At 38.8% G+C, this 72,089-nt stretch overlaps 1 protein-coding gene and 1 pseudogene across 2 annotated transcripts; both read right to left on the bottom strand.

The window, feature by feature from the left end:
- Nucleotides 1-30,164: 30,164 nt before the first annotated feature.
- On the bottom strand, nt 30,165-31,061 carry LOC105033778 (uncharacterized; annotated as a pseudogene).
- Nucleotides 31,062-32,787: 1,726 nt separating this feature from the next.
- Nucleotides 32,788-54,238, bottom strand: LOC105033777 (zinc finger protein BRUTUS). 2 transcript variants are annotated; one of them, XM_010908696.4, is made up of 14 exons: nt 53,755-54,238; nt 49,260-49,469; nt 45,364-45,558; nt 44,902-45,269; nt 43,956-44,181; nt 43,703-43,871; nt 42,337-43,590; nt 42,030-42,201; nt 41,730-41,951; nt 37,308-37,445; nt 35,785-36,019; nt 35,593-35,652; nt 33,171-33,242; nt 32,788-33,093 (listed from the first exon to the last, which is right to left on the bottom strand). In XM_010908696.4, exons 1-14 carry the CDS (start codon nt 54,064-54,066, stop codon nt 32,959-32,961), a joined length of 3,768 nt encoding a protein of 1,255 aa, XP_010906998.2. In that variant the 5' UTR covers nt 54,067-54,238; the 3' UTR covers nt 32,788-32,958. The 2 variants fall into 2 exon arrangements, with proteins under 2 accessions (XP_010906998.2, XP_010906999.2); XM_010908697.4 differs by having other exon boundaries at nt 53,758-54,237.
- Between the last annotated feature and the right edge of the window lie 17,851 nt (nt 54,239-72,089).

The raw sequence follows: 72,089 nt of genomic DNA, 5'->3' as shown, positions 1-72,089 counted from the left end.
TTCAACGGAGCCGCCTCCGATCGTCTCTCTGACACCCACTCCTAATTTTCCCCCATGAGATCTACGCTCGATGCCTCCGCGCAAGGCGTCCACACGATGGTCCACGGCCTCCGCGGCCAGATCTCAGGCTCCGGCCTCCCCTCCTGTTTCTCAGCCTCCTCCTCCTCCTCCAGCGGCGGCGATCGGCGCGGAGCAATTTGACTTGCTGGCACAGCAGGTCAGAGGCCTCATTGAAGCTGTGCAAGCAATGCAGCAGCAGCAACCGCAGGCATCGACGCATCCGGAAAGGGCATCTCCGGAATGCCAGAACCCGGCGGCGGGGCGGGCCACCTGGGCCAGCCGCCCCGTCCTTCCCGGGAAAACAAATCCGAGGGTAGAGAGCCCTCAATCGGACCACGACTCCACCCCTGGAAGATCCCTGCCCCCGCTCTGCCAAAGGACCCTCGAGACTCGAAGTCGAGAGGATTTTCTGGATCGGAGGCTCCAGGAGATGAACTGGCGGATTGAAGAACTCCGCCACGCGCCCCCCGCTTATGGTGAGGATATTTACACTGACCCTCCCTTCTCTCAAATGATTATGCAGGAACCGATCCCGCCAAACTTTAAGCTTCCCCAGTTCGAAAGCTACGACGGGACTTCGGACCCGGTTGATCATCTGGAGGTATTCCGGACGATGATGCTGCTTCACGGCGCTCCTGACGCCATCTTATGCCGGGCTTTCCCGTCTACTTTGAAGGGAGCAGCGAGGAACTGGTACTCGACTTTGAAGCCGGGTACCATCTTTTCCTTCGATCAAATGAGCCACCAATTTGTGGCCCATTTTGTCAGCAGCCGGCGCCCCCGGAAGGGTTCGGAGTCCCTCGTCAACATCAAGCAGAGGGAAGGGGAGTCCATACGGGCCTACGTCAACCGCTTTAACATCGCGGCGTTGGAGGTCCGAAACTTGGACCAATCAGTTGCCATGGCCGCCCTGAAAGGTGGCCTTCAGAAGAATGATCTTTTGTTCTCCCTGGAGAAGAAGTACCCCAGAAATTTTGCCGATTTACTGGCTCGGGCCGAGGGATACGCCCGAGCGGAAGAAGCCTTCAAAATGAAGGACGAAGAGACAGCGAGGGAGCGGCAAGCGGGAGACTCGAGTAAGCCCGCAGTTGAGAAAAGGCCAAAGGAAACCCGATCGCGTTCTCGATCCCCTCTTGGACATAAGCGCGCCCATACTCCACCCCGGGCATGCAAGCAGAGAAGCCCGAACCGCGGGGTTCGGCGGGGTTCCCCACCAGGGAGATTCCGCAACTACGCCCCCCTCAACTCCTCGAAGGCCCAGGTATTAATGAAGGTCAGGGAGCAGCTCCCTAGGCCGGAGAGGATGCGCACACACCCCGGGAAGCGCAACCCCAACAAGTTCTGCCTCTACCACCGCGACCACGGCCACGACACAGAGGAATGCATCCAGCTCCAGGACGAGATCGAGGAGCTCATTCGGCGAGGTCGACTCGACAGATTCATCCGCCGCAGACCTGAGGGTAGAGGAGACCGGCCAAGAGCCCTTCCACAGCCTGAACCACAGAGAAGGGAGGAGCAACCCGGGGACCGACCTCCCATCGGGACCATCGACTCCATCACCGGAGGGCCTCAAGGAGGAGCGGGAAAACTATCACTTACGATTTCACCTTGAATCTAATTTCCTTTCTACTTAACGTGCTCTTCCCACCTGGCGTGGATTTATTATGACTGGATATGATCCCTCCAAAAACAAAGCCATGTCAGGAACAGGAGGAGAACCTCATCCTAACATTAGCAAAGTCAAAGGCCCGGTTCTTTTAGACCGGATGGGGGGAGAGGCCTTACAATGCCCTAATGTGCCCCCACAGCCATGTCAGGAACAGGAGGAGAACCTCGTCCTGACATGAGCAAAGTCAAAGGCCCGGTTCTTTTAGACCGGATGGGGGGAGAGGCCTTACAACGCCCTAATGTGCCCCCACAGCCATGTCAGGAACAGGAGGAGAACCTCGTCCTGACATGAGCAAAGTCAAAGGCCCGGTTCTTTTAGACCGGATGGGGGGAGAGGCCTTACAACGCCCTAATGCGCCCCCACAGCCATGTCAGGAACAGGAGGAGAACCTCGTCCTGACATGAGCAAAGTCGAAGGCCCGGTTCTTTTAGACCGGATGGGGGGAGAGGCCTTGCAGTGCCCTAACGCGCCCCCATAGCCAGGCTGGTAACGAGAGGAGAACCTCACACCGGCTCGAGCAAAATGGAAGGCCCGGACTCCTACGGGAGCCGGGTTCCGTTCGCGACGCAAAGGAAGATTTCACCCGGACTCCTACGGGAGCCGGGTTCCGCCCACAAGGAAGATTTCACCCAGACTCCCACGGGAGCCGGGTTCCGCCCACAAGGAAGACTTCACTCGACTCCTACGGAGCGGAACCCACAAGGAAGACTTCACCCGGACTCCTACGGGAGCCGGGTTCCGCCCGCAAGGATGACTTCACCCGGACTCCTACGGGAGCCGGGTTCCGCCCGCAAGGATGACTTCACCCGGACTCCTACGGGAGCCGGGTTCCGCGACGCAAAGGAAGATTTCACCCGGACTCCTACGGGAGCCGGGTTCCGCCCACAAGGAAGACTTCACCCGGACTCCTACGGGAGCCGGGTTCCGCCCACAAGGAAGACTTCACCCGGACTCCTACGGGAGCCGGGTTCCGCCCGCAAGGATGACTTCACCCGGACTCCTACGGGAGCCGGGTTCCACGACGCAAAGGAAGATTTCACCCGGACTCCTACGGGAGCCGGGTTCCGCCCACAAGGAAGACCTCACCCGGACTCCTACGGGAGCCGGGTTCCGCCCACAAAGAAGACTTCATCCGGACTCCTACGGGAGCCGGATTCCGCCCACAAGGATGACTTCACCCGGACTCCTACGGGAGCCGGGTTCCGCGACGCAAAGGAAGATTTCACTCGGACTCCTACGGGAGCCGGGTTCCGCCGACAAGGAAGATTTCACCCGGACTCCTACGGGAGCCGGGTTCCGCCCACAAGGAAGACTTCACCCGGACTCCTACGGGAGCCGGGTTTCGCCCACAAGGAAGACTTCACCCGGACTCCTACGGGAGCCGGGTTCCGCCCACAAGGAAGATTTCACCCGGACTCCTACGGGAGCCGGATTCCGCCCAAAGCCCCACAAGGAAGATTTCACCCGGACTCCTACGGGAGCCGGATTCCGCCCACAAGGAAGACTTCATCCGGACTCCTACGGGAGCCGGGTTCCGCCCACAAGGAAGACTTCACCCGGACTCCTACGGGAGCCGGGTTTCGCCCGCAAGGAAGACTTCACCCAGACTCCTACAGGAGCCGGGTTCCGCCCACAAGGAAGACTTCACCCGGACTCCTACGGGAGCCGGGTTCCGCCCACAAGGATGACTTCACCCGGACTCCTACGGGAGCCGGGTTCCGCGACGCAAAGGAAGATTTCACTCGGACTCCTACGGGAGCCGGGTTCCGCCCACAAGGAAGATTTCACCCGGACTCCTACGGAAGCCGGGTTCCGCCCACAAGGAAGACTTCACCCGGACTCCTACGGGAGCCGGGTTCTGCCCACAAGGAAGACTTCACCCGGACTCCTACGGGAGCCGGGTTCCGCCCACAAGGAAGATTTCACCCGGACTCCTACGGGAGCCGGGTTCCGCCCACAAGGAAGACTTCACCCGGACTCCTACGGGAGCCGGGTTCCGCCCGCAAGGGAGACTTCACCCGGACTCCTACGGGAGCCGGGTTCCGCCCACAAGGAAGACTTCACCCGGACTCCTACGGGAGCTGGGTTCCGCCCGCAAGGATGACTTCACCCGGACTCCTACGGGAGCCGGGTTCCGCGACGCAAAGGAAGATTTTACCCGGACTCCTACGGGAGCCGGGTTCCGCCCACAAGGAAGACTTCACCCGGACTCCTACGGGAGCCGGGTTTCGCCCGCAAGGAAGACTTCACCCGGACTCCTACGGGAGCCGGGTTTCGCCCGCAAGGATGACTTCACCCAGACTCCTACGGGAGCCGGGTTCCGCGACGCAAAGGAAGATTTCACTCGGACTCCTACGGGAGCCGGGTTCCGCCCACAAGGAAGATTTCACCCGGACTCCTACGGGAGCCGGATTCCGCCCACAAGGAATACTTCACCCGGACTCCTACGGGAGCCGGGTTCCGCCCGCAAGGAAGACTTCATCCGGACTCCTACGGGAGCCGGGTTCCGCCCGCAAGGAAGACTTCACCCGGACTCCTACGGGAGCCGGGTTCCGCCCACAAGGAAGACTTCACCCGGACTCCTACGAGAGCCGGGTTCCGCCCATAAGGATGACTTCACCCGGACTCCTACGGGAGCCGGGTTCCGCGACGCAAAGGAAGATTTTACCCGGACTCCTACGGGAGCCGGGTTCCGCCCACAAGGAAGACTTCACCCGGACTCCTACGGGAGCCGAGTTTCGCCCGCAAGAAAGACTTCACCCGGACTCCTACAGGAGCCGGGTTTCGCTCGCAAGGAAGACTTCACCCGGACTCCTACGGAAGCCGGGTTCCGCCTACAAGGAAGACTTCAGCCGGACTCCTACGAGAGTCGGGCTCCATCCACGACTTCTGCGGCAAGGGTTAATGGTGGCGAAATCTGGCCAGCTAACAAGATCAGATGAAAGGAGAAAGCCCCCTCCCAACGACGTCTACATCAGGCAAGTCAAATGGCAAGAAAGGTCCGGCAGACATCGATATTAATGCAGCGCGCGGACGAGGTAACGCAAAACACTCTTTTTATTCTATTTCCGATATACACACTACAAAGCCAGGAAGGCCGAGGAAAGAAGAGCAAAATGACAAAAAAGAAGTAACTACATGATAAGACAGAAAGACAAAAAGAGCTCTAAGGAGGCCCTGCTCTCTCTGACCTAGAGTCATCTATTCCGTCCCTCAACCAGGACTGTCTCAGATTCTCTATTTCTCCTTCTAGCTCTTCCCTCTTCTGCAGCGCGTCCTGGAGCGCCCGACGAAGTTGCTGGCTCTCAGCCTCCGCCTCTCGACGCCTCTTCCTCAAAACTTCGGACTCCGCCTCCGTGTCCGCGACGGCCCGCCGCTCAAGTGCCAGTTGGATCTTCACTTGTTGCAGCTCGGCTGTCTTCTCCCCGAGGGAGACAGAAATCCCCTCAACAGTGCCTCTTAGGGCTTGAAGCTCTTCAGAATCTTGGGCGAAAGTAAGCTGCGCCCTGTTAGCCAGCTGCCTCTGGAGATGAACGACTTCATCGGCCGCCGTCCGGAATCTCCCTTTATACTCTTCCACCTGCCTGCGACAACTAGCCCGCTGTACGTCGTGGCTCATCTCGACGTCTTGAAGCTGCTTCTGAAGGTCGGAGACCTTCTGCGACCATTTCTGTTCATTATCGACCCGGGCCAAGAGCCGGGATGAATTTCCTTCCAGCTGGCCGATCTTCCTCTTCGCAGCAGACAGTTCCACCTTAAGGGCGCTGATCCTGACTTCTTGAGCCCAAATTCGGTCGCTGGTGCTTTTCTTGCATTCCTCGAGTTTCTTTGCGAAGTTTGCCTTCCTCCGGCTGTAATCCATGATCGCCTTCACGTGGAGACTCTGAAAGTGGACGGCCTCAGCGGCGGCTTCAGAATGGCCTTCTCTCGATTTGCGGAGCTCGCCTTCCATCTTCTTCAACTTCTTCGTCAGGTGAAGGACCTCCTTTTTCAACCGCTGAATCGTCGATTTCAGCGGGACCCCAGGGGCAAGGGGAGTGCTTCTGCAGGACACTGCCATCGGAAGGTAAAAGCGTCAAAGAGTGACTCATTGCAAGAAAAAAAGCAGAAAGAAGGAGAAGGGGGAAGGAGAAGCCGTCCACAACAAGAAATTTGACTTTATTGAATGATTTTTGAAGAAGACAAATGGAAAAGAAAAAATTACGATGAAGTAAAAGTACAAAGATCGGAGGTCTCAGACCTCAGGGGCGGGAGGTGGAGAACTTGGCGCGGGGGTTGCGACAGCAGTGGCGGCCGACGAGGGACCGGCCTCATCTTCAGACTCCTTAAGGAAGCCGAGGTCGAGCTCGGGGAATTTGCTGGCCACCTTCTCTTGGCAGAGATCGAACCCCTTGGTGAACGCTTTCTGGCCGAATTGGACGTTCAAGTCCCTCATCTCCGCGGAGGCCTTGAATTCCTCCACCGCAAGGGCTCTGGCCTCCGAGACCAGGACCGGAATTTGCTCGACCAAGTGGGCGACCTCGGCCTCTGCCTTCCTCACCGACTCCTCCAAGGTCTGCCTCTCCTCCTCTCGGGCTTGCTTCTCTCTTTCCAGGGCCTCCTGGAGGGCGGCTACTTCAGCCGTCTTCGCTTGGAGGCGAGCGACCTCGGCCTGGCAGCGTTCCTTCGCCTCGAGGATGTCCCTCCTCATGCGGCTCACCACCTCGATATAGGCGAAGAGCTGGTGCCCAATCTGCAAGGGCGGCTGGGGAATGAGAACAAAAGTCAAGTAGCCGTGTAAATAAAGATCCGCTTACCTCAAGGAAGGACCCCAAAGAGTCCCAAGCCCGCTGCTCAGGGTCGGCGCAGTCGATCCTCTCTACGACGTCAGATAGAATGCAGCCGTCGATCAGCCGCCTGATCAGGTCTCTGTCATTGAGAGGATTCTCCGACCCCTCCTCGGAGCAGAGGGACTCGTCTGCGGCAGTTCGGTGGCTACTCGCCCTGCGAGCCACCGATTTCCTCCTCCTCCCCGCGGCGGGCGCCTCCGTGGAGTGAACCCCCGGAGTGGGGGCCCCAGTCCGCGGGCTCCTCGAGGAGGCTCGGGGGGCCACCGGCTCGACATCTGAGGGAATGTCGATGGCCGAGGCCGCCTAGACGGGCGCAGCCAGGCTCGTCTCCTCCGCTCGGGCCCTCTTCGTCGATCCGGAGGTCCCAACGCCCTTTCTCTTCTGGGCCCTCATGCCCCTGGCGAGCATCCGCGCTGCTTCGGCGTCCATTCCTAAAAAAGAGAAGAAAAAGGAGAAAAAGAAGCAACACCAATCTATCAAGAGTCAGAAGTCAAAAAAAAAAAAGAAGAAGAAGAAAAAGAAGAGAAAGGGAAGGAAAAAGAGGTAAAGAGAAGAAGAGAAGAAAGCAAGAAAAGAAAAGATAAGATGAATACTCGCTGGATCCTGGGGGCTCAGACCGACGTTGAAAAGAAGCTGCTCCCTCAGAAGATTAGGAAGGGAAGGAGCGGGATAAGTTAGAAGCTTCTGGGCGGCCTGGAGGTCGTCCTCCCCCAGGCTGGGAGCCCGACGGACAGAATCCCTCAGAGAGCCCAAGGGGGCAGGCCTAGTTTCAGGGTCGGGCAGTGGACAAAGAGGTATTTCCCCTTCCAATTGTGGATTGAAGAAGGAGCGCCTTTCAGCAACCCCTTCTTACCGAACTGGAGGGAGAAGTACCATCAATCCTTCACCGAAGGATGACGCTTGAAGGTATAAGAATGCCTAAACAAGGAGAGAGACGGCTGGACCTCGACTACGTGGCAGAGGGAGAGAAATCCTATCAAAAACCTAAAAGAGTTCGGGGCCACGGAAGCCAAGGAGATGTCTAAGAAACGGAAGAGGGCGGTAACAAAAGAAGGAAGCGGAAGCCGGAGTCCGGCACGGAATGCTTCTTGGTACAAACAGAAGCGACCGGGTGGAGAATTACTGGCCCGATCAGAAGAGCCTGGCAGTTCCAAGTCGTACTCCGGAGGAACTCCATACTGAACCCTTATCAGAAGGAGTTCCTCCGAGGTCAAGGAACACGGAATGGTGCCCGGCGCGAAAACCGGGCGGAGCCCAGCCCCAGGTGCAGGTTCGTCTGCAGAAACGGGAACCTGAGGGTTTGAGGCGGAAGAGCTCTCAGAACTGCAGGGAGCAGAAGAGCCGGAGGATATTTTGAGTAGTTTCGAAGGGGGGATCTAAAAGACCCTAAGAAGACGGACCGAAAGGGGAACGAGAGACCACAGACTAACTCGGAGGGATGCGAGAAAAATAATGGCAGAAATGAAATCCCTAGGTGATGAGAAGAAGGTTGGCACTAACCTATATCACTCTGAGGGACCTGAGGGACGGGAGACGCCTACGGCTCGAGAAGACGCTCACTGAAGCAGGGCTTTCAAGGAGAAGACAGATGCTGGTGAGAACTCAGGAACGGAGTAGGACGCCTAAAGGTGGGAGGACGGGTTTAAATAGACCCTGGGATCTGGCGCCATAATGATCGCGAATCCCCCAGGCCAGTCCGCGTCCGACACGTGTCCCACTCCCCCTCGTAGGCGGCTAAAAGCGGCTGACGGTTGGCAGAATTATAATTGCGCCGTACCTAGACCAGTGTACCTACAGGAATTTTGAAGCGTCCCCTCATACCGCTCCAATTCGAAAAGACTCCGACACGCGCACATTTAATGCCAAAATATCTGGAGGCGGTAGTGCGCAGGATTCGAAGGGACGGTTTCGGCTGTGCCCTTCTCTCTCTCTGTACTTCCTTCGTTTGAAATTCAAACTCAGAAGTAGGGAGACTGGTGTTGGGTATAAAATACCCCCAACCGAAGTCCTCAGCAGAATCGACTACATGACAACTCCGCCCGGACTCCTACGGGAGCCGGGCTCCGCTGCCGACAACTCAAACCGCAAGTAGACTCCGCCCGGACTCCTACGGGAGCCGGGCTCCGTCCTCAACTCCAACAGCTACAAGCAGACTTCGTCCGGGCTCCTACGGGAGCCGGACTCCACCGATAACGTCAACCGCAAGCGAACTCCGCCCGGACTCCTACGGGAGCCGGACTCCACCCTCAACTCCAATCACTGGTAAGCCCCCGTCCGGACTCCTACAGGAGCCGGACCTCTCCTTTGACTTTAATTGTAGGGAAACTCCGCCCGGACTCCTACGGGAGCTGGGCTTAGTCCTCAATCCCGACAGCTGCAAGCAGCCTTCGTCCGGACTCCTACGGGAATCGGACTCCGCCGACAACATCAACCGCAAGCGGACTCAGTCCGGACTCCTACGGGAGCCGAACTCCGTCCTCAACTCCGACATCTACAGACAGACCATGTCCGGACTCCGTCCGGACTCCTACGGGGGCCGGACTCCGCCAACAACTACAACCTCAGGTGGACTCCGCCTGGGCCCCTACGGGGGCTGGACTCCGACCGCTGCCGAGCTTCAGCCAGCAGATCTGCATTCCCAGGCCACAATCACGGTCACGACCCTGCTCCACTTCCTGCGGCGGACTCCGCGCAGCCCCATCACTCCCTGACAGGCCGCAGTAACGGTCGCAACACTGCTCCACTCCCTACGACGGATCCCACGCCCACGCGGCTCCATTACTACCTGACAGGCCACGATAAACGGCCGCGATCCTGCTCCACCTCCTGCGACGGATATCGCACGATTCTCCCATCCGCTGGCAAGATGCGACAGCATCCGCGCCCCACTTCCCGCGGCAGATTCCACGTGGCACGCCCCAGTGATGGCCACGGGTCTACTCCACTACTCCTCGCAGTAGATTCCTCCTGACTATGGACGGCCCACTACCAGGCGGTTACAAACGTCGCCATCAATCCGTTACCTCCTCCGCCTATAAAAAGGGGGATCCAGATACGTTATTCTATAAGCTCATTTCTTATCTCAAAACTCTACTAAATTCTCCGTTCGAGCACTCCATTCTTTTTGAGGCAGAGAACTGACTTAAGCATCGGAGGGTCTTGCCGGAGCAACCCCACCTCCGGTTTAGACTTCCTTTGCAGGTTCCGGCTGCGACCGCGGCTTCCCCAACTCCAGCTTCCCCGGCGCAAGCAGATTTTTGCACCAACATTATTTATTAAATTTTTATATATACTATATGTATGGACTAATAAATTTTTAAACTATATAAGCAGATTATGTGGAGTATCTCGTATCGCGGTATGGTGAGGACCCATTCTCTCAATCCCTCCTTGACCTTGAGAGATGGCTCAGGGCCATTGGAGGGATGAGTAGGAGCCGGGTCATAGGATTCAACCATAGCATCAACCCTCCAACAGCTCAATACTCTTCGACGTCCTCCTCTCAGGTCTCGACGATTCAGACATGGGGTGATGCATATGTGGAGGAGGTCGTGCCGAGGCTTTAAAGCCAACAACCTCAGAGCTTCCGAGACATCATCCGTGATACGAACGTTGAGATTCTTTAAGATCTATATCTCTACGATCAGTTGAGTTCGTTGTTATAGCCATCACAGCAGGAAAGTCTATTAATAATTTTTTTATTTATTTTAAATTTTTATATTCAGGAGCTTTAGATATTTAAGTTTGAGTTTAAAAAGGAGATCTAGAATATAAAAATTCAATCAACCATCCAGTTGATGGGCCGAGAGTGTCTATAGCTCCATATCATCGAATGAAACGTATAGGAACAATTTATTCGAAAATCGAAGTAGTATATCGAAATATACATCTTTGCATCGATATATACACTTTCATATTGAAACTTATTAATAATACTTTATTTTTCTTTATTACAGGATGTTGGGATATCCAGCTTCCATCCACCAGCTGCTAGAGAAAACGTATAGAAGCGGGAGAAGGATGAGAAAGACAATGAGAAAGATCTCACATAATTTTTTTTTTGATATGTATGTAATTTTGATACTTATAAAATAGTATAAATTTATAAAATTATTTAATATAATATTATTAATTTTATATTTACGATTATGGTAAATAATTATTATTTTATTTATAATAGATTTTAAAAAATATAATTACTTATTATTGTGATTAAAATATATTTTAAAAAATTTAATTATAATTTTTTTATAAAAATAAAAAATTATTAGTGATGGCACTAGCGACACTAATTACGTTGGTAAAGACTATTACCGACGACATTAATATCAGTAATATCATCGTTAATAATTTTTTAAAATTTTAATTAAAAAAATAAAATAAAAAAATATTAACAATGATTTTTATTGTCACTAATTATACGTATTACTGATAGATTTATTATCATCGCTAATAATGATAATTAATGATAATTTATTTTTGATAAAATTTTAGTGATAGATAATGAATTATTAGATGATGGTAGCCAGCTATGGTTAATAATTTATTTTTTTTACAGTGAGAAAAAAAAGAAATATAACTCTACTGGACGGAGGAGGCCCCCGTCAGGAGTGCTTCCTTTCCAGAAATAGAAAGAGAGATGGGAGTGCACGAGCCGCATTACAATTACTTGATTAACTTGGATGGTTAAGTCTCCTTCCTCCATGATGGCGCACATGCTCCTCCCTTTGGCATGCAGCAAGCACCTAACAGCCCACCACAACTGGCTATCGCCAAGCCGAACACCACAAAAGAAATTATTCTTTCCACCGACTTTCCAAAATAAGGCACCTGATCATTCCACAACTGATAAAGCTATCTATCTTGAATTCATTTTTTTTTTTCCTGTCATAGAAGTTAAAGAAGTCCAATTAAAGATCGCTACTGCTGTCGAGCAATCCATCGAGCATCCCGCACCCATGTGCACCTGTCCCAAGTTTCTACGTATCAACCACTGTCAGTAAGCACAAGACCGTACTAATTTGGACTTTTCTTAATGCATTGCATCAAACATGGTGGAGGTGGGGACATAAGCTTGCGTACCCATTTTTGATCTTTTCGGCATCTGTCCTGAACTCCATTGCCATAGCTAGTGTCCCAGGTAGCATCAGAAATTTATCTTTTATTTGATACGGAAGATGGATAAAAAAATAATAAATAAATTTTTAATCCATCCATTCATATATTTGATAAAATATAAAAAAATTAATAAAAATAATTTTTTATTTAATATAAAAAATAAAAAAATGAATGATATTTGTATAACATTTTACGAAACTATCCTTCAATAAAAACATGATTATAATCAATTTATAATATTTATTTATATTAAAAAAATAAATAATATATAAATTTATGATCTTTAAAATTTATAATTATATAAAAATATATAAATATTTTATTAAATATATAATTTTATAAATTAATTATTAAAAAATTAAGTATATAAATAATTAATTAATTTATAATTTAATTTAAATAATTAATTAATATTATATAAATAGTTAATTAAAAATAGTAAGTATAAATAGAGAGATAGAAGATAATCTAATTATTTAATTATAATTATAGAAATTATATATTAAAATTAAAATAATGATTAATAAAATTTAATAGTACATGATTCGTATATATAAAAATATATATAAATAATATGAATGAAAAAATAAAAAAATATTATAGTTTTATCAAAAAAAATTTAATGAGGTGTAAGTTTGTTAATGCGAAAGTGCATCCTTTAAAGTTCTATCCATCCTTCCTTCATCCTTCTAATTTAGAAGGATACAAATTGATGGATCAGAATGGATGTACAACCTTTCTTTTTCATCCATCCTTTTTGTAATTTTTTGAACCAAACGATGGATGAAGACCATCCATCCTTCTAATTTCATCCATCCACCCTCTTATGATCCTAACCAAATATAAAATTAAACTCCAACTCTATCCCACCATGATTCAATCCTGGAACATCCACAAGGAATGTAGTACGTTGCCTAAAAAAGAAGCCCAAAAGGGGGGATGAATTGGATCTTTTTAAAATTTTAAAAGATTAGTACACTAAAACAATGTGTTAAAGAGATCGAGTGAAGTAGGTTGATATTTAATAAAGATAAATTCAAACACAAAAGAAGGAATGCAAGTAAATGGCATAAAGAACAAGTAAAGAGAAGTAAGCACAGCAAATACAAGAATTTATAGTGGTTCGGTGCCAATCTTGCACCTACATCCACTCCTCAAGCCCTACTTAAAATTCAATCCACTAAATGGATTCAAAGTTACAATACGTCGAACACTCCGACTCTTGCTATCCAAGCAAGAACACTTATTTTTCAGGTACAAGCCAACCCTCAACAATCCGATTCAGAGTTCAGATTAACCCAAATAAGTTTTGAAATTTCCCAAAACTCAAAAATCAAATACAATTTTAGAAAATAGAGTATAGAAAATTCAGCACATAATCTCCTTAAATAGATACAATGAATGCAAAATAATAACAATACTCAAGGGGAAGAAGCTTTTGCTGAACACCCTCAATGAATTCCACACTTGATTGCTGCTGGAGAGTAGTTGGTGAAGTGATTGAATGCTTCTTTTCTCTCTTTTAGGGCTGAATGAGCTTTTCACGGATATGAACTTGAATGCTAGCAAAATTTATGATTTTTCTCTTCAAGAGAGCTTTTATAATCACTATCTACCCTTGAGAATGTCTTAGAGTTGGTTTAGAGCCGTTGGAGAGTGTTTAATGCGCATTAAATGCACCAAAAATGAGTTAAAAACTAACCGTTACGCAGCTCGTCCAGAATGAGACGTCCCACTGGCATTGGGATGTTCCAATAGGCCAGATAGAAAGTTCAGCTTTCTGTTTTGGTCTCAGGATCTCAGAGGTTGTCCCAGGTGGGTCGTTCCAATCACATGGATCGTCCCAGGTGGATCGTCCCACTGCGTGCCATGAGCCAAAATGAAGTGTGCTGACTGTCCAATGAAAGGGGATGACCCAGATGGATCGTCTCATTTTATTCCAATCCAATTTTTCATGTATTTAAGGTCCGAAACTTACCAGAACACTTCCAAACGCTCTCAAGTGGATTCAAATCAATTTGGACACTCTCAAAAGCCTTCAAAAACTTCTTCAACTTGCTGAAACTTCAACTTTTGGCATACTTGATAAAGCTTTTCAAACTCAATCTCTTGGACTACCTGAAACATCACAAAAATAATTTGCAAAGATAGGAAACACATTAGTAGTCTCCTCAAATGGTTTGTGATCATCAAAATCAATACTTGGAGCAACAATCTCCCCTTTTTTGATGATGACAAAATATTTGAGTATACATAAAAAATATCTTTAAAGCTTAAAGAATTTGGATTTGTGAAGCACTAGAAGAGTTATGCCAAAGATTCAACATAGAAGATCCTGATATACATGTTTTTAGCAAACGTTAATGATTTAATTCATTTAGTTGAAACCATTTGTGAAGGAATTAAAGAATTTCTAAGAATTATTCTTATTCGATCAGAATCCTCTCATTTCTTGTATGAATTAGATTATTTTGATCATTTAAAACAAATCTCCTCATTTCTTACATAAAGAGTGTTCCATTTAAAAATTTTTCTTATTGAAGCAAAAATGATTCATAAAGAAATTTTATTATTTTCTTCCTTGATTCTAGTATCGGAGCAATAGATATGAAAGGAAATATTTCTTTCTTTTTTCTTGTTTTGATATTAAGGCAAGAATGAGACAAATTGAGCAAGAATCAAAAATGGATGTATCGAAGCAATTTGGTATCAGTGCAAAAATAAGATTAGTAGAGCATTTAAGAAAAAAATAGGTTAATCAGAGTAATTTTTCAAAGATTATCAAAATGAAGATAAAAAAATGATGTATTAGAGTTAAAAAAATGGACGAATCAGTATAGAGTACTGCATTAGAGCAAAAAACTTTTTTTTAAAAAAAAATTAAAAAGAGTAAAAGATTTTAACAACTACACCATTTTCACCATTTACCATTATTTTTTTCTTTTTATCATTATTATTTTTTATTTATCATTATTTCTCCCTTTTTTTATAATAAATATACCACTTTCACCATTTACCATTATTTTCTTCTTTTTTACATCATCAAAAAGGTAACTAGGAGAATAAGATTTTCATGGTGTTAGGTCAAGTATCAAAGAAATAGAGCATCCACTCATCCATCCAAAAAAGAAACGATAATAGATATTCATTGATCCAAAAAGACATGATAATAAACATTCATTTATCCAAAGAGAAATGAGTCAAATAGAAACAACCTCATTCATTTACACCAAAAAAGAGGTTACAAGAGTTATAATGAGCATAAAGCTCTCGTATATCCAATCTACAAAATATAACTAAGTAATCTAATACAAAATGATAAAGTCAGAGAGACTGAGCATCGAGCACGGAATCAAGATAGATAACACAGGATCAGCCTCGTCCTCGACCTAAGGGTCTGGTCCGAGATAAAGAAGTAGGAGGATGAAAAGCAATGGGCTGTATGAACACAGACTCAGTAGATGTAGAGGACCTAAACTGAAGCTGAGTCATAATACCATCTAATTGGGACAGGATACCCCTCACAGTAAGTCGGAGCCCATCTAGATCAGCAGATACGAAGTCTCTGATGTCTGTCCGAAGCAGCTCAAGAGAGAAACGAAGCTGACTGTGGAGTCTCTCTATCTCTTGAGCCAGGTTATCCATCTACGGTGTACAAGAAGTCGATGTGCCTACTCCAGCAGAGAGAGAGACTACAATCCGTCTGACCTATCTCTCTATATCGAAAATCTTGCCACTGAATTTAAGAAGGGAGCTCTCCACACTCTCCAGTCTAGTACTCAAGTCAGACAAGAGCTCCATCAAAGAAGAAATGTGTGGCACAATAGAAGAGTCTAAGAAAGGATCAGAGAAGGCACTCGGTGGAGCTGGGTGAAATTGTTGTGGCTGCTGCTGTGCCTGTTGCTAGAGAACCTATTGTAGAATCAGCTGCTAGAATTGGTGAGACTGCTGAAGAAGCTGATCCTGAAACTGCTGCAGCTGAACAGATAAAATCTCTATCACTCTCTCAGCTAGCTGTCCCATATCAACATCCTCCAAGCTAAAAGTAGACACGATATGGCTCAATGGGGGTACTCTGACCGAGGATCTTGCCTCAGGCTCTGAAACATAGTGAACAACTGGACTCGACTTGGGCACAGGAGAAGATGGACCCTTCCTCTCAGCATGCTCCTCTTCTTCATCATCCTCCTCCTCAACTACTGTAACTCGACCCTTGGCTCATCGGCCATCAACTCTTACAAAACCCATGCACCTATAAGAGAGTAGTAATTGTAGGTGTCAGTATATGACAGTTTACAAACAACCTCTCCCTCAAAACTGACTCCTGACTCTCTGAAAATAACAGTAAGGGTCATACCATAGGACAAGGGAGCCTTGGACCTGTTAAAGGCTTCCCTCATGGCATCTATCATCAGGAAGGGAAGGTTTAGGATAGTCTCTGAAACTACATGGTGATCAGACAAATGTCTTTCCCGTCATCAGATCATATCTTCTCTCTCTGGAAAAGAAAATTCCAGATTTCATGTGGTGGAGTAGTCTCATCTCCACACTAAGATCTTTGGCCTCAATCTTCAAGAGCCCTTCCACATCATCTCTCCCTAGTATGGTTCTAAATCTAATTTTCTTTTTGGGTAGCTCATCTAGGCAGCTACTCTCATAAGGCATTTGAAGGAATCTTCCTAGCCTGGTTGCATTTAAGATAATTTGGATTTTCTTCACTATAGATCTCAAAACACATCAGAGAAAACCAAATTTGAATAAAATTTCTTGACCAAATTAATATACACTGGCTTAGACAAACATAAGAAAGATTTCTACCCTTGTTTAATTAGTTTTTCTCCAATAAAAAAACCATCATGCCTCAAAAATTTAAAATCTATATTTCTATCCAAAGCAACCTTCCTTGCAGATAATGGAATCTTACTTGAAGTTACTGGAGGAGATGTTTAGGTCGGCTCATATGCTGTCTTCTTCCTCCTTTCTTCTGCTTCCATAGATCTCACCGACTTCCTTCTTTGTGGCATTCTCATTTTGGGAGCCATGTCCCAAGAAGAGATGGATAATGGTCAAGAGGGTGGAGAAAGATCGAATTGAAGTGAAACTAAGTGGAGAAGATGATTTTTGGAAAGTTTCTCACAGATTTGAGGGTTAGGATTTGGAATTTGGGAAAATCAGAAAAATGAGCCGTGAGAGCAGTAAATTTGGGGAGAGTAGATCTCGATTTTAAGAGATTTTGAATTTTTGGAAGATTTAGGAAGAGGTTCCTAAGTTGGGACAGAGGGAGAAGAAGAGTCTTTGGATTTGAGACGTCCCGAGACCCCTTTTTAATGGAACAAGATTCGGGTTGGCTCACTTAAAGAGAGCCTACCCGCACGAATGGGATGCCCCATGGACGCCCCATCCAGGGTTGCATCAGGTGATGAAAAAATTATTTAAAAAAGAGAAAAAGATTCAAACTAAAAAATTTAAAATTGATCATATCGAGTTGAGAGGTCATTGGGAGTCTAGATAAATTTTGATATAATTTTTGATTGAATATTTCAATGAAAAAAATTGGAGAAGATATCTGAATAGCATTGATGATTTTTAATTATCTTAAAAAAATTTTAAAAATTGATAGATGACTCTCAAAATTAAGATAATGAAGTCAAAAAATTTTAAATAAATTTTAGGAGTGAAATTATAATTGAAATTCAAGCAGAAGGGTTTAAGATATCCAATTTTCTTCTAATTTCATAAAATTTATTTTATTAAGTGCTTTGATAAAATATCAGCTAATTGATTTTCAGTGTTTATGTATTCAAGTATTGTATTATTATTTTGAACATGTTCTCTTATGAAATGATGTCTAATTTCAATATATTTTAACCTAGAATGTTGAATTGGATTTTTGGTCAAATTGATGGCACTAGTATTATCACATTTTATGAAGATATTTTTAAGTTCAATACCAAAATCTATAAGTTGTTGCTTAATCCATATGATTTGAACACAGCAACTTTCAACTGCAATATATTCGACCTCGACCGTAGATAAAGCCACTGAATTTTGCTTCTTGTTAAATCAGAGATTAAGTTTACTTCTAGAAATTGACAAGTTCCACTAGTACTTTTTCTATCAAGTTTGCATCCAGCAAAGTCTATATCTGAGTAACCTATTAAGTCCATAGAAGATTGTTTTGAAAATCAAAGACCTAGGTTTCGTGTTCCTTTTAAGTATCTAAAGATCCTTTTAACAGCATTTAAGTGAGATTCCTTAGGATTTGATTGATATCTAGCACACATGCATACACTGAACATTATATCAGGTCTACTAGTAGTTAGATATAATAAAAAGTCTATTATGCCTTTATAGAGATTTGAATCAATATTTTTACCATGCTCATCTTTTTTTAATTTACAGGAAGGGGTCATTAGTGTACTTACAATTTTTGAGCTTTTCATTCCAAATTTTTTTAATAATTCTCTTGTGTATTTACTTTGGATGATGGAGATCCCTTCCTTCATTTGTTTAATCTGAAGTCAGAAGAAAAAATTGAGTTCTTCCATCATGCTCATCTCGAACTCTCCTTGCATGAGCTTGGCAAATTTTGGCACAGATCTTCATTAATAGACTCAAATATAATGTCATCAACATATATTTGTATAACAAAAAATTTTTATTCTTTTTTTTTATAAAAAGAGTAGTATCAATTTTTTCTCTTAAAAATCTATTTTCTAATAAAAACTTAATCTTTCATACCAAGCTCTAGGAGCTTGTTTTAACCCATATAAAGCTTTGTTTAACCTAAATACATGATCTGAAAGTTTATGATTTTCAAAACCATGAGGTTGTTCTACATATACTTCTTCAGCAATATATCCATTTAGAAAAGTACTCTTGATATCCATTTGAAATAATTTAAAATTCATAAAGCAAGCAATGCAAGTAGCATTCTTATGGCTTCTAATCTAGCAACAGGAGCAAATATTTCATCAAAATCAATTTCTTCTTGTTGATTATATCTTTTAGCAACTAATCTTGCTTTATTTCTTATTATATTTGCATCTTCATTTAATCTATTTCTATATACCCATTTAGTTCCTATTATTAGATAATTTTTAGGTCTAGCAACTAGTTGTGTCCATACATTATTTCTTTCAAATTGATTTAACTTTTCTTGCATGACCATTATCCAGTTATGATCTTTTTCAGCTTCATCTATTATTTTAGGTTCTAAATATAAATAAATGCTACATAGTTGCAAACATCTCTAAGTGGGGATCTAGTTCTTACTCTTTGTGTCAGATCATCAATTATTAATTCTCTAGGATGATTATGGACATACCTCCATTTTCTTGAGAGATTATCTGTGTCTGGAGGTTGTTCTTGAATGTTTTGATCATTGATTCTTTCATCCTCTTATTTTTCATCCATCTGATCTTTGTTTTGTTCATTTGAATCATTGAGGTGAGCTCTTTCATTCCATCTTCTATGATACCTGTATCATCAGCACTCTCTCTCTTTCTTGATGAAAGATCATTAGTTTCATCAAAGACAACATGAATTGACTCTTTCACTACTAGTATTTTTTTATTAAATACTCTAAAGACTTTGCTAGAAATTGAGTAACCAAAAAAGATAGCTTCATCAGATTTAGCATCAAATTTACCTAGGCTATATTTGCCATTATTCAAAAAAAATATCGGTAACCAAAATATGAAAATAACCTATATTAGGTTTTCTACCCTTCCATAATTCATAAGGTATTTTTTTTAAAATTGATCTTATTAAAGCATGGTTTAGAATGTAACATGCTGTGTTAATTACTTCTACCTAAAGGTACTTTGGGAGCTTGCTTTCATATAGCATGGTACAGGCCATCTCTTCTAGGATTCTATTTTTTCTTTCAACAACTCTATTTTGTTGAGATGTTTAAGTGCTGAAAAGTTATGATCTATGCCTTTTTCGTCAAATTTTTTTTCAAAATCTTTGTTTTCAAATTCAGTGCCATGGTCACTTCAAATAGAAATAATTGACAAACCTTTTTCATTTGAAACTTTTCGACAAAATTTGAAAAATACTGAAAATGCTTCATTCTTAGAAGCTAAAAATAAAATCTAAGTAAAATGTGAAAAATCATCAATGATTACAAAATTATATCTTTTTTTCCCTAAACTAGTTACTCTTGTAGGACCAAATAAATCCATATGTAAGAGTTCTAGCAGTTTAGAAGTTAAAATAATATTTTTAGATTTAAAGAAAACTCTTGTTTGTTTACCTAATTGACATGCATCAAAAATTTTATCTTTATCAAAATTAATTTTGGCAAACCAATAACTAAATCTTTTTAATGATTTTAGAAAGTATGTGCATACTAATATGTGCAAGCCTCTGGTGCCAAAGCCAACTAGTCTCATTGATTTTAGCATTAATGGCCACAAGACATTGCATGTTTTGCATGGAAAGATTATCCAAATCAACCATGTAAACATTGCATGCCTATGCCCAATGAATCTAGTGCTATCATCAAAAAGACTAATTATAATGCACATAAATGATTCAAAAACTATTTTGTAACCTTTATCACATAATTAACTAATACTTAAAAAGTTATGCTTAAGACTATCTATAAGTAAAATATTTTCAATGCAAGTGGAGGGAGTGATACCAATGTTACTAATATTGATGATCTTCTCTTTGCCATTATCTCCAAAGGTGATCATCCCTCCATTTTTGGCTTCCAATGTGATGAATTGAGATTCATCATCAGTCATATGTCTTGAGCATCCACTATCAAGATACCACTTCATTTTGTTGCTTGGGATGCAAGACATACCTGCACACATGAAATCAAATTTTAACCTTAGGTACCCAAGCTAACTTGGGTCCTTTGGGGTTAGTCACAATGATTCTTTTTAAAATCCATATTTTCTTAACACTTCTATCATCAAATTTATTTGATAAACATATATAAGCTTTATGTCCTACCTTGTCATATTTAAAACAAGTGATATTTGGCAATTTTGATGCATTGACAAAAATATTTTTCAAAAATTTTTATTTTCTTAGTGTTATAGTCAAGTCTGGCTTTATCATATACAGCTTTTTGACTATCAATAATTATTTGAAGTTTGTTTGAACTTAGTGTAAATCTATCAACTATAGGTTTCAACTTGATTATCTCTTCCTTTAGATCTTAATTTTCTTTTATAAGATTTCATTTTGACTAGAAAGTTCATTCTTTTTTTTATTAGAGACTAATTCTTTAGTACTAATTCTTTATTTTTCTTATCAACTTTTTATTTTTTTAGTTAATACATATTTTTGATTTCAGATTTTTATTTTTAGTACCTAATTCTTTTAAGTCATTTAAAAGTTCATGAAAAGCTTCTAACGGTTCATCATAAATAAATTCAGGTTGAGTTTCAGATGATACCTCAGTTTCATGTGCCATAAGGCACAGGTTGGCTTCTTCATGAGATTCTTCATCAGTGGTGGAGTCATCACTATCACTCCATGTAGCCATCATGACCTTCTTCTTCTTAAACTTCTTTTGGCCTTTCTTGAGCTAGAGACATTCTGATCTGAAATGGCCTGGCTTCTTGCATTCATAGCAGATGATAGACTGTTTCTTTTCCTTTTCTTTGCTGGCTCCCCTTGATTAGTGGTCTTCTCCTTGTCCCTTATCTTTTTCTTCTCATGAAGCGTCTAAACTTTCTGGTGATCAAGGCTAAGTCCTCATCTTCTTTGCTATTATCTGATTTTTTTTGTATCTTCTTCCTGAGCCATCGACTTGAGGGCTATGGTCCTCTTTCTTCTGGTTTTCTCTTCAATGTATTGCTTCATGATCAGTTCGTGAGTCATGAGGGATCCAAGCAGCTCCTCCAATGGTAGAGTATTCAAATCCTTGGCTTTTGGATTGCAATGACTTTTACCTCCCATGATCTTGGTAAGGACCTGAGTACTTTTCTTACAAGATCACTGTTAGAATAACATTTGCCAAGATTTTTTAAACCATTTATGATGTCAGTGAAACGAGTGAATATTTGAGTTATTGATTCTTCAGATTCCATTTTAAACAGTTCGTAATTGTGCACAAGCATATTGATCTTAGATTTTTTTACTTGGTTTGTACCTTTATGTGTGACTTCTAACCTATCTCAAATTTTTTTAACTGAATTGCATGTGGAATACGATTAAATTCATTAACATCCAAAGCACAATATAAAACATTCATGGCTTTAGTATTGAGCTAAGCCATTTTCTTATCAATTTCATCCTATTCATCTTCTAGCTTAGGGAGAGACACATCATCAATTAATTTAGTGGGTGTGTGTGATCCATTTATTATGATACTCCATATATCATAGTCAAGTACTTATATGAAAATTTTCATCCAGCTTTTCAATAGGTGTAGTTTGATCCATTGAAAAGTGGAAGTCGGTTTGTGGATTGCCCCTCGGCTAGAGATGTGCGAAATTGGACTGCCATAAACCTTTAGCTCTTGATGGTTAAATCGAATAAGGACTAGAGTACCGAGCTCTGATACCACTTGTTGTCCAAAAATGAAGCCTAAGAGGGGGGTGAATTGGGTCTTTTTAAAATTTTAAAAGATTAGTGCATTAAAACAATATGCTAAAGAGATCGAGTGAAGTGGGTTGTATTCAATAAAGATAAATTCAAACACAAAAAAAAAAATAAGTAAATGCACAAAAAATAAGTAAAAAAATAACACAATAAATATAAAAATTTATAGTGGTTCGGTGCCAACCTTGCACCTACATTCACTCCCCAAGTCCCTATTTGGAAATTCAATCCACTAAATGGATTTAAAGTTATAATACGTCGGACACCCTGACTCTTGCTATCCAAGCAAGAACACTTATTTTTCGGGTATAAGTCAACTCTCAACAATCCGATTCAGAGTTCGGATCAATCCAAATGAGTTTTGGAACCTTCCAAAACTCAAAAACCTAAATACAATTTCAGAAAAATAGAGTAAAAAATTCAGCACACAATCCTCTTAAATAGATATAATGAATGCAAAATAAATACAATACTCAAAGAGAAGAAGCCTTTGCTGAATACCCTCAATAAATTTCACACTTGATTGCTACTGGAAAGTGGTTGGTGAAGTGATTGAATACTTCTTTTCTCTCTTTTAGGACTGAATAAGCTTTTCATAGATGTGAGCTTAAATACTAGCAAAACTTATGATTTTTCTCTTCAAGAGAGCATTTATAATCACTATCTATCCTTGAGAATATTTTAGAGTTGGTTTAGAGCCATTGGAGAGTATTTAATGCGCATTAAATGCATAAAAATGGGCTGAAAACTAGCCGTTACGTAACTCGTCCAGAATAGGACGTCCCATGGTGCATCCCACTGGCATTGGGACGTCCCATGAGGTGTCCCAATAGGCTAGACAGAAAGTTCAGCTTTCTGTTTTGGTCTCAGAATCTTAGGAGTCGTCCCAAGTGGGTTGTCCCAATCACATGGGTCGTCCAGATAGGTTGTCCCACTGCATACCATGAGCCAAAATGAAGCGTGCCGACTGTCCAACGAAAGGGGATGACCCAGATGGGTCGTTTCATTTTATTCCAATCCAATTTTTCATGCATTTAAGATCCAAAACTTATCAGAACACTTCCAAATGCTCTTAAGTGGATTCAAATCAATTTGGACACTCTCAAAAACCTTCAAAAACTTCTCTAACTTGCTGAAACTTTAACTTTTGGCATACTTGATAAAGTTTTTCAAACTCAATCTCTTGGACTATCTGAAATATCACAAAAATAATCTGCAAAGATAGAAAATACATTAGTAGTCCCCTCAAATAGTTTGTGATCATCAAAATCAATTCTTGGAGTAATAAGTATAAGAACCAATTTGCATAGAAAAGAAGGATATCATATTATGGAATTCTAATACCAAGATGGTAATAGCATTAGATAGGGAAATAATCTCATGAGAATTATTTGAGACTGCACACAACCATCTTGAAGAATACCAACAGTGCTTCCTCCGATACATTTGTAATCCATGCCATTAGCAATGCCACCCATGCAACGACAGACTTGGTCATGACAGATGGAGTGAACGCTGTAGAAGCCATTGAGGCCGGTGAAGACAAGAGGCCGATGAAGACAAGAAGGAATTCACCAGCGAATGTAGGAGAGGCGGTGGTGTTGCCGATACTGTAGGTGAAGAGTTTGAGGTGGTAGAAATAGGACTGAAAGTAATATGGATAATATCCATCCGAATCTATTTTCGTATTTGAATCAATCCAGATATGGATAGAAATTTGAAGATCCGACTAATATCCGTATTCCTAAAAAAAAAGAATATGGATATGGATAGACAATGATCCGATCCGTATCTGAATTTATCTATAATTTTATATAATTTATATAATACTTATTAATTTTTAATAAAAATATATAATTATATAAATATCTATTAATTTGACTTATCATTTATTTAATAATATTTTTGATTCTGTAGTTATAAAGTTTATTATCCAATATATATCCATTATTATATCCATACTTCTAGTATCCGAATTATATCCGTATCCGTTTAAAACAAATATGAATATAAATTATTGCATTCGAATAATATTTGTATCCGTATTTGTATTCATCAGACAAAACAAATATGAATATACTGATATCCGATCCGTATTCGATCCGATTTCAGCCCTAGATAGAGGTACATGTAGAGAGCCTTTCATCATTAGCCCACACCTTCCTCGCCTGAGTGGTCACCGCGGTCTAGACTTGGACATTGGGCTGTGCATGGCATGGCCCGACCCAGGCCCATCGGGCCACAGACCAAACGGTTGTGCCGGGCATGGCCCATTCTATAAACGGGCCGTGCCGGGCATGACCCGATTACACTGGACCCCGGCCTGGCATGACCCTAGGCCTAGGGCTTGGCGAGCCGTACCCAGCACGGCCCATAGTCCATCACGCCCATGGGCCTGATGGACAGCATATGGGCTTGATGGCCCAGCTTTTTTATTATTATTTTTTTAAAAAAATTAGCATGGCTCAAGCATAGCCCATTTGAGCTCGTTACGATTCATGCCCGGCACAGCTCGTTTAAGGCCGTTACGGGCCATGCCCAGCACGACCCATTTTAAGGCCGTTATGGGCCAAATTCGATCCGTAATGGCTAAAATCTTTTTTTTTTATTTTTTTTAAGTTATAATGATTATATTTGAAAAAATGACCATTTTGATCCCTCCAACAGCCAAAAAATGGCTAAATTGAAGGATATTTTGGACAAATGAAAATTTTGAGGTTTCTATAAATAAAAATTCATGCCAAAACCTCTACCATTACAAGGTAATTTTTATTTTTTTAAAAAATTTAATATCTCCTATTTTTTTAATTTATCCCCAAGTTCCCAATCTGTTTTATTTTATAAAAATTATTTTTTAAAATAAAAATTTTAAAAACACCTCATGCCAAATGGGCCGTGCCATGACCCACGCGGACCGTGTCAAGGCACGGCTCATATAGGCTTGGCACGCGGCCGTGCCGTGCCATGCCTGGCACGACGTGCCGAGCCTGGGCCGTGGGCCACCAAACCCCCAGTCCAGTGGCTCACTACAGTACTTGGCGGACCATGCCAAGCACAATCCAGTTCATGCCAGGCCGGCTCGATCTGATGCTCACCTCTACCGTTGACACTCTACTACCATTGGATGCCGGCCCGATGCCCACTGCCCGATGCCCACCTCTACCGTTAAGGCACGGCTCACTACAGTACTTGACGGACCATGCCAAGCACAATCCAGTTCATGCCGGACCGGCCCGATCTGATGCCCACCTCTATCATCGACACTCTACCACCGTTGGATGCCGGCCAGATGCCCACCTCTACCGCCAATGGCATCCAATGGATTCAAGCGAGCACAGAATCCAACCAGAATGGGGCCAGGGGAGGGGAGGCTCTGCCGGTGATACCAGCATGCCGCAGAGGCGGCGCATGCCATTGGCGCAAGATCAGCGACCCAGCTGCCTGGCGAAGTCAGCATGGCATTTTGTCATGCAAAAGGCGAGCAAGACACCACCTCTTCTTCATATCGATCGTATATTTCAGTTTTAAAATAATTTTATCACATGGGACAAATGACAATTTCTTGAGATCTAGCTAATGAAGTTGGATGGCAGTGTCACATTCACATACGATCACTCGAGATATTTGAAGAATCCAATTATAAACTTTTTAAAGTTGAGAGAATCCAATTAACATGTCATTGTTAATGAGAAACAATCGAACAGCATTAACAACAACCAGGCACTTTTGGACTGGCACCTGACTGAAGCCTAACATTCATAATCTCAACATATCTTGGCGTACAAAAATATAAATCATCACGAAGTGAAGCCCTAAATCATTCAGTCAAAAGAAATGAAAAATTGAGAGGGAGATTGATGGTGTACATACGTAGGTATAGGGAAGCCTACCGAAACAAAGCTTTTTTTTTTTTTTTTTCCTTATCAAAAAAAAAACAAAGCTTTTTTCTTCTGTGAACTGAAAACTTTATAATTCCTCAAAGGATTTGGAAGGCTGTAGCCATAGGGAAACTTGCCACCACAAATTCTTGCAAATTTTTATGCCAATATCACATACCAATCTGCCCCTTCCAGATAAAGCAGTAGAGATGGCAAATTTTGGTGCTAAGTTAGCCAAGGGCCATAAAATAGAGAGAACCACATCATGCAATAAGCTCACTTGGTAAGGAGATTAAAGCATCAACTTAATTTTTCATTGACCTAAACCATCCTATTCCACACAACTCCAAGGGGCAAACAATAAGAAGAATTCTGCAACCAGTCACCCCACTAAGATGTGGGCAGATAATTACATCTGCAGTTATCAAATATAATGAATGACAGCCACATGTTCAAAAGCCACTCTTTTTCTTCTTTCTTGTTTCACACAGCTATGTCGTGAAGCCTGACACCTGACTAAAGATTAAGTTTTCAATACTGAAACCTTACGCTTGCTGCTAGAGGATCATATTCAAAGAACTGCATTTATCTATCAATTGAATACAGAAAAATTACCAAAAGATAAGATTAAGTTCAGCTTTTCAAGTAATACAGTGGTAATGTGCTACTACTGGGGTTTAAATCTCTTAGGAAAGGAGTGGCAACCATTGGACCTAAATTTAGTTAACTGAAACAGTACGAGATAATATTTTGCACCTTCCAACATTAAAAAAGATAACATCCTTTTCCAAGTTCCCTTAAAAGCTTTCATTGTTTCACCAACCACTTTTTTTCCTTTTGTGAAAAGCCTTCACTGCAGATAAGATCTAGGAATAGCTGAAAAACCATCCTCCATTTCACCAGAACAGTCCCCCACCCAAACTGAGAACCTAGAGAAGGATGTACCACCCAGCTTTAACAAAAATAGAAATTTTAAAAAATAGTGCCACTTTTGTATTCCATAGAACATTATGTTGTCTACATTCGCTCTTGTACTTGAAAAACTTGAGGCTGTCATCCACAAATTAAACGTGCAAATAACTTGTCAATGCCAACACTACACCATTCATAACATCAACCTGCCATACAAATCCCTTATAGTGATTCTTATCCAACAAATTCGAATGATTCAAAAACTTAACCAAACTAGATAATCAATAGTTTATAAACAAAAGCAATTCAACGAAATATCATCATCTAATGACAATTGTAATAATAATTATGTTGATGATGGTGGTGCTGGTGGGTAAAAAAAAAAAAACTAAGTTTCCCCAAGAATTTCAGTGCAAAACAAAAACCAGCTTCCTATATCCGAAAACAACCATATCTGAAAACCTAATAAAACACCTTCACAACCAACCAACATGAAAAAATAAAACTTGACATTGAAAGAGTTGATAAATCTACTTCTTGTACTTCACTCTTACTGCTGAGTGAGTAGCAGTACCAGGTCAATAATTTATACAGAAAATACAAAGTACAGATATCTTATAGTCAAGCAAATCCTGATCACAGATCATCAGCTAAATTTCTTGGCATTTCTGTCTTTCCATTTGCTCTAAAGGAAAGCAAATGGAGTATTTCTCACAACATGTCGCTCCAGCCCCCTCAACAAATGAAGTTATCAGCTATCAGACATATAATATTACATTCAAATATATGAAAATGAACTACTAGAATTGTATAATCCTTGTAAAACTAGTACCACTTTAGGACTACAATTTGATAGATTAGCTTGTTAGAAAACCAAAAAAGCAACATTACAGGGAGTACAAAGGCTTTATGGAACTTCTGAAGGATCAAATCAAAGGATATCTTTCTAAAATATTGCTCATTCATGTGAAGAAATTTTCTATCATTACCCTGGTTAGATAGGCTCTAAATCATTAATGGTTCTAAATCATTTGTACTAGCTAGAAGACTACTCTAATGAAATGCAGACCAAGAAAGAAGCCTATAGCAAGACAAGCACCATATTATCTGTACGTCCAAAGTAGCAGAAGTGAGTATCCTTGAAATGAAGTTTCAGACACATGTTTAGAAAACTATGTTTTTTTGAAAATTACACCTCTGTATGTACATACAAGCATGAAAATAGTTCTACTTTGGGCAAGAATCATTGCAAAAGATAGTTGATGGACAAGGCTCATGAACCAACACAAGACTCTATTTGACCAAAGTATAGGCTAACAAAGAGGATCCCAGACATAAACATAGAAAAGACAAAATACTGAGATTGCAATTGGTTAGATATCACTATTTTAGAGGAAACATGGGAGTTGTACAAACTAGAAATAAGTGGATAAGAATTAACTAAAATGTCTGCATTCAACATATGAGCTTGACTCAGATATGTTATGAAGGTCAAAGATCAGAAGAGGACCTAAAGTAATACAAATGAAATTCATGTATAAGGATTTAGTAAATTGGCAATGAAAACTGATGCAGCCTACAATAGGAATTATATGGTGAACAAGGATCAGCAGTGCCAATAACAGGCACTTGAGATAGGCTTGCTGCAATTTCATGGTTACACCACAAAAAAATGATCTTCCATGAAGAAGGATTAGACTCCCAATAATTAGATTCTAGTCCACAAGTTGAAAGAGGAAGAGAAGCATCAAGGTCCCAAACTTTTATACAATATCTAGTTCACTTAGTACAAGAGGCAGTCTTTAAAGATAAGAAAAGATAAAGATATTCATGATGGCACCAAATTGTAGAGCATCAGTATCCTAAAACCAAAACATCCAATCTAGACCATATACATGCAAGAAATAATGCATACCAAACAATCAAGGTTAAAACTCAACCTTCATTCAAAAATTTGATAAGTGTCCAACACTTTCTGCAAACATAGTGTGTGAACTTTAGATAACAAGATGAAATAAGATGGAATTTAAGCAAAGAGCCAAGACCAAATACACTTTGAAATAGTGCGGCTTAAATGTGCTACGTCTGGCAAGTGCGACCAAGCTCTATTGGTGAATGCATGATACATCCTTCATGAGACAGAGAGTGTGGTTACTTGATACAAAGATCACCATCTAGGGAGGATGATCAACAAATATCAACTGCATTAAAGAAGAGAATGTACAACAGCGAGGATTTCAAAGAAGCTACAAAGTTTCAAAGCCTCCTTCTAGCTAAACCTTCACCTTGAGGTAGCCTAAATGCAATCTAAAGAATTGGTAACTATCTTCACTTGGACCATCGATCTTGCATGCAGAAAGCATGGCCATAAGTTCGTTCACTTTATGGTGTTTAGATGTCTCCCTCGGAGATAAGACCCAAAACACCAGCAGCCAGAGACAAGCAAGCCCAATTCAGAAGTTGGGAGGAAAAGGAAGGGAAAGAGTTTTCTCACCAATAATGTTATAAAGCTGGAATCTGACTCTTTCCACCCTGCCCTCGAATCTGTAAGGTCAGCAGCTACCAAGCTCTAGGACAAACTTTGAAATTTGACAGCACTCGAGATTTGACAGCACTTTCGAATGACAGAGGACAAGTATGATGTCCTTCAGTAACTATCGGTTCAACAAAGATTGAGCTTGTGTTCTGCTAATTTGAATAGCAAGCTGGCAGACACACCATTATCCATAATAATCCCCCATTCTGTAACCATGAGCTCCCACTCTCCGCATCAACCTAACAAACATGTACCATGCAATCTGCCGGCACAAACAAAAAGAGTATCTAGGTATGGAAATTTCGCAAGATTTGTTGCTTCAAACTTTTCTAATAACTAAAATTGAAGCGTTATATATATATCATATCAAGTCTTGACCGCAACAATACAGAAACATATATTCAAGCCAAGTTACATTTATAGCACAAAGTAAAAGGAATATAAGAACCAAAAGAGTTAGATTATAAATTTAGAAAAAGAACTAACTATCGCACTTGCTATCAGAACATGGAAAATAGTAAACCGCCTACGATGAACGATCATACCACATAACATACACCTCCATCGATTTTCAAAAGAAGAGAAAAAGAAGAAGAAGGGCAAAATCATATCTTTAGCTTAATATTGCATGGGAAGCACGATCTAGAACCACGAAAATCTAGTTTTTCCCAAGATTTTTGTCAATATACCTACTCATGCAACGAAACCCAGTCAATTCCCCAAGTCCCAGCATCAGAGAGCCACCCAACATATCAAAATTAACATTAACGTAGAAAAGGAATGATGGAACTGGAAGTCACCAGAAGGCGCCTAATTTTTCTTATTATTGCTGTTATTCTTGTTGATCAGCTCATCCGGGACGACTTTGAGCAGCTTCCTCTGCGTCGACTTGGCGATCTTCTTCAAGGTCTTGGATTGGTAATCTTTTGGAGCTTCGTGCCCGTCCTCAGAGTGTTCTCCTGCTTCCTCTTCTCCCTCTCCTCTCTCCTCTTCCTCTTCTCCTCCTTGTTCCGCCGGATCTCCTCCTTGAGCTCCTCCTTTCGCTCCCGGAATGCCCGCTTCAGCTCCTTCTCCCTCCTCCGGAGCTCGAGGGAGGAGCCGTGGCGGGAGGCGCAATGGCGAACGCCCGTCGGGGGCGGGCCTGCATCCACTTCCGGCCGGAGACCTTGCCGGAGATCACACCGTCGAAGGTGGGCTGGCCAAAGGCAGGCTTATCCGGGTTCTCGACGGAGGGGAGGGCGGGCCACTTCGATGGCGGAGCATGGCATCCCCTGCGTCGCCACCGGCGGCGGCGTGGGGGTCGACGTCCATGGATTCGGGGCCATCGGATTTGGATCTCTTGCCCTTGTTCTTCTGGCCCCCGATTCCTTCGTCGAGGCACCGGAAATCGAGCACGCACGCCATGAGACGACAAGACGAGGGCTGGGGGAATAAGAGAATCCAGGCGACGCAACGAGGCGAGGCATTTCATTGTCGGGGCCCGTTCTTTCGCGGATAAAAAATTTATCTAAAAATTTATATTTTTTATATAAATATTTTTTTAAAATAATATTTTAATAAAAAATAATTTATTTATATTTTTTATATATTAAAAATAATTTAAAAATATATTATTCATATTTTTTTTATGTTATTAATTTTCTAATAAGTTGCTAAGATTTATTCATATTTTTTATAATATATCTTATATAAATATTATTATATATAATAATATAATATAATATAATATATTATGATATCATTATATCATAATATATTATATTATTTTATTATCATATATCATATAATAAGATATTATAATATATTAATATAATAAAATATATTTTATTATATAATATAATATATATTATATTATTATATTAGTATATATTATTATACATAAATATATTATATTATGATATATTATAATAATATAATATATAATAATTTATTATTATATTATTATATATTATTTTAATAATATATTATAGATTATAATATAATATATTATATTATGTTAATATCTTCTATTATTATTATAGTATTATAATATTATAATATAGTATATTTAATATTTAATATTATATTATAATAATATATTATATAAATATTATTATATTATAAGATTAAGAATATATTAAAATGTTTTTTTTTTTGATTAATAGGAAAAATTTTGAGATAGATAAGATTTTTTTATTTTTTGAATAAATATTATCCATAAAAAATAATTTATTTATTTTAAAAAATATAAAAATATGAGTAAGTTGATTAATATAAAATTGACCATCTTTCTGCGATATTTACTGGACAGATCGATAGAATTTTTAATCCGGAGCCTAGTCAAATGGCAGCTAGAGTCTTGATATGGGCTGTCTCTAGCTGAGCCCATCCCACTAATATCTTGGGAAGTTGATGATCAGTGGAAGGGCATTGAAATAAATCAATTACAACATTTCTATCCTATATGCCGTACCTTTGAACCGATAAGCGGAAATCCACTCACAACTAAGCACATCTATAAGATCTAATCACAAGTTTAAGTCCGCAAAACACATTTTTAATTGTCCCATTGGAAGAAAGATCGACAAGACGTTATGTGATAAATGTGAAGAACGGAAAAAAGAACTATATTAATAGGAATCCTAAATGCGCGAACAGTTAGCGCGCACCCAACTGTTTTGGAACAAAGAGATGAAAAATAAATATAAAACAAGTTAACACAAGTTACAACCTCAAATCTGCCATTCTACCTTCAATCAACCAGACACGAGAAAGAACTCCGGGCGGAAGAACGGACGCACTGACAAGACCCGACTCCTTCGACATTGAAAGTTATTTGACTCTTTGGACGTGCATCAGTTGCGTCACAAATAGAGCGGGTCTAGTATCAAAACTTCAAGTTTCGGAGAAAATTTTCCACGGTACTAGATAGAAGCTATAGAAGGACCAACTACAAGCGTCCACCCGAAATCAAGCAAGATAAAATAGTGGGAAAATTGTTTAATAGAAAAGAGGCAGAGAACATTTGCTTGGGTGCAGAAGCAAACCGAACAGCAAGCTAGATGCAAGGTGTCAGACCCGGGCTCCCGAACTAACAAAAGCGCATACTTCTTACTTTCTTTTTTCAAGTAATCCAAACCAGGCCTAAGAAAAGCTGACCTACCGTCCGTTTCAATGGTACATGGGTAAAGCTCGAGAATTCTCTTGCCAAAAAAAAAAAAAAAAAAAGCACGAGAATTCTGAGTAATAATTTCGTTTATTTATCTGGTTTGTCAGAAAACTGCTGGAGAACGCCACTGGATTCTTTAAATTTGTGTTAAAAAATGAACTGCCAAAACTACAAATAGTTGGTGCAAGAATATTATTTACACCCGGAAAAAAATTCAAAGAAAAGCAAGGCACCCTTCCCTAATTTGATGTGAAGCAAATCGAAGAGTCAGCCTTGATTACCCTGGTATTATATGAACCGCAAAAACTGCATTTGTGGTATAGCCAGTGGAAGCGGGTCATCCCCTTTTTATCACAGTCATTGCATAGTATATCCTGAAATACGATCGTAATTATTTAACCGCCATTAATACCTGCCATGAAAGAGGTAGAGATATTATGACGAAACACACCTGACATCGATCTCTGTACTCTTCCGGAAGCTCTTCAGCAGCCAACAAGGCATCAAGCATGCCAAAGTACACCTGAATAAATACATAAATATTTTGATATCTCGACTACCACAAAAGAAAAGAAAAGAAAAGAAAAATAAAGATAGTTAATTCCGGAGTTAGAATTTGAGGTGGCGCATAATATAAGTTTCTCCCAGAGGGACTCTCACAGCTGCACCTAGGTAGACTGATTGTTTTCTTTCTGTAGTTAACGAGGAAAATGAAAATTGCCATACATGCAAGATACGTGATAGACGCTAAAGTCACAGTTAATTGACAGATCTAAAATTTTGTTAACTCAGAGGCAAAGGAATAGGCTTGATGCCGTAAGTCCATGATATGATGTTCAAACACATTCCTCAAACAATGAACAACAATTAACATGGAAATGTCTGAACAAAGCACTGAGTTTTGCATCAAATGTAAGATGTCATGCACAGCACACAAGAAACTAGAATGCAACTGCTCACCAATTAGAAGCGGCCTGGGTTTTGCAAGTATTACAATTCTAAAACTATGGAAGATGCCTATGGGTGGGTTTGCCCACCATCTGATATGATATCAATGTTAATCGAACATCATCTGTATCAAAATCAACTTTAGTGATGTGGAATGGATGTATGGTGGATGAGTTTAGATTTAACATAGAAAATCATGACTAGTTATTCTAGGCCTCTCAAGTCAAACTTGATTTGTAATTTTAGGGCTTATTGAGTTTCCTAATGAAATAACACTTGGATCATGAGTACTCTAAAACTTCCCAGCAGCATAGTTCAATTGATGGTGAACTATCAAGATTGAAGCAATGATGGGAAAAACAAATGGAGGAAAGGATAGTTTGGCTTTAAATATCATGATGCCAACATCCATTTGAGTTCTTAAAGGGTTTATGTACAAAGTCAGAAAACCATTGACCAGCAAGAAGTTCAGTGTAGTATAAATTTTTGCACCACAAAGTAAGACGGGAATCAGCACAATAAGACAACGAATCAGCATGAAGGATGAACTAGGCATCACACGGATGATGGAAGAACCATTTAACAAATTTCTCCATTCACCTTTACTTTCTTATGTATCCATACACCGATTAGCAATAACAGTAAGAATGTGCCTACCATCAACAAGGGCAATTTAGATACTGAGGGAAATGAAGTCCGTCTACCTCTAAAAGGAAAGCTTGACAATGAAATGATACAACAAAGAAGACTTACTACACAAACACCATTTTCTCAACTTCCCTCCTCTTTTGTCAATAAGCTTGATGATTATAAAACCACAGTACTATAAGTCCACCAACATGAAAGACATCAAGAATGACCATAAAGGATTAAGAGGGAGGAAGAAAGATTCCTAAGAAAAAGGCACATAAACCTATCAAGACAAGGTGTGTCACAATTTTTGGAATTAAAACAGCCTCTTGATCTCTTCATCAATTATTATCACATGGTCCTAGATGAAGGGATGCAATTGACAGACAGTTTTCATTTTTTTTCTCAAAAGGATTTTACACATCTTTCCATTAGAAAATATCCTACCAATCGAGTTGGTTGCTCTCCTCCCATATCCCTTACAAAAGAAAAGTAGCTCTTTCTAAAATACAGGTGAAATAATGTTGTTGACCATGAATTTTGTTGAGATAAAATTAGAAAATCACATCTAGAGGAAAAAAACAGACGTTCTACCATGATAAACCTATGAATGATACAAAAAATGCATGAACTAGTGAAGAACTTTCTGATGGCCAAAAACCAAAATTTTAATAGGATGATCAGGAAGAGTATATAACAACAGTGTCAATAGCTTTCTAGGACTGACAATTTCTAATTCAATATGTTCATAGATTCAAGGTACAAGAAAATTGTAAAAACAAGTAAACACCTAGTCTTAGACTCAATTTCCTACCTTGATGCATCAGAAAAGTGAGGAAACACAGGTACACAAATTTGTTACAAATCATATATCTGAAGAGTTCAAGGTTTTGTGTATCATGTCACTGAAACAATAAAATGCCAAATTACTCTAATAACAACAGCCCATATTGGGGACTTAACATGTAAATCCAAATATGCAAAACAATATAAGGAGTTGAACAATTGAAAAAATGTAACATTTCTTGATTAGATGCGAAAGTAAATCCACATGCATGCACAAAATAAAACACCACCAGCCAGTCAGAGTTATCTTCTTTTTTTTTTTATTGGGGTATCAAAATAAAGGAGTAATACATTGCATTTTCAAAAGGATCAGACCCATTCTTTACTATCTGAACTATGCCCTTTGTTCCTTGCAGTCCATCCAATATAAGACAAACTGTGAAACTACACAATGACAAAAGGTAACTATGCTTTTCCTGAACAAGATGCATGGAATAATGATATCCTACCGCCATGTCTCCCAAGGATTTGCTACATATGGGACAAGTGTAATGACTGCAAGTGTATGCCTGCACAGAAATTGGGAAAGCTTGGTTAACAATCAACTTCATCAGTAATTTTAATATAAAATGAGAGACATGGACACAGAAGGGGATCAAATTATCGTGCTAAAAAGTTTGGCATGACTGAGAAGAATAAACCTGAAAGCATGCTGAATGCATGAAATGGCCACAGGGTAGAGCTCTCACTGCTGCACTCGATGTAAATAAAAAATCACAACATATGGGACAGTTTGTCTCGAGTCCTTTTTCCCGACACTTGTGCTCAACTAGTTTCATTCCCAAGCAACAATTGCATTTCATGCAGTGAAAGAAGTCGACACCAAGTCCTTTCCCAACACGACACAAGTTGCAAAATGGACAGTGATATACAGTCCTGAAACAAAAGATTGCAGTTTTAGATACTTAATATTATATCCATATTCTTCTTTTGAAAGGACTTCCAAATTTATTTCTTGCTTCTGTTTTTTTCTATTCTTCTTTTTCTTTTTCCTGTTCTAAATAACTACTGATATATACTGCTAACAGTGATGATTCTGAAGGAAAGTCTCGAAATATTATTAACTTCCTTTGGGTACAGATGCCCTGGCATTAACCACAATGCAGATTAAAAAGTTATATTCATGCCGAGTAAATTCTCACACAACAAAGGTGCACACCACCAAGGTTCTGCTAATGTTGGAAACTAAAAAGATGGAAAAGAAGGGAAGGAATCAAAACCTTGATAAGGGGCATCTTCATATTTGAGGCACAAATTATAAGAACAAAAACCAAATTTGGATACAATCCTCAAGCTTATACAATAAAAACACAAAAATTCAAGTCACCATTCTAACCTACATTAACAACAAATTTCAAATGAGTACTCGCGTGAATCTAGGTACAGGTTCATGAGAAGAAATTCTTAGATATTGGAAAAAATCTAATGCTTGGACAGAAATCCGTACCTGACATAGGTACCCATGTTTATGTAGTACAAGTCTAACTCATCCCTCACCCAAAGCATTCTTACTAATATAGACTGATTTTAGAATTTTTTGTAATCTTGAAAGAATATGATGCCTTGGTTGGCTGGTTGGTCTCTATTATGGACAAATGAAACATCAATTTCATCTAAGTCAGAAGTTCTACTAAGAAAATGAGTTTGAAGAAATCACTTTGATGTGATCAAGTTTGTCAAATGGTTAGGAAACATTTTTAGAAAGATTAAGATCATTATTATTGTTCTCTACAAGTAAACAAGAACCGTGTACAAGAACTCTCCTTTCCTTCATTATCTTCAGCCCTCCACATTACATTACTGTGACCTGATCTTTGGTTACATTACACAGACTGGAAGATACACAAAAGGTATCTCAGTCATTTATTCAGATACAAAGATTCTTAATCTACGTAGAACAAACTAGAAATAAACAGACTAAACTAGAGGAATTTCTTTCATTTATCAGGGTATCAAGTATCAACCACAATTTGGAGAAACACATATTTTAATTTTTAAGCCAAACACAGAAAATTAAAGAGACTGCGATAAGTAGTCTAAAAAGACTCATAATAATTGCAACAACTGCATCAGATAAAAAAGATCATTTGAAAACAGGTCATCATCAGGTACATTTTCATGTCAATATATGATACTTGAGAAAAGGAGTCAAGCTTAAAAGAACCTTTCATCATCAAAAAACTTGCAGATATTGCAATAATATTTGGCCATTGAAAATCCATCACAGGAGGGGGTCTTGCAAGTTGGGCCAATTGGTTGAACTTTCAGACAATGCATACACATCATTTCAGTCGTTGCTTTTCTGCAGAAAATACAATCATAAAGTCAGGCATATTACCAATTATAACATTCTCTCTTATCAATTATGACTAGATTTGATTCCAGCTCAAACATACTAAAATCTGGTAGGTATCATCAGTTAATTGAAAAATATCAATGTGCAGGAGTGGTGGGCAGCTCAAACTTATGAAATAACTATTCACAAATAAATTGAAGCGAAATTAATGTCACAAAATTTAAGCAAATAATTATGGCTCTCCAAATAAAATGCTAGAAGCTATAAAGTCAGAGACAGTCAGATAATTAGGGAGCTAATCAGAAACTAATCAGGACATGCAAGAATATCAAAACTCCAACAACCTCAATAAAGCAGACAGTATTTATCACTACTACAAGCAGCTAAGAATTTAATTGGAGTCGAAGATAAAGCAAAAGCCAGCATTCAACAATGGACTGCAAAATTGTCAGTACATTCACATTTTTCCAAACTCTAATTAACCTGCATAACATCAGCATATATGTCATTACTAAAATTTGTTGATTTAGATCAGGCACATCAATCAACTCCTAATCTCAGATGCTTATGAGCTCATATATAATAATAGTGATTCCAATCACTCATCCTCATTTTAGTGGATGGTAAAAAAAAACTGCTGGCCAAATACCCAGGGACAACAGATGGTTATGCCTAACTGCATTTGATTTTTCCATATGTTTGAAGTTTTAAAATGCAACTGCAGTGTCTAGGCAGTCAAGGTGCCTTGTTGTGCATATATACAGGTAAATATGCAGGTGCCTATGCAGTTGGCATTCAAAAAATATTTAAATATATACAATTCATAGATATAGATAAAGAAAGAAAAGAAATAAAATATGCAAAAATATTAAGAGAAGTAAGGAAATTTATCCTCTGCAGTTATATGAGATTCTATTTTGGAGCACAACATAGCATTTAATCCTAAAAAGAAACATTTCTTTACCACATATGTTCAAATTTTCAATATGCTAATGCAACAAAAAAATATACAAATTATTGAATGATGAAAAATCAGAAAAGAAGCAAAATACATGAATTAGTTAATATCTAAGTTTAAGGTACCTACCTGTTAGACAATATATAATAATATAAAAACTACCAATCTTTATAAGCGCACCCAAAAGTCAATCTTCTTCTTTGGGAAGTGACTTATGATGAAACAAATAATTATCAATATAGTCCATATGTGCTCAGGCCACATATGCAAGCTGTTTGACATATATAGGTGTTGGACCTCATATGCAAGCTGCTTGACCAACGATAGGTGCTTGGTCTCTCATACTATGGCCCAACGCCAATGCGATGTGGTCACAGGACAGCATCCACGCATGGAAGTGCATATGCTGCCAATAGGACCGCATTTAACACATTGTACATGCGTGGGGTGTGCAGGCCTTTGCACAGCAGATGGCATCTAGCTTGACTTGTTGAACCATCAAGGCAAGTTTTAAAGTACTTAATTAATTCCAGAATAACTTCTTACCCCTTAAGGATGATAACCCTGCGATGGCTTAAGCATTAAAAGGAGCGAAAGTCTTCAGCCAACACCCACCGATCGGCCAAATAATCGCACTATTGGAAAAGCTTGCTACATCTCTAGTAGGCCCTTAGTTATTTCCCACAATTATTTATTCAACATCTCATTGCCATTGCCTCCTCAAATATTTACTTCCTCATTGACTAGAAAAACTAGTAGAATTCTCCAGTGTACTCATCCATACTGCTCAAATCTGTTGACAACAACGGAATTAGATGAGCAGAGACTGCTGATGCCTGATAGTTCATGAAAAGGACTCACTCTTTAGAAGTACTTTCATCTCTTGTTGCATAGCTACCTAAACTTCCTGTGGTAAATTGGACCTACCACATACTTGCAACAACAGGTAGTTTTGCAGTGGCAAATTAGACCTTTGATCTCCTGATAATTGGTCCTAAGCAAAAATCGCTGTATGCTCCACAGACAATCCACAACCACAACCGATATAGAAAGGTCTACTGTTTCACATATCTAAGAAAATAGACACCTCTAATTCAATGCTTCTCTTTCTAGCATATCGAACACTTCTAGTGTCATCCGAAGATCCACCAAAAGGTTCTTCTAGCCTTGTCAAGAAATAGTGTCAAGCAGTTTTAACAAAATTCCTATTTCCTGCTCTCCATTTTATATAACCAGCTTGCTTACCATAACCCCCTGGACTTGTTTTATTTAAGGCACAAACTCACCAATCAATTCTCCAGCAAGAATGTAACAGAAATTCCCGTACATCAAATCATTGACTAAGATGTCCTGATAAATCCACATGATGGTTGGAAGACCTAAAATTCATGAAAACACTTGCTTGCTTTGCTTTATCGTTGATTTCAGCCAAAAATTTGATGTCAATTAGGAAGATCAGTACATAATTGTCACAAATTAGAGGTAGGTTGTTTAATTTTTCAGATATTGCATGCTCTCCAATATAAGTAGTGGATGATAGAACATAAATTACCTCCGATTTTACTTGCTATCCAATCAAACCCCTTAAATTTCAAGATTGCAATAATCTCTCAGCGTCTTCTCCATGTAGTTCATATGCTCTTCATGACAATCCAATCATCTCATATTCCCTTCTAATGATTATTACATGCTCTTGATATTGTGAGCTACTCATTCAAAGCCTCAAAGGTTGCATTATATTCTCTGAAGCCTATCTTCAAGTCGTCAAAACCATTCACTAATCCGAATCAAAATGACCTAACCATTTATAAACAGATTCCAACCATCTTCAGATCAAATTAGTTTCAGATTGGATAGTGATAATGTTGAAATGATACTCGACCTAACAAATGTTTGTTCTTATTTCCAATGGCACGCATGGATCTAGCTTAGCCTACATCACACAACAAGAAGAAAATCAACCACTGAATAGATTATCATCTTCCTTTATTAGAGCAGGCAGCAACCACATATACACAAGGAAAATTCTTTGTGCACTGCGGGCAACATAGAAAATCCAACGTAGAGTGCACCGCTTTATGTGATTGGTCCACGTAGCCACCGCTTCCCAATGCACATTTAATGCCTGCAATTTCGCTTTTTCATCTGAAAATTTTGAATAACAAAAATACCCCTGCTCTTTGAAAAAAAAAATTATGATATCTTATATACATATCATGACATCTTGCATGCAGGAAGTCATAATTTTGACATAAAATGTCATAATATGCCTCAGGATGTCATAATTTTTTTCAAAGAGCAAAAGCATTTTCATCATTCAAAATTTTCAAACAAAAAAACGAAAATACAGACATTAAATATGCGTTAGAAAGTGATTGGATAAAAATGCTCCTTCTATATTATGACATCCTGACCCATATTATGACATCTTTGGCCATATTATGACATCTTGCATGCAGAAAGTCATAATTTGATATAGGATATCATAATATGCACAGAATGTTATAATTTTCTGAGCCATATTATGATATCCTCGTGTAGGAAGTCATTATATGCTACAGGATGTCATAATTTTTTTAAAAAAGTAGAGATATTTTTGTCATATAAGATTTTCAAAAAAGCGGAACTGCAGGCATTAAATACGCGTTGGAAAGCGGTGGCTACGTGGAGCAATCACATAAAGCGGTGCACACCGCTCGCGGTGCACAATGAAATTCTCATATACATAATCCAAGACTAAGAACTATGACAGTTATTTTTCTGCATTTCCAATTTGCCCTAGGATAAGCCACTATAGCTGCCTACTCCATGTTTAAAAAGTGGTTTGCAAAGCAAATAAGCCAGCTCTCTTTCCAAGCTCCAAAAGCTACAACTGCTCTGCAGCCCCAACAAGCCAATAACTTCTGCATTCACGCACCCAATAACCTCCAGCCTCTGCATGGCCCCTCAACCACCATCCAAGTGACACAAAAATATCAGTACAAATAAAAAAAATGCAGCTACAAATAAAATTAATGAACTCCAGTAGATTTATAAGCACAGGTAGGGTAATATCTTTTGGGTCCTTATTTTAAGCTGTGCTCACCATACATTACTTTTGCAGATACATGACAAACAATATCAAGAATACCATAGAAATTAACATGTTAGAACATATTTGCAGTAGATAATATTTTAAATAATTTCATCCATAAATTCAAAGTCTTCATATTTCCGAATAGGTTTCAATTGATCTTACAATTTTCATTTACAACTTTACAGCATATTTTTATTTTCAGATAAGTTGTTAGTATGCATCTCTAACTTAAATTAAGTGGAAGCGAGAGTGACACCTGTCCATTGGATGATCGCTGACTTTATCATGGCAGAATCTGCATGTGAACAATCTATTACAACATGCAGCAAGGAGTTTGCAATTTCTTTTGTAATGCTCACAGCCAAGTACTTGTTTTTCTGGATCTTGAAATGATGGAGAGCATCCAGGTACATCTTCCCCTCCTGTTGTTTCCTCGGTTCTTGGTTGCAGTAACTTTTGCTGAGCGGCTATCCAGCGGCTGCAATAACCATTTCCTACTTATTACAGGACTTATGAACAAAAACTACACATATGAATAGTTATTAGTACAGCTAACCTTGTCATGAGATTTTGAATAAGATATGCCTTTCTTCGTGGATCAAGCGTTGGATCTCGAGAAACCTTCCGTATCTCTGCCTCAAGTTCATTCTGATTCATCCGAAATATATCTTTCCAGCCAGGTTTGAACATCTGGTCACTTTGGTCAAGACTTTCTTGATAATCAGTTCCTACAGGGCCAAAAAAAAGAAGACTAAATACAACAATTTATATACAAAATAGAATATCCACATAATCCTTTTATATCAAGACAGTCAAAACTTCCTGCAGCATACAAATTGCAGAAAAAAATTTAAAGATAAGACCTTTTGAAAGAACAGAACACTCTGTTGCATCCTGTGATGATACAGGAGCATCCTTCCACCATTCATTTAGCCACTCATTAAACATTGTGTTTTTGGTTGCTTGCCTCCATGTATCCATCATCTTGTTCTGCTCTTCTTGAGTAAGCGCGGAAGTTACCCATGGTAACATTGATTGGAGAACCTCTGCCCCCGTTGTCCCAATTATACGACCAACAATCTTATCCTGCTCCTCCACAGAAAAATGTTGGTCGAACAATGGCCACAACTCGAGTTCTTCCCTAAAAACATGATGATCCAGACTAACCCGTATAGATTTGCACATGCCTTGAAGCTTTGTAGCAAGTTCATTTTGGCTCCTTATCCAATCAATACCCTGAACAGAAGAATTGGAGCCATTTCCAGCAGCATCAGCTTTAGCATTGGTCCTTCCCAAGCCATCAAGCAGTTGTGTGAGCTCTGAAAGAACTTCAGAAATATCTTTAAATAGCTTTTCCTCCTGCTTATGGTCTAGAGTGTATGAATGGCTCACGTTATGAAGATTCTCCCTCGATTCTAAAGCTGGAAATACAATCTCATCCTCAGCATTACTATGAGCTCTATATAGACCCCACAAAAGACGAAATCTTCCACTGAATTGCCGGAGAAAGCCCTCATCACAGTCTATAAGCTTTCCAGATTCAACATCCAAATATTCCAAATCTTTGCGGATTGCTTTATGAAATTTGAAGATGTTGTCAATTGGCCTCACATTGTTCTCCACATTAGATGACATAATGTCTGTCTCCCAGTTAAAGAGACTGGAATTTAGGGAAGGAGCAGAAGAATTGTAAGACAATGAGCGCAAGGACTTCGCAGCAGTCAATGAACTTATCCCTAAGTTACTGTTATCAACTCCTAACCCAGGTACACAGCAAGAGTTTTTGCTGCACAATGATTTTTGATCGTCAACTGCTTCCGAGTGACCATTTTCATTAGCATGTCCACATGTTCCCAAGAAGTTGCATCGTTTAACTGGCCTAGAATCATCCTCATATTGCAGAAGTGATGATTCTTTCTTAGTGCTAAGTGGACAAGCACATGCACAGACCATTTGTCCACAATCTTCTTCCAACTCGTTTTTCTCATTTAAAGGACAGCAACCAATTGCCTTTGAAGTCAAACATACGAACTTGCCCGAATCAGAAATATCCTGGGATCGACCCTTGCATGCCCATCCAGAGAAAAGAGTAACAAGTGCAATTTCAGATGATGGAGCTGCACCAAACATTTGCATACATCTCAAATGGCTTAGATGAATGAAAAAAATCATAAAAAGATCCATGCAGCATGGATAAAGACATAAAAATGAGAAGCATGAGTAGACCACCTGCCAGATACATATTCTGGAGAAAGGACCTTGCCTCGTCATCACTTAGCTTTGTGACAAACCATGGGAAAACACGTTCTAACAATTTCAGTGGCATCACACACATACTCTTGTATAGAAGTTGCCGCTGCTTCTCAGGAGAGAAATGCTTCCTGGCAAGAGGAAGAACCTAGAGGAAGAAGGGAGGAAAGCAAACCTTTGAGCACAAATTTCACAACTATAATAAATTCCATGTTGTCACTAATAAACTTACCTCAGCTTCCTCACTACAGAAGTGCCTCTGAATGGTGTCCATTATTTGATCAGCATGTGCACATAATTCAGAGTAAAATTCTGCAGGAGTTACATTTGCTCCTGCACTCTGAACTTGTTCAATTAAACACCTGAACTTGTTAAATTGACTTTCTTCTTCTGCATGCTCCTGTGCAAAGGAGACTTCCCCATCTACTGCAGGAAATATGACTTGATCCTCAGCAATACTGCATTAGTACAAAAGCATTCTGGTTATTGGAAAGAAAAAAAAGGAAAAGAGAACTTCAAGTCATTATTAGTAACTCTAGCCAGACAGCTTCAAGGGCTGTCATTCAAGTTTACTTTCCAACATTTGTTTTTGTCTATATTATGTTATTGTAATGATCAGCATGTGTCGGTGGCATCCAGAGCAGCCCGTGTGCTTGATGAAATGCGTGTCTTGTTCAAACTATTCTAATTCATGTTCTGCTCTGTCCATACATGGTCCATGAGCCTACCATGAACCATATTCAACATGCAACAAAGGATGTCGAAGGGGTCCTACAGAACTTAAGGAACAGCATCCTGATAGAAGCTAGTGTGATGCTATGTTTGGTTAGATTTTTTTTTTTCTTATTTGTTTTTTTTTCTGACATGATAGTCCTATTTTGTTCAGATACCAGAAACCAGACCAATCCTAAACCCACATCCATATTCACGAAACAATAGTGGCCAAACCAGTCAAAATCGGAAGAGCAAAATACATGACAAAAAAAAAAAAAAAAGAATTTGAAAAAATGCCAATGTGAAAGTAGCAGTTACATGAGCAATGTATTAATATACAGTTTTTTAACCAGCCAATGGTGGGTGCTCATTATCTTAGATAAACTAATGACTGTTAAAATTTCCACTGAAATTGTCCTTCCAGGGAAAAAAAAAAAAAAAGAAGTAATCAAGAAGCATTATACCTATGAAAGATGCATACGTCAGCAACAAATTGTAGTCTTGCATTGAAGGCAGACAAATCTGAAAAGTCTCCCAAAAGTTGAATCTTCCTTGCTTCTTCTGCTATGTCATTCAATTCTTTTCTGATAGCGTTATGCCAGTGCAATATCTCATCTATTGGGTGAACCCCAAGAAAATCACCAGCACTCTGCTCTGATTCTGTATGTTTTCTCTTTCCAATCTTGGAATGTCCACATGCACATGTGTGATTCTCAGTGTGATCAACCAACTTGCCAGGTCCACAACTGAGACAGCTCTGTAATTGAGAATCATCACAGTAATTCTGCCTCACGTTGGTTGTGCCTTTTCGTTCCATCCAGGCGAATATGACCTTTATTATTGTACAACTAACATCAAATGCAGCTTGTTCGAAGGGGTTACAAGGTGGAATGAAAAGCGGGAAAAAAATAAAAAAGCGCTCTTACCTGTCGAAGGAGCTTTTCTTCTGGTACTATCTTACACATGCAGTTCAACATGTCTTGATGTTCATCAGGTGAAATACTAGATGAAAGCCAGGGAAGAAATTCTGCCATCATATTCACAGGAACACTACATAAAAACTGCCAGACCAAATCAGCCTGCTCTTCGAATGAAAACTTCTCAATAAGCAAAGGGTATACCTGTAACACTACCAAACAATTAGCAAACACTAATAGTTGGCTGAAAATGCTACAGGCAGAGATTAACCATATGGTATTATGGACAAGATAGATATGTAAAATTGTCCCAAGATATCGAACAGTGAGACAGAGGAAGAAAAAATATAACAAGCGAATGAACTAGAAGACAGATGAAAAAGGAACTCATATTTAACTGAATCACCTGCTCGCTCTCCTACTCATTGTTTGCTTGCAATACTAAGTCCTACATAGAATGGTTTTCCATATGACAGATTCGTGGAAAAACAAATCTATAATGCTTGTCAAACCTGAATAACCAAAATTCTCTCCTAAAATAACATCTCCAGCAAAATGTGGCATAATCTGAAATACCATTCCTCCTAAAATAACTGAATCACCTCCTAGTCTGTCAAGTTACATGTATGAAATACCATTTCATGGCCCATGCAAGCTGAATAGATGATCTATTAATCGATATCAGGGAAATCAAAACAGAATCCTCTATTCAAGGAGAGTCAATTTTTGGTGAAATTTTACACCCAATATTAGTTGACACTGTCAAATGATAAACAGACTTCCGGTAATATACATAAAAATTTAGCTTTTCCTTTTTACATCACTCAAGCTGGTCCAAGAAACATATTTTTAATGTTTAAAGTTAAACAAAATTAAACAGATTAAAACAAGATCAAAGAACAGGTTTTTCCAATTTCTCTCTTAGAAACCTACTGAATCTGAGATAATGTCGATCTAATGATTCTAAACTTGTTGTTCTAAAAAGAATATCTAACAGAATAATATTATGAAAAGGATTAGTAAAAGAATAAAATTTGAAAAGTACAATTTGCTTGAAAATAATTAAGTCGGCAACCACATCAATATCTCAAGCAACTAACATGTGATTAAATTCTTTTGTAATGAAAATTTCTACTCAGGCAATGAATTTAATTGTTTAAAATATATATATATGTATGTATTTATGTATGTTTGTATGTATGTATGTATATTAAGAGCATATAAGGGCTATACTGCATGTCAAGGATTCAAATGCCAACCATGCCATGCTGTGACAACAAGATGCTGGCACTGCACATGCATGTATGCTGTAATACCCTGCACGTCACAGGGTACCTAGCCAAGCCAGCAAAGGCCAAAATGGTTTAATACCTTTAGGTGTGCGGCCTTTTTTTTTTAATTATTATTTCATATCTTTTGGCATGGCACCACTTGCGGATATGCCCATCAACATTGATGCCTGAACCCTTGCTGCATATCAACTTTATATGTACCACTCTTTTGTGCATTTGATATTGTAGATTTGTAGTTACCACCTTGGTGATTTTGTATATTTGGTCCATTGTGCAGAGTACACAGCAAGCTCCTATTCTTACCTCTTGGCCTTGTTTCTTACTGACAATAATTGGAGCTTCAGTTCATCAATCCAACAGTTTAGTCATCAATTAGGATCATCAAACCTATCAGTTGATGTCCATCCCTAGAACCTTAAAATCAGCAAGATATGTCATCAGTATTAGTTTTCCAGAAGTTGAAATAGTTAGGCATTCTGCGCTTGGAAATAGAGAGATTCACATCAACAATTCATATCACTGAGCAAAGCATTCTAGCAAATCTTTGGAAATCCATTTTCTAGCTGCTCATTTCTATAGCTCCATGATTGCAGAGTGCACAGCTTGTTTGAGCTAGATTTCCTTCATCAGGAGTTTGATATTATCCAACTTGAAATTAAGATTATTGGCTATCTCTTGAACATCATCTCAAGTTTCATGGCCTCTTTACTCTTTTTTGAGATATCTATCATCCAATATAGAGCAACGCATCCCAGTATGGTAAAAACTAGCATCCAGTGGATTGATCTCTGATAAATTATTCAGACCTACACTGAACTAAAGCACTAAGGTCGTCGTAAACCCTTTTATGCATTCACCAAGCCATTTTGAGGTGTTTTGTTTTTTTATGCCCTTTCCACTGTCTTGGTGATGCTGTTACTGCAAAATGCCTTGCTCTGGCCCCATTTTTTGACTCTTACAAGTGGAAAACTCTTTAATGATTTGTCATGTCCTTCAAGCAATATTTTATTGTTATTTCATTTCCGAGGTGTGATTTGAGGCCCTTCAAGCGCAGCCTTTACCCCTTCTTTCTAGTTGTTGGCTATCCAACATGTGCATAATGCCAATGTGTCGCAGTCATTCAAAACATAAACACGCCTATAGGCAATTATAACTAACAATCAGTTTTAGCATACAACCAGACATCTAAAAACATTATCATTCCATAACCCCGATAATATCACTTGTGTTTTGCTAGTTTATTCTTGTCCAAGACAAGATGTCTACATAACCATGTTGCAAGATCTCCATCCCTCTTGACTTCAAGTACTTCAAATAATAAACCAGAAACTGATATATTAATACTAGATTCAGCACTTAAAATCTGATTAAAAACTGCTCAAATGCATCTTGATACCTTCACCTAGTACAATGTTGGGAGGCAATTCCAACCATTGGAAGATCTAATGCTTGATCACTTTGAAATGAAGCTTTGTTCTAGTATTGATGGCAAAAAGTAGTGATAGAGACAGTACTAGAATCTGTCATGGTTGCAAAATCAAACTTCATAAGATCATGTTAGACACACAAAGGAACCCAAGAAGAAAGCCACATATTTCAACCAAGTAAAAAAAGCATGAATTAGCACCCTCAACTACCTTTCAATTAATGATTGGCATGCCTTTATATTAGATGGTCAAAATTTTCAATTTATATAAGGAAACAAATATAACCAGGTTTAGCAAAACATGGGTGAACAGCAATCATTTTTCGCAACATGTTGATTATATCCTTCTATATGACCATTGCAGTGGGTTCATAAGCCACCAGTTTGCTAGGTATGAACCCAAAAAAAACAAAATTGATGTTTTCAGTTGCGATCTCAATTTAATTATCCTTGCAAAAACAATACTCAACTTGATCACCATTACAAGACCTCCCACTCATTGGATCAGGAAAGTGGAGGGTATCCAGACAATTCAACAGTCTATTAATCCACTTGAATTTATGAGGGAATTGTTTTCAGATGGGAGGGTTGCCAAACAAGGCCTTTTTAGCGATCACCATTACAAAAGTAATAAACAGCATTACAAGACCTTATATCAATTGAATTAAGAAAGTGGGCATTATCTTAACAATTTAAAATTCTACTGGTCCACTTGAATTTACGAGAGATTTGTATTCAAATGAGTGAGTTTTCTTATCAGGTCATTCTTAGTAATTGACATGTAATTTTTCCATTCTTGCTGGCAATATGCCTGTGCAAATACCAGAAAGACAAAGTTCAAGCTACCATAGCAGGAAGGAAACATGTGCAAAGAAACCAGCTAAAATCAGTCTAATGCATCTAACAGCCCACTAATTTTAAAGTTCAACACCATGTGATTCCAAGATTTCTTTAACTACAGATACTGAAATGGTAAAATACAATCATTTTTTTAAAGTGAATGGCGTAAGTCATAACAACCAGGTCAGTTGGAAACTTTACATTCATTATCAAAAATATCACCATGACAGTGAATGGTTAAACCATAGATTCTCTAGCACCTTTTTTGAACTAGTAACACATGAAAGTAAATTCAGTAAAATGATTTGTATCTTTGCATTCAGTGTGAAAATTGGAAAGGCATGTACCTGCTCCTCTTCCTTGGACATGTGCTGACTAACCGATGTTTGAATGGCTCCAGTACAAGAAGCAAGCTCTCGTCGAAAACTATCATCATTTTGCACATGTGAGCTTAGCAATTCAAACAACTGATCAAAAAGATTACTCTCCCCTTTATGCTCAAGAGAGTATGTCCGCGCTATATTCTTGACACGGATGTCAAGAGCTGGAAAGATAACCTGTCACATTGAGGAAAATTATTTGCTTATCAATTCCAAATTAACTTTTAGTGGACACAACTATGGCAAGCATTCTGATTACCATGAACCATTTTTCATCACTTAAAAGTGGTTGTATTAGAATGATTAAGCATGCATTGCCAGGATCTACAATCATCCACAGCCCCTCTCCCCTCTTCCAAAAAAAAAAAAAGCAAAGTGGGGTTCAGCATAAACCTTTGCAATTTATTTTACTTTAACCTGTACTTATGAAAAAAGTTTCAGCTCTAAATAAATTAAAAGAGGGTATATGCACTCAACTCCCAAGAGAACCTTCCCAAAAAAAAGTAAGATTAGAATAGATTAGGTATTTACAACAATTTAGCCAATTTAGTATGCCAACAAAAGGCAACCACAAGAGCCATGGTGTCAACTCAAGCCAATTACAATGTCCTTTGTAGACGAAGACAAAAAAAAGGTTTTCTAGATAAGGTTACCACAAGATCACATACTTTCGGTACATCCAGACAGGAAAAAAAATATATATATATCCAATTCAGGGTCCATGTATGGAATTACTTTATAGGTGTTCTCTATCAAAGGTCTCTATCTACAGTAGGAATTAACTTAAAAACCATTTCTTGTTATACCCAACCAAGACTTGTATATTCCCAATCCAACCAATTAATCTCTACTCAAGATGCCCTCCATGACCATGATCCCCCAATAAATAGATAGATAGATAGATAGGTAGGTAGGTAGGTAAATAAATAAATAAATCAACAAATAAAAACATTTGTACAAAGCATCTGTTGTATGCCAAATATGCGTAAACTATCACAGATTTTTCCTTGCTTTATCCTCTGTCGGTAACATCTGTATCAATTCTCTATATTTTAATTATTTACTCCCAGTTTACCATGCATCCACTCCAGCATCACCATCTTAGCATAACTCACCTTATGCTTATGGCTGATTGACGCATTAAACATGTTGATCCATATGGATATAGCTACTTCCTAGTGGTAACTATCAAACAATAGATGCTTGGTGATCCACTAGAATCTAATGAAGAGAATTAAAAAAAAAAAAAAAAACTCTAAGTGTTATTTTTTGTTGAGATGACACAGATTCTAGTCTCTTCAATTCCAAGGAGTTTGACTCCAAATCATCAAAACTGACATTTCAAAGTTGCCTTGGCAAATTGAAAGAAAAAACATTCCTTTGCCAATCCTCCTAGAGAGATCCACTTGCAAGTTATGCAGGGCCTTTGCTTGGATATTTTGTTTGGTAAATATTTTAGGTTGAGAAATCCTAGAAGTAATTTAGACATTTTGTATTGTTTCCATTGTAATTTTTGCATTTTTATGGATATGGGATAGTGACAGATATCGAACAATACTAGAGGCTCCAGCAACATGAAGAAGCATTCACGCAACAAGAAGCAAATTTCAAGATCAGTGACATACAAGTATACAACAATTGCAAGATCAATAAGCCAAAGCCAATGCTTATCTTAATTGCCACAAGAATCAGATGCCAAAAATCCTTGGAATCTTACAGGCAGATAAGCCATTCTTGGAAAGAGTAACTCATGAAGTAAAAATTGTGGAACCTGCAACTTGTTTAGGACAGAGGAATTTGGAGGAATTGTAAAAACTATAAAGTAGACAAACGGACAGCCATACACGGATATTGTAAGCTAAGAAAAATCAATCGCTCAAATCACTGGGGATACAAAAGAAGTTTATTCTAGTCCATTGTCTTGGAGAATTCCTGGGAGGTTCACACATGGCAATCCACTATATAGGATATCCATAGTTAGCTGACATTTAGTGATGGACTTCAAGGGCAAAAGACTAAGAGGTGCTAAAGCCTAAGGACAACAAGTAAGAGAATTTGGAAGAAGAGGACTTGGATTCTTCTTGGGTTGGGGTAAGGATTTGGGGCGATGCGGGAGGCAGCGAGGCCAGGGCAAGGGTGAGGAATGGGGACGGGTTGATTAGATAGCATTGGGAGATCTGATGACATCCCAGTTCTTGCACTCTTCAGCATCATTGTCAATCCACCTGGACAAGTTCTCCAGAAACCGGGAGGATGGAGATGCTGCCAGCCAGAGGATGGATTTTGAGGCTGCGGCCCTGGTGGCAGTGGCCACCAGCATCGCATATATACCTCATATACACAGGACAATGAGACATTATCTTAAGATATCACACTTTTGGACAGTAGTTTTAGAACCCAACAAGCTGTACAGCGGTTCCCCAAGATGCTTATTGCTTGCCAGTGATGGATAAGTGTTGAGATTAAGGTATAGGAGTTCTATAAGGAGGATTTCAAGACATCCGAAATTTAAATTAGTTGACAAGAACCAAGTCCTTTTTCACTTAACACCAGCTGCCAAAAAGAGAAGTTATAGTTTACCTCTATCAAACTAAGGAGTGCAGTGAACATGTGGTGAAACGATGACAAAGACCATGAGGTGGATATAAAGAAGAAAGGTGCTAAAAAATGAAAGCCTTTCTCCTTGAATTACCCCCAGTATTGTTTATCAGATTCCATAGACTACAGCAAGAACAATGTATCAGTGTGGAAGCTGTTCTCACATGATAGAAGTTCAAGGAGGTGGCAGCAGCAAGATATTGTGCAAACTCCATTTTGACTTCAGAATTCGATGTCCAGTTTTTACTCCACATAATTGAGGACAACTACTAGATGACTTCCAATTTTGAAGCTAAAAAAAGAACCTTTCGAAATTTCTATCTGCATTCCTAAAGCTTCAAGGCCAGCCTATAAACTAGTTGTGCGATAGCAAAGTAAATTCGTGAAGAACAGGAGATCATGTCAATGACATGTTTCTGTGCTTTGAATACAAACTACAAATATACTGAAAAATGATAGCTTGTGTCCTGATTTCTGGCAGGCAACCACAGCTACCATAAAGGATGATCAGGAGGGTGAGGTCCTGGGACATGATGCTAATGAGGTTGATCTTTGAAACTATTGCAGCAAGGCCTCTTTTTCCCCTGGAGGTATACACCACTCTGGTAGTCATCAGATGATGATTGTCAATGCAAATTTCTTTTATATACAAGAAACGTATGCCATGGTAGAACTGCTCTATAATTTATACTCACCCATAGTCATGGCACGGCAAGGCTGATCTCTTAAAACTTTGTAAAAGGAAGTTTAGTTTTCATGAAACCAGGATTACCCAGTCATGTGTAGTTCACTTGTTGGAGTAGCAACATAGTATGATAGTTTGATCATAGTGCTTATTGCAATTCTCCGTCGGAGACTTGCTAGGAAAGAATAGGATGAAATATGCAGATCAATGCTGAAGAACATCGAATCTCAAAAGTGTAAAGGTCTTTATTTTTAGCTCAAATGAAAAGATGGATTTTAATCTTCCACAGCATAAAGAGCAAACAAATCCACAGGCTTAAACTATAGAACTAATCTACAACAATTTTCAATAATTGAATATGATCCTAGTCCGGACCATAAAGTTCTAAAACCATTGTAAAGTCACATCCTAAAACTCTACCATGAAGTGTAAATGTACAGTAATCTGCATCCTCTGACCGTGACAGCTCAGCAATCCTAATTTCTTACAAATTTCAAACCTCAGAGTATCATTCCTTGATACAGCTTAATAAAATGATAATAACATCATTCAGTGAGACATTGTTGGGAAGGTGAACAAACACCTGCAATTTATCACATCTACAAACTCTCAAGGTACAGTTTCAGTACAAGAACTTTTAGCACGGCAGTTAGCTGACTGAAACCACACATCACTAACAGTACAAATTAATAGACATATTGATCTCCAAGCAAGGGCTCGCGTAAGAATGTTCTACTTTTGTTGCATCGATTGACTGGAATACAGAGCACGAGTAAAAAGCAGCACAATCAAGATGTGAACAAAATCTTCTTTTGAGCCCAAAACTGATGAAAGAAACAACCCACCCACCCCACGACCAAAAAAAAAAAAAGAAAAGAAAAAAAACCAATAAAAAGATAATTATGCTCGCAATAAACGAATCTTTCTAGCACCTCCTAGTCCAGATAATTTTCTAATTTGCACTATCTTACATCATTTTTTGCAAGCTGACCCAATTCATCCAGTAAAAATTTTTTCAGATCAAAATTTCCAGTAATCAAGGCCTCAAAAACCACAAAACCAATAACTTATAGTAAGGAAGCTTAACGGATTCATTACAACTCGCACGACAACAATTATCACCAAGCAAGCCCTAAAAAATCGCAAATTTTCTCCAAGAAGAGAGAGAAAATGCACCACTACCTCGTCCTCCGCATTGCAGTGGTGCTTGTAGATGGCAAACAGGACGCGGCAGCGCTCCGCGAGCAACTTCACATCCCCGCTGCGTTCCGTGGCGAACTTGACCGCCGTCCGGTGTAGCCGATCGAGCTCCGACCGGATTGCCTTCTGGAAATACAAGAAGACCAGGATTGGATACTTCTGGGCCGAGTTCCTTATGCATCCGTTCGAAGAAGAGGGCGCCGATGACGAGGAGGAAGCCGGATCGATGGAATTCACCGGCTTCTGGGGTATCAAAGCCAGAACTCCGTCCCCCGCCAATGGCGATGCCATCCCCACCCGCCGACCAAATCTCCCCCCAACCAGCGTTTGGATTTCTCCGCAACCCTAATCGACCGACATCCAGAGCTCCAGGGCTTCAACCTCTCCTCTCTCTCGCTCTTTTATATATGGTTCTTTTTTCCTTCTCAACGAGGAACAGAGACGGAGCGGGTGATGGAGGCGAGAGGGACTTCGCAGGCGTTGATAAGGGGGATTAAAAAAGGATTTTCATTTTTTAACGCATTTTTGTCGTCGGAGACACGTAGTGAAGGGTCTAAATATTAAATGCACCACGTCCAGTGGACCGGTCCGATGGTCCCTAGCCGTATTTCCCATTTCTGTTTAAACACAATTCAAGATCAAATGCAGGCGCCCGTTATGTACCGTACATATGTCCTGGATTTTGTAATGGTCCACTGGACCTGGTTCGTGCAGTAATTTTCCGACACGAAGCGGAGGTGCCGTGCCGCGCCAGCGGACGAGACTGCGAGCACGTGCGAGGGGGTTAGCCAACGGGTGGTGGGAGATTCTGTCCCACATCACTGGTCTCCACCCCGTCCGTCCCCGCAAGCTATCGCTTCAGCCCGATCGTAGCCGGTAGTGGAGGGGTATGACTGTCATTTCATCATCCTCCAGCGGCTGCGGAACTGTGTTTCTCCTGATTTTTCGAAAGTTAAGGAAGCCTTTGATTGTTGATTTACGGATACAACCCTATTGCCCTATTCATTAACAGGGCGCATCTGTTTGGACCACGGCTATTAGCCGTTCAATCATCAGTGGACGCTCAGATATCCACTTTTCTGTTGACGATATAAAAATTGGATGGGCTACCACACCGGTTTGGTCAGACCACAGCGGTTTGGAATAATTGATTTGTCCATTGTGGTTTTTAATTTACACAAGAGTAGAGGGGTGGGTTGAGGCGAGGGAGTGTTTTGTTTTACGAATACGTATTTGGTTTGCTGAAAATAATTGTTTGACTAAAATATTTTTTTATAAAATTAAGTGATTTATATTTGATTGAGTATCAATTTTTTTAAAAAAAATTATATAAAATATCTGTCATATCCTTAATAAAAGGAAAAGACTTACGTATTTTATCCGAAAATCTAATGATATTTTAAAAAAATCAATTTTTAGTTAGTGAAAATTGAACTTTCTCATACCTCACATCAGTTTTTTTTTCTCATAAAATGTCCCATTTTTCTCATTTGAAAACTCTAATCAAATATGAAGTATTCATCTATTTTCTTGTTGATCGTACTTTTCCTCATCTTCTCGCAAACTAAACGAGCCATTAGTGCTAAAAAGTTATATAAACGATATACTTGTTTCTTCTGATAAGATGGAATAATAAGTCTATGGCTGGATTCAATAATTATGCAAGTATATAGCACTTAGATAGTTAGATTAACAAAGAAAGAAAGAAAAAAAGATATAGCAGCGTGTTCGGATGCCTTGATCTAAATTAAAAAAAAATAACTAAGAATAAAAAATTTAAAGAATAAAAGCAATCATAAAAAAATGATTAAGATGACTGATTTAGCTTAGATTTATCATTCGTAAAATCTCATTTGACAGCTCAACTTGCCAACCGGATGACAACATGTGTCCCATGAAATTAACGACTAATTGAATCTCCAAAAAATCAAAATAATTAGTTATAACTTAGCGTGATATCAATATATCCGAAAAGAAATATCTTAACCACCTCGATTAATAGATAAAGAAAGAGATCAATTGTTTGTTTGCAAATCTCGCAACCCTAATCGTGTATAGGAAAATCTAAACACCATGCTCTTATACTTCAACCTCTCTTTCATCTCTCCAATTCCTCTTGAAAGTCTACGTGACTTGAATATCAGAAAATCTCCGGTTAGATATATTTTGGTAACCCCTTGATTGTTTTCTTTGGTTGTAAATCTGCTTCAATGCCATCCAACGATCTTCCAACCAACCAAGCAGAGTAGCATCGCTTGTCTACTCGTCTACCTATTTGGTCGAGTTTTGAATGAAAATAATAACTAATGGTTGTTTGATTGGTTGAAAAATTCTCTCTCAAATTACACCTCATTGTTTAAACAATACAGCTCTAAAATTATCCATTAAGAATTGATTTTCTGTACTCTAAATACTCCTGCATGATCGCAACCTAAATATTCTAAAATAACATCGATATCCTCCGGCCGACATCCCTATATCCTTTATGGTCATGCCGTTTGATTAGGTCTTATCCAACCTATCAAAAGTAGCTCCAACATAATATATCCCAATGTTTAATCTTGTCTATGTAGCATAGGCCTAGGATGATTGCTAGGTTGATGAGATGAGGCATGAACAATATTATTTTCAATTACTCTTGTTACTAATATTTTTTATAAAATAGCTATAGTTTTTTTTTTAATCAAATTGAAGTTGTGGAGGTGAGAGTAAACTAGATAATATCTCATATAGATTCATTTTCATATTCAAATCTATCTAGATATGGATAGAAACTTAAGCATTCAATCAATATCTATATCTATATATGCATCTATCAAAGAAAATAGATATAAATATAGATAGATAATTATGTGATCCATATCTGCATATCGATTCTATTTGTAATTCTATTTAAATTTTTATAGTATTTATGATTTTGTAAAAAAAATAAATGACCACATTGATATACTATTAACTTGATTTATCTTCCACTAAGAAATATCTTTGATTTTATGATCATAAATTTTAACTATCCGAATTATCTTTGTATTTATATTCATACTTTTAGTATTCGATTTGTATCTATATATTTTTAAAATAAATATGGATAGTTTTTGCATTCGACTCAAGGTTTTAAATCTTATGGAGAGGGATATTTCAGTTTCTCCATAGAATGTGACACCCCACTATGTCATCTCATCCTAATGGTAGCTTCGGCTCAAGTGCCATAGGATTGAGATTCCCAGATTCCCTCCTCTCTCTCCTTCTTTTTTCTTTCCTTTCCTTTTCCTTTCTTCCTTCTTTCCTTTTCCTTATCTTTCTTTCTTTTCTCTTTTTTTCCATCTTTCTTCCTTCATTTGCTTATTTATTTCTTTTCTTTTCCTTTATTTTTCTCTTTTTTTTATTTTTTTTTTCTTTTCTTCTTCTTTTATTTACTTTTCTTTTTCTTCATCTTTTCTTCTTTTTTTTCTTTTATTTTATTTTTTTACACACATAGATAAATTTCGGAGTTTCGATTCTATCTTAATCTTATTTTCTTATAGAAATAGATATAGAATGGGACATCAGGAGAACCTCCTATTCTATCGTAATTTAAAATTTTGATTCAGCCAACACTATCTTTATTTATCAAATAAAATAAATATTGATGTGGATATATTGGTATCTGATTTTTTTTCTTGAATGTTGGTAAAATGCACAAAAGAAGATTTATAATTGCACCATAACATTTTTGTATGAAATTTTTTGTTTACACAAGCACTAATTAATATCGGGTAGATATGTTTACAGAAAGAGACCAATTCTTGTATTATTTGGTTTATAATTGAACGCTAATATCTGAAATTTAGTGGACGATCTTAGGAGTTTGGATAACGCAGTTCCAAGCATACGAGTCTCATAAATCAGAAATTTTCAGACCGGACATGAACGGTTCCGACGAGCGGGCCGGTTTTTAAAGCGGAGCATTTGTACGATTTTAGTATGAATACAACCAAGCCGGGTCCGGTTCTGGGAGAAGGTAAACAAACGGCATTTTTGTAAGTTCGGGGCAGCGTCGTACGACCGTGTGGGAATCGTCAAACCGTGGGGCGTGGCGCGGGCGGGCGCGATGGGGGTGGAGTGCGTGCCGCAGGGGGGCCGACATGTGGCTCCCTCATGCCGCCTCTCGCCCCGCGCCGATTGGACCGCGTCAAGATCGCTCCCCACGTCAACCCCACCCGGCCCCACCTCGTGTCGCATTCACTACCACACGGCACGATCCAATGGCGCCCCAAATTATTGTATAATCAGACGGTTTTACCCCTGTTATGCTTCTGGAGCTGCTTGATTCCCGGGGAATTTCTTATTAATCCTTGCGTGTGGAATCAGGCAGGGGTGATATCGTCCAGTAATTATAAAAATAATGCTTCCAAGTTCAATTTGTTACCCAATTAAACCAAGAAAGCACCAACATCACCGTCACAGGAACTAGTTTGGTGCAAGGGTTGGGCTGCGTAGGATTACTTGTTGGGGAAAGATCTGGATATCGGATAGGGGTTGAGGGACTAACACGGTGGTCCTGGATGGTGGTGGACCAGAGAATTCCTGGTAATCCGACGACTGCCACGGATCTCATCCGATATCCTAACGGGGTTAGATGACAACTGAGTAATGTGAGTAATTTGTCGGCTTCATCAACTAAAACTGCATCATTTTTCTCCAAAAGGCAAAAGCATAAAACAAAAACAAAGCCATTATTTTTCTCTATACTGTTTCAAAAGAATTCACTTGCTTGCCCGCATCAAAGTAGTTACTCGCCAGACCATTTACATGCAGCAGAACTTACAACTGCAAATATAATAATATTTGGATATGTAGTTAGAAAAATTATTTTTATTTAATTATTTATAACTGACAATTGCGTATCTATTTCCGATTCTTATTTGCTTTTGAAAGAGATTTGCCAATCCTACAAATGGTGTAGGAACATTACCCCTTGAAACATAAAATGTTTTTTGATACTTTTTTATACATTTGACTGGCAATGAACAACTATTAACTTTTTTAATATTATATAATATGTGCAATATTACATATTATTATAATATTTAATTGATATTTATAATTATTATGTAAAAAATAACTCCTATAACATAGTTATAATAATCTATGTTATATAATAACTATTATATTATATTATAATTAAATACAATATAATAAATTAGTCGTGCATGTACTTGTTTCTAAGAGTTGTTCGGCTGTAATTTTGGACCACGACCCTTCCCCAAGACTTAGGATCCAAATGGCGGGCGTTGGTTGTCCGATACCCCTCATAGTGGTATCCTTTAGAAGATTCAACAGATACACACTTAAGGGGAGGAAAAAGATAGTGTTTTCTTGTGTGAGTCTAGTGGTTCCGACAAATTTTGTGTTTAACATATCATCCAAAACCATCAATTGGTCTAGATGCGAATCCCCTTTTACATTTTGCATAAAAGTGTCTGCGAAGACTTTGGTAGGTGCTTGGCGCCCAAGAAAAGGCCCAATAGATGATGAAAATTTTGAACAAGAAGGATTGCCCTCTGATTTTCAGTAGCAAGAAAGAAGACTCAAATCGAGCAGCCAAAAAGGCCATTACTTCACATAGAGCATGTTATCTTTTGACTAAACTTTGACAATGGCAAAAGAGAAAACTGTATTACTCAAATGTAAGGAATATCTAAAAATGAAGTTCCTGAATCATGATGAAAATTTTGAAAAAAAGGCAAACCAAATGGATAATAAATCAGTTTTGATGGAAATCTTAAGTTGTCACTAGATACTTTGAAGATTATTGCAGAATACATGAATTAGAGTAACTAGTGTCTTTGTGAAACAATGAAAGTGGAACAATTTTTTAATTATTTAGTAAAGATAAATGTTTTTTATTGGTTAGAATAAACAAATATATAAACAAGAGCTCAATAATATGACACATCAAGTTTTGAAAACAGAAGTTATATGGTGTTTCAAAAGGAAAAAAAAAAAAAAAAAAGGAGTCTCCATAAGTGGAGCTCTTTGGAGGCCTTTGGCCTAGAGATATCTAGTGTACTATTTTGCATATATTTTCCTTCTTCACCGTATGTAAAACCTCGAGCTTTACTCACCCTTGTATCGTCACATTTCTATTGTTCCTATGTTCCCTGCTAGTCCAAGGACAAGTGATGCACTAAAATATAAGTTATTCATCAATATTTTTTGAATTTTTTGACTGAATTTTTCTTGAACCATACCCATAAGATTTTCCGCCAGCAGATGTGGATTATTTAAGCCTCTAGCTAATTTAGGAATATGAGGATTATTTAGTTCTCCATAACCAAAGCAATAGTTTGAACTTTGGTTTTATCTAACCAAAGGGTTTTATGCCAAGGGTGTAGGAGCCTGCTAGGCAATAGAAGCATCTAGTAGTTCACAACTACGATTTTGCTCATGACAAAACTTTAATATACCAATGGATAGACATGTGGCTTTAGTACCTTAATTTTAGCTATTTTTAAGGGTTGATACCTACTGCTAACTACTTATATTAAGATATAAGTATTTCTACTTGATAATGATGACGATGACAATAATGATAACTAGAAGTACTTTTCCATCATGACAAGGTAGATAGATCGCACAAAGGCTATAAGTTGGATATCGTGGAAAGCAATGAGGCTCCTATTTTTGTAGGCACCCTTTTGTATGCATGGAAAACCATAAAGACATTTACCAAACATAAGCACTCATCTCTTGTTCGGGGTTGTTATATGGAAAATATTGCTGAAATGCACCCAATCTTGTAGATTATGCAATTACAATCTGTTGTGGAGGTTATCCACTATCCAATCTGATATTCTCTCCTTGAATTATAATTCAGCACTGGCTGACGAGGTAGCCTCAATGATCGAAAGAAGATATAAGGAACCATGACGAAGCCATTGTGCGCCATCGACTTTTGTCCAATCTCCAAATCGGATATTTACTGACCTCAAGGTTGGGATCCATCCAATGATAAGGAACAGTACTCAACAATTCGCACAGATGCTAATACGCTCAAGGCAAGATCTCAATTCTTCTCCGATCTCGAGTCGGTGGCCTATTCGTGTTAGATATATGCTCTAGAAGTCAATCAGATTGACATATTAATTATTTTTGAAATATAATTTTGTACTTAACCTAATTATTTAGGATAGTTAGTTTTTATTCATGTAGTGTATGTATCCATAAATCATCCAGGGAGTTAATAAGATGATGATACATATTCTTAATGGTTGAGAATCTGAGACATGTATCATTGATGGTTAATTTTCAAAATACTTTCGATCGATAGATCATCATAGAGACAGTGATGGATCCGATAAAATTGATGCATAGATTATTTTTCTTAGGATAGACGAGTCTCGAGTCTACAATGTAAGGACACTGGAGCGAGAGTACAGATGTTTGTTAGAGAACAAAAGTACCAAGCATAACCAACATGAGAAGTCACTTGGATATCTACTCACTCATCAGTGACTTTCTCAATGTTGTAGTAGTGTGGATGATTTTTTGACCTGCAGTACCTTAACTGTTCTCAATGAGGTTGCTATAGTTTGACTACACCATAACTCAGTCTCCATAACTATTTGAAATCTTAAGATATATGTTGGCTACAGTAGGTTCATTGTAGGAATAAGATGTGCGCCTAAATGGGATCTATTGACCTTAGTAGAAAAGGAGAAATCCTATGTGATTTATGAGACTGACTTCAGAAGATCTTGGTCAGGACAGAGTGAATGATAGAAAAATATTTTCATAAATTTTACATAAGAACTCAAGTCGAATGAATCTTATATATGATAAATGATGGGGTATAATGAATTTTTCATAATCTCCATCTTGTCGGGACTCATAATAGAAAAACTAAATCACATGGTAACGATACCTAGAGATTCATTACTTCTGTTCTATTGGATTGCCACTACATGCTGCTATACATCACTAGTAAATTATGAGATTAATGAGAATTATTTTAATGATCAATAATTCTCAATTAGTGAGTTGAAATTATTTCAATCCATTGAAAGGAGTTTCAATGATATTTTGATGGAGATCAAAATATATCTTACTATCAGATATAATAGAACCTATGGGATTACACACAAAAGAGGTCTTGACTGAACGGATTATTGAATTATGATTTTGAATCGTAAAAAGATTCAATTATCAATATGATTGATGATTGAACTAATATGTAAAAATTACATGAAGGACTTGCTAAGAGTTAGTAAGTTATAAGAGAATTTAATTATAATTATTACTAGATTATTTGATTTGATCAAATAATTGAGTTAAATCCTAGTTAAATTAAATTAAATTTAATTTGATTGAACTTAGTCTGAGTTTGACTCATATTGGATTTCATAAGTCTAAAAGGTTTAGACTCGATCAGATTTTGACTTAAAAGAAAACTCAAACCACCTTGATTCTGTCTTTAAAAGGATGATTAAGGAGCAGAAGGACTCTCCTTTTTTTGTTGGTGCCTCATATGGGACCGCCTTATATGTTTTGGCATGGAGAAAAAGATGGCGCATAAAATATGGCACAAAAAAGAAAGGGACGGCACTTAAGAGTCCTAGTTCCCATGGACTCTTAACAAATCCTAACTAATCCTAGAGATAAGGTTTAAAAGGGGATAAAAAGGGGCACCTCAAGGTGAGATCTCAACATTGGTGTGAAAGAAAAGAGGATGACATGCATGCAAGGGTTGTGGTGCATAAAAGAAAAAGAAAAAGGAGAGGAGGGAGCACTCCATATGATGGACGCCTCATCCTTCCTCTCCCTTCATCTCTATTGAATTTTTATGGTGTGCATACATGTGTATTTCAATTTTTTTTTTCTAAACAATATAGCAGAATTGAAGATTAAAATATCTTTTAATCTAGAACATGCATGCACAAGAATATAACATATAAAGATCTACTTCACATGCTGAAATTGAACATATGATGATTTTATGCTGAAACTAAACATGTGATCAAATCATATACCTGATTCGCATCTTTTCTTTGAATCTGGATCTGAAAAAATATAGGTTCTTCTTTAGTCGCACAAGTATCCGACCTCTATGAGTATCCACTCAGGATCAGTCTGGATCAGCCCTCTATGGTGTTGATCTTTCTTCTCTAATAACGATCATCCTGCGAATTTGAACGAAGCCTAGATCGTGATCAACTCTTTGATCCTTTTCTATCATTTTCTTCTCTTCTTTTCTTGATCTCCTTTTCTTGATTTTACAACAACCAAGGTTTGAAAATCAGCAACCAAAATGGTGCCGCCCAACTCCTTTGGGCGTTGGAAGATGAAGGATGCCCAACAAGCTTGGGCGTTGGAACCAAGAGGGAGGAGAGAGGGAGGCGTGGGGGGCTAGTAGGAGGCTTGGAGCTTGTTGAAAATCTGATGCTAAGATCCTTAGAGAAGGGCTCTTTAAATAGAGAAAATATTTGAATCCTATTCAAAATCAAATAGCTCCCTTATACAAATCCTAATCGCATTAGGAATCCTTATAGCTCTTGCCTTTGCCCACATCCACATGAAACAAGGGGGTGCCAACCCTTGGTGCCCTCTAGGGTTTTCTTTCACTCACTATATAAGGGAGAGGGTGCGCCCCTCCCTAGTTCTTTCACGCCACCAATTAAAGTGGGCACGCCTATACTTGATCAAATCAAGTGGCACCCACAAAAATAATAGGATTTCTTCAAACCCAATTACGACTTCATAAGTCTAATTGCTTAATTCAGATCTAATTCTTTTGTTGTGTGACCCTATATATTCAATTCTATCTGATAGTGAGATATATCATGATCTCTATCATAGTATCATTGAAACTCTTTTCAATGGGTCAGAATGATTTCACTCTAACTCAATAAGGATTGTCGATCCTGAACAACTTTAGTGAGCTCTTATAATCTACCAATGACGGTTGTGCTAAAGTCAATCGTCAGTCTGTTGATGGTTGTGCTAGTTGATATAATTATATATGAATTAATTAATAAAATATCTATTTAATAATTTTTATCGTAAACTTGTACATCTTCTATATAGAACTTCTGTGTTATGATGAAAGTCCTTAGGACTATTTTAAATCAATAAAAGAGGATTTATGGTTTAGTTCTTAAATGAATTTGCGACCAAATGATATGCTATTACTAGGACGATAGACATATCAAATGTAGATTATTGTGCACTATATAAGTTGGTTGTCCTCTTAACCAAGGAGCGTGGAGATGCTGGTATGGCATGCAAGTGAAATGTAAGAGTATATTTTACTGAACGTGACCAACTTTGGAGCACTCTGCTATCAAGAGTCACTCCGAAGGGATACGGATATAAGTGTCCCTCCGATCTGAGATCACTACAGTGACTTGCAAACAACTCACTGTGCTTTGATACCAGATTATCTGAATTTTTAATTCAGAATTGAAAGATTTTTGGACACAGTCAGTATTTGTGAAGTTGGTGTGTGAGTCAAGATAAAATTGACCACTCCAAAGGATTGGAGAGAATGCTTTGTATTTTAATTTAGTAAGACCTTGACCAGGATAGTCCTTATGAGGAGTCACAGGATTTATTAGATTGAGACACATAAAGGATGTACTGTTAAGAGTTGATAGTTTAAACTTAAGTCATCCTAATATCAAGGGTCAAAGAGATGAATTATACGATAACTATATCTAAGTAGGTTCTTGAGTATTGCTTTGCATATATTCGACCTATCCAGATGTCGGGTACCATTACTAGATAATTACTCCGATTGGTACAGAAATCTATTCCTATACTACCAGCTTAGGTTTGAATCTATGGAGTCACATATATTAAAAATTTTCTTCGATCGAATGGTGGATCTGAAGAGTCTCACTGGACGGGGACTTTGCTAAAGAGTCCTATTGGATGGCGACTCTAATGAAGAGTCCCATTGGACTGAGACTCTATCATTAATAAAAGATTAGTTAGTGATTAGATCATTAATTAGCTTAATTTGATTGAGCATTAAAGTTTGGATCAAGTCTGATTGAATTGAATTCAATCAGGTCAGATCCGATTAGGTTATGAGATGACTTAATTGGTAAGGAAGAATTGATCCTGATTTGATCGGATCTATGGCTCAATTAATTTATTAATTTGATCAGATTTAATTAAGATTATGAGAACCTAATTAGATTAGATTCATCATATTTTATTTAGATTTAATTGGATTGAGTTTGATAGAAATTCAATTGGCTAAACCCTAGAGTCCCAAATGAATGGAATTCTCTCTCTTGCGCCTTCCCTTCTCTCCACTCCTTCTTTCATCATATAAATTCATTTGTATGCTGAATAATCCATGCCAAAGCCCTTCTTTTGTCATCCATTAGTGATAGGACTAGGTTGGTTTTAAGTTGAATTCAAAAGATTTGAATTTAAACCTAAAGCCCTATCCCTATCCTCTCTCACGCCGGCATTTTGTGAAGGCCCTCAATATGTGCGACAAAAGAATAGCTTTAGGTTGTTTTCCTTACTCAAAATCCTCTGGTCAGCCTCTCTTTAGGTTAGATAAGGGTGAGAAAAAGTTAGGATTAAATTAAAATTTAAAATAGTTTGAATTACAACAAACTCTGGCTCTTATCCTATCAAATCTAATGATGCCGGCAACCATAAAAATGCTTGATTTTTGTGCACCAATAGTTCTGAGATTTTCACCATGAGATTGCTGAGAAAGAGAGGGGCCAAATATCTTTTTTGGGGTGTGAGATTTGGATGGGCTTCTATCTTCTTTGGCATGAACAAAGGAGGAGATCGATCTCCTCTCGGATGAGAGACCTAGAATCGTTCTAGAATTTGTAGGTGAGAAAAAATCAAAGAGAAGAGAGTCTTCATCTAATTTTCTCCACCATCTAGCATCCTCCTCTGATCTATCTTCGATATCAAAAAGATTCGAGGTGATCGAAGAAGGAGATTAAATCAGATCTACCATCAGAAGCCAACTGCATGAGCTAGCACTCCCGCGAAGGGCTGATCGGTCTGAGAACTTCATGTAGACCATCTGTAAAGATCGGATGCTTGTACAGCTATGAGTGATCAGAGAGGACTTTCAGATCCATATTTTCAATCATGGGTTCGACTATCCACACTCAGGTATTGGGTTTGAAATCTTAATAGTAGTAGATTAGATCTATTGCTGTATGCTGATTTTTGTTCACATACTTGTTATTATAAATTCAAATTTTATGCATATAAATTTATATCATAGATCTATTTATAAAAATTTTAAGATTAGATCTTATGTATGTATTTATAGATTAAATAGTTTAATCTAATATTCTTTCACTGTAAAATTTTGAAAATACATGCATGAAACACTTACACATCCCAACAATGATATCAGAGCCCAGATTTCTATATGACATGATATTATAGTATTTAGATCTATAATTTAATTTAGATTAGATCTAATGTATGATATTTAAATCTAAAATTAGTTATAGATCAGAATGAAAGAACCAGATCTAGGATTTCAGGGTTAGATCTTGAAATTTTTCAAGATCAGGCAGCGGAAGACTAAAATAAATTAAAATTTATCTTATAAAATTAGAGAATCTTAGATATAAGATCTTATTACATGATTATTATATGATATTAAATTAAAAATTAAAATATAAAGAGCAAGAACTACATTTGATCATATCAACATATTTCTATACTACATCTAATATATGTAAAATATAATAGATCAGATCTATTACCTTGCAAGTTAGATGTTCTAACTTTGCTGATCCAGACTTGAGGATGATGTTGTGAGCCACACATGCGTCCGACCTTTAGGAGTCATCCACACGAGCCCACGAATCACGATCAGAAGTCCTGGTCTAAGAAATCAGCACATATTGCTAGTACTGCACTGATCCTTCTTCGATGGTCGATCAGATACCTCCTTCTTCTTGATTTAAACTCTTCCAAAGATGAGAAGTAGGAGAAGGAGTTTTAGATCTGAGACACTCTCAGAAAACTCAAGAAGGAGGAAGGAAAGAGATGAACTCAGCAACCCTAGAAGAAGATCCTCTTCTTCTTCTCTTTGGTCTCTCCTAGACACTTAGTTTTGTGTCTATTATATCTCCATGCCCCAAAACTCTTTCTCCCTGATTTTCACATGCCCCAAAGGTCTCTCAATACTTTATAATTCATAAAATTTTTATTAAAAAATTTATTTTAAATAGAGAGATATGATAGAGTCCTTGTCTAAGTCAAATATCTAGTTAAGATATATCCAAACAGGGCAAGATAAGGGGCGCCCAACTCTTGGGTGCCTCCTCCTTCTTTTTGTGCATGGATCACTAGCAAAAGACGCATATTATGTGCCATAAAAGCCATAAAAATTTTTAAAAAATTTTTGATAAAAATAAGTGCCATAAGGAAAGAATTTTGATTTTCTAAAACTCTATCTCATAGAATTTGAAATTTAAACTAATTCCTACTTTGACTTGATCCACAACCACTTTCCATATAAGAGAAAAAGAGAGGAAACCTTTGGGCATGCGCAAAGACCTGGGAGAGAATATTTGTTGCACAAAATAAGAGAGAGTGGGCATGCGATAAGAGAGAGTGGGCGTGGGGGCTAAGGTGGCGCAAGGTGGAATCCTAGTCTTACTAGGATTCAATCTATGATTTTTTTAAATTTGGATTCTCAAATCAAATCAAACCAAAATCAAATCAACCTAATTAAAATAGATCTTAACCTAATTAAGAACCTAATTTAATCAAATTAAATTAAATTTAAATCTGATTTAATTTTTTAAATAAATTAGAAATTAGGTTGATCCAAATCTTAATTGGACTAGGATTAGTTTTTTCTCGCACTTGGCTTATCCAATAAACCAATTGGACTTGATCCAATCAAGTCTAAACTAAATCTAATTAAATCATATTCAATTAGATATAATCTCAACCCATTGGCTTAATCAAATTAAGTCAATTAGCAATCAATTGCTAATCGATCCTCTTGCAACACTTGCACTAGATTAAATGTCAATCGTATTGATCGTTTAACCCTAGAACGATTCTTAATCGTTGATCAACCATCCGATCGGATCATGAACTCTAATATATATGACCTCATAGGTCCGAACCTAAGTCGGTAGTATAGGAATAAATTTTTATACAATCGAAGTGACCATTTAGCAATAGTACCCGACGACCGGATAGGTCGAATGTGTAGAACAACATCCTTAGAATCCATGCGGATATAGTTTTCATATAATTCATCCCCTTGACCAAAATACTCATAGGACACCTCAGAGTTCAACTGTCAACTCTGATCAGGTTGTCCACATTGTATTTCAAAATATCAAATCCATCTGATGGATTACCCTGGCCAAGATTTTGCTAAATTGGAATACAGCGACTCATTCTTCTCCAACTCTTAGAGTGGTCAATCCCATCTCGATCACATTCTGATTTTGTAAGTACTTGACTGTGCCCAGAAGCCTTCCATCACTGAATTAAAAATTCAGTTAGTTCAGTACCAAAGCACAGTGAGTTGCTTGCAAGTCACTGAGGCGATCTTAGGTCTAAGGGATACTTATACCTATATCCCATCAGAGACATTCTCGACAGCAGAATGCTTTAGAGTTGGTCATATTCAATGACGATGTACCTTTATATCTCACCTGTATAATATACCAGTGTCTCCATACTCCTTGGTTAAGAGGACAATCAACCCATATGGCCTACAGCGACCTATGCTTGATAGAAGCTGTCGTCCTTATTAACAATCTACAATTTGGTCATGAACATTTTAAGGACTTATCGATAAATCCTCTCTTTATCGACTCTAAATAGTCCTAAGGACTTCATCACAACAACGAAGTTCATTAGAAGATAAAAACTTGTGATGAAAATTACAATACAAGGTTGCTCAACTGTTAACAGATTGACGATTGACTTTTGGGACATATTTTCTAATAACTCTCACTTGTCCTAAAGCCACTCGGCACAGTATCTAATACCCATCTTCTACTTGTGGTTGTCGAACTCCTTTATTGTCAGGGCTTTAGTGAAAGGGTCGGTCAGATTCTCCTTTCCATCGATCTTCTGAAAGTCGACATCATCTCGATCCACGATCTTTTGGACCAGATGGAAGCGATGCAAAATATGCTTCGTCCGTTGGTGTGCTTTGGGTTCCTTCGCTTGAGCTATGGCACCAATGCTGTCGCAGTAGAGCAGGACCGACCATCGAGGGAGGGTGCTACTCCAAGCTCGATGATGAATTTTCTCAGCCACACAGCTTCCTTCATGGCATTCGATACTGCGATGTACTTTGCCTACAAATAGAGTCTGCCACAGTATGCTGCTTGAAATTCTTCCAGTAGATGGCTCCACCATTCAGAGTAAAGATATAACTTGATACGCTTCTGCTGTCATCATGGTCAAATTGAAAGCTGGAGTCTGTGAACCCCACAAGTTTCAGATCTGACTCGCCATAAACCAACCATTGGTCCTTAGTATTTCTCAAATACTTAAAGATGGCTTTAACCACTTTTCAGTGATTTTCTTCCGGATCAGATTGGTATCTACTCACTACTCCTAGTGAGTATGCCACATCTGGTCTTGTACATGTCATAGTGTATATGATAGATCCCACGGTTGAAGCATATGGGACTCTACTCATACGCTCTCTCTCTTCAAGAGTTGTCAGATAATCTTTCTTAGAAAAAAATTTATGACCTATCAGTAGATAGCCCTTTTTGAAATTTTCCATGCTGAATCTTTTCAGCACAGTGTCTATGTACGTAGACTGGGATAACTCAAGCATCCTTTTAGATCTATCCCTATAGATCTTCATCCCTAAGATGTAGGTTGCTTCACCCAAGTCCTTCATGGAGAACTGCGATGACAATCAAACTTTTATTCCCTGTAGTGCGGGGATGTCATTCCCGATTAAGAGAATGTCATCCGCGTACAAGACAAGGAATACCACAACTGGATCATTTGCCCATTTATAGATGCAGGATTCTTCTTCGTTCTTAACGAAGCCATACGTTTTGATCACCTTATCAAAATGCATGTTCCAACTCAAGAAATTTGCTTCAATCCATAAATGGATCTCTGAAGCTTGCACACCATGGACTCATCTGTGGATGTAAACTCCTCAGGTTGTATCATATACACCTCTTCGGTCAACTCTTCATTCAGGAAAGCTGTCTTTATATCCATTGTCAGATCTCATAAATCAGATGGGCAGCTATTGCAAGCATTATCTAAATGGATTTGAGCATTGCCACAGGAGAGAACGTCTCGTCATAGTCAATACCATAACATTGACGATACCCCTTGGCAACCAGTCGGACTTTATAGGTCTCCATCTTTCCGTCTGCGCCCCTCTTCCTTTTAAAGACCCATTTACACCAAATGGGTTTAACCCCTTCAGGTAGGTCAACCAATGTCCATACATCGTTGACCTTCATGGACTCCATTTCGAATTTCATGGTTTCAAGCCATTTCTCGAAATCAGATATCTGCATTGCATCTATATAGGTGATCGGATCCTCATCGTTCTCATCAAGTTCAATGGGATCACCGTCCTGGATCAAGAAACCATTATATCTGTCCAGCTGATGCGGCACTCTATCGGATCGTCTTAATAGTGCAGGTACATTAGGCTCTGAATCTGATCTAATCAAATCCGACTCAGATTCAACTATTGGTGTCGGTCCTTCTACCTGTTGAACTTCATCAAGTTCAACCTTAGAGGTAACGGTTCCTTCACCAAGGAACTCCTTTTCTAAAAAGATTATCTTAAGGCTGATGAACACCTTTTGTTCATTAGCATAGTAGAAAAAATATCCTTTGGTCTCTTTGGGGTACCCTATGAATGTGCATTTGTCAGACCTATATCCGAGTTTATCTGTAACTAACCGTTTGATATAGGTCGAGCACCCCAGATCCTAAGGTGTGAAAGTACTGGCTTATGCCCTATCCATATCTCCTATGGAGTCTTAATTACAGACTTACTTGGAACCCTATTTAATAGATAACAGGTCGATTCGAGTGCATATCCCCAGAAGGATATCGGCAAGTGGCAAAACCCATCATGGATCAGACCATGTCTAACAGAGTTCGATTTCTCCTTTCAGACATACCATTATGCTGTGGTGTTCCTAGAGAAGTCCATTGGGAGAGAATCCCATTCTCTCCTAAATATGTGAGAAACTCACCAGAAAGGTATTCCCCTAGGTCAGATCGAAGAGTTTTAATACTCTTCCCAGTTTATTTTTCTACTTCACTTCAGAATCGTTTGAACATTTCAAATGAATCCGACTTATGTTTCATCAGATGGACATATCCATATCTAGATAGATTATCCATGAAAGTGATGAAGTAGAAATATCTACCTCCAGTACTTATGCTCATGGGTCCGCATACATCAGTATGTACTAGGCCCAAGAGCTCAGTAGCTCTCTCACCTTTTTCAGTAAAAGGTGACTTGGTCATTTTACCAAGAAGATAGGACTCACAGGTTGGAAGTGATTCACAATCATTGAATTTGAAGATTCTCTCTTGAGTTAACCTGTTTATCCTGTTCTTCTTTATATGACCTAGCCTACAGTGCCATAAGTAGATATCTGATACACTATCTAATCTAGGGTGCTTGCCAATAGAATAGACTACGTTAACAGGTTGTGATAACATATACACACCATTGTTCAAATATCTATAAAATATAGTAACACCATTCATAATGATATTACAAATTTATTTTTTTATTAAAATTTTATAATCATTTTTGGTCAGAAGGCCTACAGAAATAATATTTAAAAAGAAACTGAGACAGAAATGACAATCATTAAGAAAAATGGTATGAGACTCAAATACAAGTTTCAAGATTTCTAATGCTAGAACTAGAACTGATCTTCGATCTCCAACGTTCAGGAACCTCTTGCCTTGCTCGAATCTCCTACTGACTTGCAACCCCTGCAACGAATTACAAATATGATAAGAGCTATCGGTATTCAATACCCAATCAGTTATATCACAAATAGAGAAATCGCAAGGAGTTATCATATAAATACCTTGCCCAGTAATAGCTTGCTTCTTTCTCTGCCTGTTGGATCTAGGGAGGCAATGTACTGAGGACAGTTCCTCTTTCAGTGCCCCCACTTCTTGCAAAAGAAGCATTCAACTTGACTCTTATCGGGCTTGATCTTTCTAATCTGGCCCTGCACAGATGTCCCAGCCTGAACTTGCACCTTCTTCACTTTCTTCTTCTTGTTCTTCTTCCCTTTCTTAAAGGGTGGGAACCAAAAGATGAACCTCCCACT

This window comes from Elaeis guineensis, chromosome 6, assembly GCF_000442705.2.
Source record: "Elaeis guineensis isolate ETL-2024a chromosome 6, EG11, whole genome shotgun sequence".
In the NCBI taxonomy this organism is placed as follows: Eukaryota; Viridiplantae; Streptophyta; class Magnoliopsida; order Arecales; family Arecaceae; genus Elaeis; species Elaeis guineensis.
This window is presented reverse-complemented; position numbering and strand designations above follow the sequence as displayed.

Coding starts and splice junctions, on each gene's coding strand:
- LOC105033777 (XM_010908696.4), bottom strand. CDS start 54,066: ATGGCATCGCCATTGGCGGGGGACGGAGTTCTGGCTTTGATACCCCAG. Junction 41,952..42,029: donor ATTCAAAATCTCATGACAAG/GTTAGCTGTACT, acceptor TGGTTATTGCAG/CCGCTGGATAGCCGCTCAGC. Junction 36,020..37,307: donor AAGTTTTTTGATGATGAAAG/GTTCTTTTAAGC, acceptor CTTTTGTTTCAG/GACTGTATATCACTGTCCAT.